The sequence below is a fragment of the Lactuca saligna genome, chromosome 5, assembly GCF_052625555.1.
Source record: "Lactuca saligna cultivar CGN05327 chromosome 5, ASM5262555v1, whole genome shotgun sequence".
Taxonomy (NCBI): Eukaryota; Viridiplantae; Streptophyta; class Magnoliopsida; order Asterales; family Asteraceae; genus Lactuca; species Lactuca saligna.
This window is the reverse complement of record NC_136421.1, coordinates 42672721-42744376: the sequence shown is the minus strand read 5'-3', so window position 1 is coordinate 42744376 and position 71656 is coordinate 42672721. Positions and strand designations below refer to the sequence as shown.

The 71656-nt window shown below is 40.2% G+C and overlaps 4 protein-coding genes and 1 pseudogene across 4 annotated transcripts; 3 read left to right on the top strand and 2 right to left on the bottom strand.

Moving 5' to 3' along the window:
• The first annotated feature begins 26536 nt into the window (after positions 1–26536).
• On the top strand, positions 26537–31409 carry TGH (SWAP (Suppressor-of-White-APricot)/surp domain-containing protein). Its single transcript, XM_078997434.1, has 15 exons — positions 26537–26834; positions 27177–27267; positions 27368–27462; positions 27637–27740; positions 27843–27904; positions 27991–28065; positions 28195–28349; positions 28449–28524; positions 28608–28694; positions 28809–29028; positions 29129–29627; positions 29710–29994; positions 30095–30223; positions 30312–30509; positions 30658–31409. The coding sequence occupies exons 1-15, from the start codon at positions 26700–26702 to the stop codon at positions 31291–31293; spliced, it is 2847 nt and encodes a 948-aa protein (XP_078853560.1). The 5' UTR covers positions 26537–26699; the 3' UTR covers positions 31294–31409.
• Positions 31410–31614: 205 nt separating this feature from the next.
• On the bottom strand, positions 31615–32557 carry LOC145048818 (putative calcium-binding protein CML15 pseudogene; annotated as a pseudogene).
• A 6713-nt stretch (positions 32558–39270) lies between these two features.
• On the top strand, positions 39271–40914 carry CDF1 (cell growth defect factor-like protein (DUF3353)). Its single transcript, XM_078958009.1, has 5 exons — positions 39271–39444; positions 39649–39737; positions 39957–40339; positions 40468–40544; positions 40634–40914. The coding sequence occupies exons 1-5, from the start codon at positions 39386–39388 to the stop codon at positions 40782–40784; spliced, it is 759 nt and encodes a 252-aa protein (XP_078814135.1). The 5' UTR covers positions 39271–39385; the 3' UTR covers positions 40785–40914.
• A 7028-nt stretch (positions 40915–47942) lies between these two features.
• LOC144996955 (enolase 1, chloroplastic-like) lies at positions 47943–50526 on the top strand. Its single transcript, XM_078956766.1, has 7 exons — positions 47943–48572; positions 48755–49062; positions 49133–49287; positions 49353–49670; positions 49772–49918; positions 50009–50059; positions 50298–50526. The coding sequence occupies exons 1-7, from the start codon at positions 48142–48144 to the stop codon at positions 50361–50363; spliced, it is 1476 nt and encodes a 491-aa protein (XP_078812892.1). The 5' UTR covers positions 47943–48141; the 3' UTR covers positions 50364–50526.
• A 2145-nt stretch (positions 50527–52671) lies between these two features.
• Positions 52672–54641, bottom strand: LOC144998595 (plant cysteine oxidase 3-like). Its single transcript, XM_078958336.1, has 5 exons — positions 54358–54641; positions 53702–53853; positions 53425–53587; positions 53099–53299; positions 52672–53025 (listed from the first exon to the last, which is right to left on the bottom strand). The coding sequence occupies exons 1-5, from the start codon at positions 54575–54577 to the stop codon at positions 52904–52906; spliced, it is 858 nt and encodes a 285-aa protein (XP_078814462.1). The 5' UTR covers positions 54578–54641; the 3' UTR covers positions 52672–52903.
• Between the last annotated feature and the right edge of the window lie 17015 nt (positions 54642–71656).

The following is a 71656-nucleotide window of genomic DNA, read 5'->3' as shown; positions in this document are numbered from 1 at the left end:
TGGGTTGAAAACCCTATATGATCACCAGGCTCCCAAGCTTGACCCACTCAGTTTAATTGTATTACAGGTAGTGGCGTGAGGGCATAAGATGGATGAATCATCACGTTATTTTGTTTATAAGCCTGTACATGTATATAATTGTTGTATGGCTGGTAATATGTCGTTTATGCTTTTTGGTTTGTATCGGAACATGACATCCCAAGTTTTGATTATATAATGAAAATACATTTCTTTATGAAATTCTTTGATAAACCTTATTTTATCATGTTTTGTTTTGGGGACAAATTCTGCAACTCTTTTATTCAAAGGATTATTCTGAACTTATTTTAAAAGCATAAATTAAATCGGTCTTTTCTGGCTGTGATTTTGGGGATGTCACGGTTGGTATCAGAGCATTAGTTTAAGCAAACTAGGAATTTGTAGGATTTCTAGACTTAAACTTAGAATGCTAAGTAATGATCGTGAGGAGTGTGTCTAAAATATGTTAGGTAGTACACCTAAATTGACATGAGCATTAGTATATTTTAGGAAAGATGCCTAAAATGCTTTTATGTGCTAAATGTTATATGTTTGCCATATATGAAATTGTTTGTTCGGATCTATGGTCTGTTGCTGACCGGATCTGGAAACCTTATGTGTTTAGGATTCTAAGCGTACAACTACGGTATTAGAACTAGCATGTAAACATTTCGGAGTGATAAGGAGATTTATATGTCTATCGTAAATAAAGTTTGCTTATCTTAAATTCTCGCCCGGTACACTGAACATCTGCTTAGATGTACAAAACGTTATGGAGAAGAATCGTAGAGGATTGCGTAAATGGAGGAAATGAAAGGCTTGTGATAGTGAATGTCACATATCCGAAGATATCTTAAGAGTGGTATCTTGCCTTTAGAATATGTCTGATAAAATAACAAAACGTTTAGAGGAGTACGGTACATCTAAAGTACACCTTCGATTGGCAGAATGATGGAACGATTAGTGTAATTCTTAAAGTTGTCCCATAATCTGGAATTTCCATCACCAATCGAGTTGAAGCATGATTGATGATAGAAGATACGCATGGAAGAAGTCCTAGTAGAGTCTAGGAAAATTTTTATAATTATTTGGATACATTCGTATGTGTTAAATTGTTTTGTGATTTCAGGACTTAGGGACTGCAAGGCAATACTTGGGACGCGTATGAGTAGGTGTGAATAGTAGTAGAGATCTATACTACTGGAAGCACAAGACTCACGCTTTTATCAGGGAAAGTCACAACGTTACCAAGAAGCTAGTAATTGGTCTCGTTTTATGCAAATGTGTCGTTACCATTGCTTCGGTAATAACTAAGGAGCTTATTGTTATTCCGACCCTAGTGGTCATGTTAAATTGAGTCCGACTATGATGAGTTTGTTACATGGTTCAGATAACCAAGTTCGATGTAACATCTGAACTAAGTTTGAAGATTGAAATCAATGTGATCAATAACATCACGCTCGTTGTTAAGGAAGCTTGTAGCTAGAAATGCTACATGCAAAAATGTGATTAATTCGCATTAGAATATGAAGGAAGGTATATTCCATTTTGGAATTTGACTCTAAGAGACCTGAGTCTAAACGTTGCATCATATGAGGAGAGGTAATTAGAACATGACCCATCGGTCTGTTACAATAGATAGGGAAAGTACTTATCCTAAGAAGAAGAAGGAGTCCTCAATAAGAATTTATTTTGTAACTTGAAGCTTACGAATAAAAGTCCAACATAGTACGAAGAACAGGTGCAAGATTTAGCATCACGGTTATTACTTAGGATGAAAAGATAACGTATGGAATCATTATACAAACCCTATTATCGCTGATGATTCCGATACGTAATCATCCTAAGGGGAAGATAATTGTAACGCCTGTAGATTCGGACTAGTCAATTAAGAGACAATAAGTGTCGAAAACGACTTTTTGATAGAAGATTATTTAGAATGAATAATCTTAACTAAGTAGTAGTGGTCGTGACAAGGTTTCCTAATATATAAAGAATGCCGAAGTCCGAGTTATAACGAAGAAGTTATGATATGTCGAAGTTTCGCAATAGAACCGGCACGACGCTGAGTGACATAAAATATGAATTTAAGATAGAGAGATATCTAGCCTTAGGGATCTAAACGAAAGTCGTAGAGCTCGTTAAACCGAGAGCGTGCATAAAAAGAATGCCCAAATCTGACTTCGTATGAGGAAGTTATGATTTTTCTAAGTTTCAACTTAGCAGTATGCAGCCCAAAACTCGAATTTGAGATCGAGTGATTTCTAGCCAAAATTTTAAATGAGAATCGAAGATCTCATCGATAGTAGTGCAACAGAAGTAAGACAGATGAAAACGGACGCCAAACGAAGAAGTAAGACAGACGAAAACGGCCTACTAAAAATAATATCATAAAAATTAATGTCAAAATTAGCCGACGAAGTCTAAATCATAGTTGTAAATGGAGCAGAGAACCAATATTTGAAAGCTTCTACTTGAACCACCACCTTGCACCAAGATTCTCTTCCTTCAAAGAGCTTCAAACACACCAAAACACACCCACTATGAGCTCACAACACTTAAGAAGGCTCTAGGGTTTTGAGGTTAGGGTTAGGGGCTATGGAGACTGGGAATTAGGCCAACACTTGGGACCTAAGGTGTTTAAATAGGGTGCAAAACCCCAAAATTAGGGTGTCCTAAATAGCGTCCAACTCGCCGAGTTGGCTCCTCCACCTCACCGAGTTGGCTCATTAAACCTCGCAAGCAAAACAACTTCTACTCGTCGAGTAGACCTATTAAATACCCATGATTCTTCATCTTCAAATCGTCGAGTTGGCTCCTCCAACTCGCTGAGCTCAACTTGAAATTGGCATAATTCCACAATTAACCTTCTAGATTCCGGGTGTTACAACTATCCCCCACTTAAATCATATTTTGTCATCAAAATCGCTCCTTACTAATACTCATATCAAAACGACCAACATTCGGGACACAAACGAAAATTCCACGCATACAACAATCTTCCCATGGCAACCAAAACCCAAACCGAAACTTTCAACCTGAAAACTGTTGGGTTTTATACATAGCAAACAATCATATGTGTGAGTGCAACCCTAATTTGAGGATCTATGTTTACACTATTAGACATACAATTATTGAAAGCAAAAAAACTAGAAACCCTAAGAGGAACATGTAATTATCGAAATTAACATATAATTAGGATTTGGATACATACCTTTATTGTTATATTCTAATAACAATTAATCCTAGAAGATCTTGAACTTTGGTAGCAAGCAACATAAGCGTCGCGCCTCTAATGGCTCACAAACAAACGTATAAACCAAGGATTACTATACAAAGAGAGAAGGGAAGTGAAATTTGGCTCTAGGACTTTCTTGGGGTGCATTGGACGAAATCCATCCCTATAGGGGTTTATATAAGTGATAAGGAAGGTTTAGGATAAGGCATGTGTATCTTAGATAACCCTACTCCCTTAACTTCTTCCCTAAGGCTTCCAAGGCACCCTTAGACCCCAAGGAAACCCTAGGAAACTCTAGATTTTGTTCCCCACCTCTAAGGGAGGCTCTAGAATGCTCAATGCTTAACTTTTGAACATTGTCACCTTTAGTCCATGCAGTTTCAATTAATTCCTTTAATCCTAAAATTAATTCCAAATTAATTTCTGATTAAATATTAATTAAACAATATGATTTCTAATTAAAATATTATATCCATATTACATTAATAAATCATTTATCTTGATTTCAAATTAATTTATTAACCAAGTAATAAATTAATAAATCAATCTTCTCTCTCTAACAGTTATCCTATTCAATTACTATGTTTGAAGGAAACAGAAAAGGACATTGCTACTATCAATTCAAGTACATATCAATTATAGTTATGTGCATAGACACATAATCCAACAAAAACAACATTCAAACCTTCATCCCCTACAACTGTGACAACCCGTAAATTATTTCGCCGCTATAACCCGTCTCCATTAATAAAACCGTTTGTATTTCCGATTTTTCCGTTAACTTTTGGGTTAATTTAATTAAATTGAGACCTTTATTATAATCTTGTAAGTGTCCATTCCTGTTAGAAACACATGAAAACACCCTAAATTATTATTTGGAAAAATTTTAGTTTCGACCACGTCGGGTTACAACAACTAAATCAGGTACGACCAAAAGCCTCGTTTAACGTCAGTATCGGGTAGATTTCCACCGGGACTCAATCTCAAACCATATTTAAAGTTGAAAGGACCTCATTTGAAGCCTTTTTACTCTCTCTCACTACTCTCTCTCTCTCTAAAAATCCAAACTTTGATCAAAAACCACCAAATTCAAGCTCCAAATTGGTATGTAATCCATCCTAGATCATAGTATAACTTGTTTAACATTCAAATCCGTGTCTAAATTATCCAAAAGGACCAAATACATGTGTTTACGGCCCAGGACCTATCCCAAACCGTAAACACCCTTAAATGGGGTTTTGGAGCCCCAAAACCCTTCCAAACCACTTTTGGAGCGTACATATGACTTAGGGGCTTACATGAATGGACTTAGAACACCAAAATCTTAACATTTGGTGAGTAAACATGAGTTTACGGCCCAAGAACATGCTTGGACTGAAAACACCCCTTCTAAGGCCGTAAACACCTTTTAAGGTGTTAAAATGCCCCTTAAACACCTCCCAAGCCTTGGAACAATGTCTAGAATCAACCACCATTGTGTTAGGGACCTTAAGCATGAAAGAAACCACCCCCTTAGGAGATTACGACCGTAAACCCCCCAAGGAATGGTTCCTGGGCTGTAAACTCCTATAAAGTGGTAAAATGGTGCCCTAACTTCCTCCCATGGCTTGTACTTTGGACTATAACCACTTGTTCTTAACACTTATAAAAGGGTACATGAGAGTTTATGACTGTAAACTCCTTGTTTACAGTCGTAAACTCCTTAAATGGTCCATATGTTGATCAAATCCCCTTCCATAGCCCTAGAACTGAACCTAGCATCATCCCACAAGTGTTGTAAGACCATTAAGCAACCAAGAACCCACCACCCATGAGTTTACGGCCGTAAACTCATGGGGATATGGTCTTAGGGCCGTAATCTTCATTAGGAGTTTACTCTTGAAGAGCAAACTCCATATTTAGGCCATACACCTCCTTAGATGCTACCCGGATCACTCCTAACACTTGAAATGAAGTGTTTTCGTGCCTCGGAGTGTATACTCTTATCTAATTATTAGTTCAAAGTCTAATTAGATACAATTATGTATCTCTTCATATTACATAGGAACCTCGCGTGTACTCAAGCCCCGAACTGACACTTAGCATCCAACCGACACATTTCTCGTCCGGTGAGTTCATACCCACACACCTTTTTCTGTGTTTTCAATGTTTTCAGGGGGGAATACAAGCAAAAGTACAGGAATATCTTCTACTCAAACTTATTATTTTATTTGAAATGTTTCATGTTCCGTATGCTTTTAACACTGGAAACTATATTAACCAACCATTTAACTTGAAGAGTTAGTTTTCAAACTGTATGTGAAAGTCGTTATAAAATGTTATAATTTATATTTCACAAATGATTTTCCACATCATTACTGTTAAAAGCATGAACCTTAGAACTTTAAAAACGTCCTGGAAAACACTCCCCCTAGATACGAGAGTGAAGGACTAATAACATTAAACTTAGAACTTTAGACCCGTCCTTGATAACACTCCCCCTATTTACGCAAGTGAAGGAATAATGATATTAAACTTAGAACTTTAGACACGTCCTTGATAACACTCCCCCTAGATACGATAGTGAAGGACTACTAAAATAGAATTTCCCGTTTTGTTATCTTTTAATTCATTAATCTTAAGATTGGAGACACGTCCTTGTCACACTCCCCCTAGTTACGAGAGTGTAGGACTACCCCCGTAACCAGAATCTCTTTGAGGGAGAACGTGACTTGAGTGTATATATCTATACAGGATTGACTACCCCGCACCTGGCTGCTAGCTACAGTCGGACCGAAAGGTCCAAGGGTGACAAAAGTCATAAAACGATATTGGCCCCGTTCCGAGCCTTATCTAGTGTATTGTATGGTTATGGAACTCACAATTTAGATTATGAAAACTTTTCTACTTACTTATTAGTTTTATATACATGTTAAAACTAATGTAGACTTTCAGGAAACTTCACACAAAGACTTTAAGTATGGTAGATACTTGTACACTACTTTCCGAATCGACAACTAATCACAAACTTTTAAGGAAAATAGGGGTTTTTCCTGGGATAACTAAACTGGTCATAACCAGATTGTATAACAAACGGATAACTAAACTTTACTTATAAGAAAATATGAGATTTTCTTGGATAACAACTTCTTCAGAGAACTAAAGGAAACTTGGTCATTTTCATAAACAAACCGCTTATGAACTCACCAGCTTTATGCTGATATTTTCAAAACTGCTTGTATTCTCAGGTCCACATTAGACAGGTACCCCGCGATCTTTTGGAGAAGACTGTGACAACCCGTAATTTATTCCGTCACGGTAACCCATTTCCGTCAGTAAAACCGTTTGTATTTTAAATTTTCCGTTAATATTTTAGATTAGGTCATTTAAATTAAGACTTTTTATTATGACCTCGTGAGTGTCCAAACCTGTTAGGAACACGTGAAAACATCCCAAATCTTTATTTGGAAATTTTTTAGTTTCAACCACGTCGGGTTACGACAACTTAATCGGGTACGACCATAAGCCTCGTTTAACATCGGTATCGGGTAGATTTCCACCGGCCCACGAACTCAAACCTTATATAAAGGATGAGTGACATTCATTTAAGCTTTTTACCCACCCTCGTAACTTTCTCTCTCTACTCTCTCTCTAAAACTCGAGTTTGGTCCAAAAACGCCTCTTCAAGCTCCCAAAATCGTAAGTAATCTACCCGACCTTTCTATTTAACTTGTTTAGCTTGAAAATCTATGTTTAAATCACCCAAAACACTGAAGAACAAGTGTTTACGGTTTGGGAACACCTCCCAAAATCGCAAACTCCTTTAAAGGGGTTTTGAAGCCCCAAAACCCTCTCATATCCTTTCTAGCACTTCGATATGACTTGTGAACTTGCATGTAAGAGCCTAGAACACCAAAATCATGTTATTTAGGTAGTAAACATGATTTTACGGCCCAAGAACATTCTTAGACCGTAAACACATCTTCAAGGACCATAAACACCTTTTAAGGTGTTAAATTGACCCTTAAACACCTCCAAAGGCTTCCATGAGTGCCTAGAACCTTGTACTCCTTCATGTAATGCACCAAACCATGCACAAATGAGCTAAACATGAGTTTATAGTTTGGGAAGGTCTCCTAAAACCGTAAACACCATCAATGGGGTGTTTAAGTGCCCTTAACACCTTGTATGGCTTAGAATTGGGTCTATAACTTTGTATGCTTAACCTACAACCACCAAAACACATGATTCATGGAAAAACATGAGTTTACGGCCGTTAACTCATGTGTTTAAGGTAGTAAACTCCCTAAGTGTCCTTCAAGAACCGTAAACCCTTTTTCCAAGGTCATTTCAAGTCCCGATCACTTCCTAAGCCATGGAATCAAACCTAGAACCTTCCCTTGAGCATTGTAAGACCTTTAAACATCCAAGAACACACCACCCATGAGTTTACGGCCGTAAACTCATGGGGATATGGTCTTTAGACTATAAACACCCCTAAGGGCTTACTCTTGAAGAGTAAACTCCTTATTTAGGCCTTACACCTCCTTAGATGCAACCCGAATCACTCCTAACACTTGAAATAAAGTGTTTCCGCGACTCGGAGTGTATTATCTCATTTAATTAGTAGTTCAAAGTCTAATTAGATACAAAATTGTATCTCTTCATATTACATAGGAACCTTGCATGTATTAAAGCCCCGAACTTACACTTACCATCTTAACCGACACATTTCTCGTCTGGTGAGTTCATACCCGTACACCTTTTTCCGTGTTTTTCAATGTTTTCAATGGGGAATACAAGAAAAGGTACAAGGAAATATTTTACTAAAACTTATTATTTCATTTGAAATGTTTCATATTTCGTATGCTTTTCACACTGGAAACCGTATTAACCAACCGTTTAACTTGCAGAGTAAATTGTCAAAATATTTCTGAAATTCATTATAAAATGCTATATCTTATATTTCACAATTGATTTTCCGTATCATTACTATTAAAAGCATGAACCTTAGAACTTTAAAAACGTCTTTGATAACACTCCCCTTAGATACGAGAGCGAAGGACTAATAACATTAAACTTAGAACTTTAGTTACATCCTTGATAACACTCCCCCTAGATACGGGAGTGAAGGATTAATAATGTGACATCCCCAAAATCTCGACCAGAAAAGACCGATTTTCATTTATGCTTTTAAAATAATTTCAGAGTAAATCCTTTTGATTTGAAAGAGTTGCGGAATTTGTTCCCAAAAACAAAACATGATAAAACAATGTTTACCAAAGCATTTCATAAAAGAAATGTATTTTCATTATATAATCAAAACTCGGCATGTCATGTTCCGATGCAGACCAATAAGCATAAACGATAACATTGCAAGTCGTTCAACAAATATATACATATACAGACTTGTAAACAAAACAAATTGATGGTTCATCTATCTTACGCCCTTGCGCCACTTCCTGTAATACAAATAAAACTTAGTGGGTCAGGCTTGGGAGCCTGGTGAGCATATAGAGTTTTCAACCCACAATAAATAATTAAATTAATTATTATCAACCAACAATAACCCAATTACCCATTCCCGTTATTCTCACTTTATGTCCCTAAAATAACTAACACAAGGGACCTAGTTTAAGAATATTTCATCGGGGTGACAACACATGCTTCGGGGGTTCCTCAGCAATATAAGTCAAATAAGGCAACCATGAGGGGGATGGAATATAGCGAATGAACACCCAAGTTCATTAACACCTACAGGTTATGAGCCTGCTAGCGTTCCACTGGACTGTGTAGAAAAGTCTGTGGTCGTCATCTAAATTCCGCTAGATGACTGGATCAAAACAACATCGAGGCCTCTCACCTGTTTATTACACACCAACTATCTACCCATGTTCTACCCAACATATTAGTAGATAAAACATACATTTTTATACATATTTTCAAAACATGTATAACATGCTCAATCAATACTTTTTCCACATAACAGATGAGGCACACACACATAACACATATTTCATATAGAAATAATCAGATCTGTAAGATAGAAGAAAGTGAATATACATTCACACACATAACAACAATATATACACATAACACGTATCTCGTATAAAATACTTCATAATTATGCGTTAGAAGAAAGTAACAACACATTCACCCATATAAACAACAATATACTTAATACACTCAAATCATACTTGTATTATTATCGTGTTTATGAAAGGTAGTATACACTCACTTGATCAGAAGATGATCGGACAGCACTACGACTTGCAAAAGTAGTAATCCTCAGCAGATCTAGAAGATCTCTACAAAAATCGGACTTCTCGCGGGCAGAGCTTCGGCTCGGAAACCGCACTTCTCGGGATCTTCGGGATCTCGGGACTTGCTTCGGGACTCGGAAATATTACCGGAGCTTCGGGCTGGCTTCGGGGGTAAAAATGCAGAGCTTCGGCACGAAATGGAGGAGAAATGAGCAATTATGCCCGGACCCCTCGCATCCTATTTATAGGAGGCTGGAACCTCCCAGTACGCGGGGCGTACATGCCTCCAAAATCGTCACTGCATGCATCATCCGAAGTGTCGACATTTCTTGCTGTACGTGGGGCGTACTCCGGATGAGCCCGGTGACTCGCCTTCGGATAAGGCCAGATTTAATAATTAAATTTAATTATTAATTATTTAATAAACTTCGGAAATTCATATCTTCTTCATACGAACTCCGTTTTCGACGTTCTTTATATCCACACGAAGGTGAGACTACGCTCTACAACTTTTGTTTAGACTCCGTCGGCTAATTTTGATGTTATTTTTATTATTTATTTTTAATAGACCGGGACAGAAAATTTCGTTATAAATTCATAACTTCTTCGTTTGACGTCCGTTCTCGCCTAACTTTTTATCGCTTTGATACTAATAACGAGATCTTCGAATCTCATTTAGATCACTAAGGCTAAATATCGCTCTAACGTAAATTGCACTTTTTACGTCATTCAGCGTTGCCGGTTCTGTCGCGAAACTTCGACAGGTCATAACTTCTTCGTTATAGCTCGGATTTCGGCATTCTTTATATCTTTAGAAACCTTGTTTCAACTACTACAACATTATCTAAAGATATCAAGTTTATTTTATACTTAAATTTTGAAGCTTATTTTTATTCTTAATTAATCAAACCACATAATTAAGCAATTAAGCACAAAACACATAATACTCAAATAATACACTTCTATTATTTCAAAACGGGTTACAAAGGTTAACCTAGACTATTACATTGCTATAAATGGCAAGCCCAGAAACACAGGCGTTACAAATAACATTATATTTAGAGCTTTAGACACGTCCTTGATAACACTCCCCCTAGATACGAGAGTGAAGGACCAATAAAACAGAATTTCCCGTTCTATTATCTTTTAATTCATTAATCTTAAGATTGGAGATACGTCCTTGTAACACTCCCCCTAGTTAGGAGAGTGTAGGACTACCCCCGTAACCAGAATCTCTTGGAGGGAGAACATGACTTGAGTGTATAAATCTATATGGGATTGACTACCCCGCACCTGGCTGCTAGCTACAGTCGGACCGAAAGGTCCAAAGGTGACAAAATTCATAAAACGATATTGGCCCCGTTCCGAGCCTTATCTAGTCTATTGTATGGTTACGGAACTCGCAATTTAGATTATGAAAACTTTTCTACTTACTTATTAGTTTTATATATGTGTTAAAATTAATGTACTTCCCAAGGATAACTAGGTTTTCAGAATACTTATCTTAATACTACAAGTATGGTAGCTACTAGTACACTGCATTCTGAACCAATAACCAACCACCAAGTTTTAAGGAAAATAAGGGTTTTTCCTAGGATAACATAACTGTTCTTAATCAAACCGTGTAACAATCGGATAACTAAACTTTACTGATAAGAAAATATGGGATTTTCTTGGATAACAACTTTTTCAGAAAACTAAAGGAAACTTGTTCATTTTCAGAAACAAACCGTTTATGAACTCACCAGCTTTATGTTGATATTTTTAAAACTATTTGTATTCTCAGGTTCTCCTTAGACAGGTATTCCACATTCTTTTGTAGAAGACGGAGCATACGGAAGTCCTGTCTTTACTTTTGTTTAAACTAATGTATCTAAAACATGTATTACTTTGTTTTCAAACAAATGTAATTAATCCTATGTAATGTAATGTTTTGTGTTTACTATGCTTACTATGTATATTGGTTGTGATACTTTACATGACGTCCTTCGCCCCGGAACATTTCTGTCATCGGTTTCGGGGTGTGACAAAGACGGAGCATTTTAGCAGTCTCGTCTTTAATCTTGTTCATTTTGGATGTATATATCTATAATCATGTATAACTTTACTTTCAAACAAATGTAAATACTTCCATGTAATGTAATGGTTGTGTTTACTGTGCTTACTATGTACATTGGTTGTGATACTTTACATGACGTCCTCTGCCCCGGAACATTTCCGCCATTGGTTTCCGGGTGTGACAGATTGGTATCAGAGCCCTTGTTTATAGTGAACTAAGTATACCAAACCTTACATGGTATAAGACTATAAACACTAAGGGGACGAAGTGCTCTGAACTAAAAGTATACCTTAAAATATAAGTATTTTTCAAAAGTATACAAGAATACCTAACCGCCGGAAACCGAAACTTCGAGTAGAACAAAACATAAGTAATTGGGTGTTGTGCACTGCGGTTAAACCTGGGCAATTATGTAGTCGTGTCTAGGGTCAATATAGCCTGATCAACTATATTCATTCGAGACACGACCAACATTTTCTTGGGAGTGACTGTGGTGTGCAACATGCCTAAAACTTACCTAATATCCAAATAATGATTCATCGTTGCAGCGAAATATAAATTACTGTGGGAGTGTTTTAGCCAAAGCGGATTGTGTTGTAGAAATTCATTCCGAGTGTTGCTACTCATTCCTTCCTTAGCGATAGTTTATCTGCTTTGATAATTCTTTCCTGTTTTATCGCTTAATAGAACTCTATATCTGTCATAATGAGATATCTCTTGTTTCCATATCTCTTGATTCAATTCAGAGGACTTATGATCCTCTCTTTCATGACTATTTTAGATTAAGATGCCTCCAAAGAAAAGAGCCAACTCAAAGAACAACAATCCTCCTCCACTACCACCTCCCCCTCCATTTGATCCCGCCATGTTTCAAGCAGCTGTTAATGTTGTTGTGGCTACTACCATATCACAAATGAACCTCGGTGGTTCAGGCTGGCGAGGAGGTGGTACTCAGCCTCAAAACCAGGAAGGTATTCAGGGACACCGGAAGGAGTGTTCCTACAAGGACTTTATGAACGCGAAACCCACACCCTTCAATGGCACTGGAGGTATCATTACCCTAACTCGGTGGTTCGAGAAAATCAAATTCATCTTCGAAATTTATGCTTGTTCAGAATCCGACAAAGTGAAGTTTGTCGCCTGCACGCTCACCGACAAAGCCCTGACTTGGTGGAATGGTTGAGTCAAATCCTTAACCTTACCTGTAGCTAATGTTATGGGTTGGGAGGTTATGAAGGAGCTTTTGCTTGCAGAGTACTGCCCTTGGGGTGAAAATACAGAAGCTGGAACACGAACTCTGGAACCTAAAGATGAAGGGTTCTGATATCGCCGCTTACACTTCCAGATTTGACTTGGCGCTTCTTTGTCCGGGTATGGTTACCCCAGAGAGTAAAAAGATTGAGAGATTTATCCTGGGGCTAAACCAGCCAACCAAGGGTAACATTTTGGCTGCAAAGCCAGACACCTACGATAGCGCCAAATGCTTAGCGCAAACCTTGATTGACTATAGTGATGACCTTGAAGAAGCGGCCACCACTCTTAAGCCAACAAAGAGGAGTGGTGATAAAAGGAAATTTTGGAAAAAGAACAAGAGTAAGTCTTTGCAGGAGTCCTCAAAGAAGCAGCAAACTATGGCAGTCCACACTGCTACTACCCCTGCTGTTGTTTCTGTTGTCGGTTCCACAGCTTAAACACCTACCAGTAGGTATGTTGGTACCCTCCCTATGTGCAACAAGTGCAACTATCATCACCTCACTTCCAGCCCATGTCGGGAGGTGCTTTGCAACAGCTGTGGCAAAAAGGCCACACTGTGAAAAACTGCAAGACACCAACCCAATCAACAAATCAATCATCCAGAGCGGGTGTCGGACAGGCCTGCTACGGATGTGGTGAATTCGGGCATTTCAAGAGAAACTGCCCCACGGCAACAACAGCTAGCAACACCGGGAGAGTCCTAGTTATGGGACGAGAGGAGGCAGTCGCCGATCCCACAATTGTCTCGGGTACGTTCCTTCTCGACAACTCTTATGCTAGTATCCTTTTCAATTCTGGTGCTGAAAGAAGTTTTGTTAGCCATTCATTCAAACATCTTCTTAAACATAATCCCTAACCATTAACCGAAACATTTACCATCGAGATGGCTAATGGTGAGAAGGAGAACACTAGCGATATATTCATAGGTTGTACCCTTTCCCTAAACGATCATTCTTTTCCCATTAACCTAATGTCAGTTTCCATTAAGAGCTTTGATGTTATCATTGGCATGGATTGGTTGAGTCCCAACCATATTGATATCCTTTGTTACAAAAAAGCCATCCGTCTAAATCTCCCCTCTGGCCAGACTCTCATGATCTACGGTGATAAACTTAGTTCCAATCTTCGTATCATATCAGGCATCAAAGCTCAAAAGCTTTTGCAAAAGGAGTGTCATGCATTCCTAGCTCTTGTAATCAATGAGAAATAGGAAGTTAAAGACCTCAAGAGCATCCCCGAAGTCTGCAAATTTCCTGATGTCTTTCATGAAGAGCTCCCGGGAATTCCTCCTGAACGTCAAGTCGAGTTTCACATCGACCTAATTCCTGGAGCTAATCCTGTAGCCAAATCTCCGTATCGCTTGGCTCCAGCATAAATGCAGGAGTTATCCAGTCAGCTTATTGAATTGCTCGACAAAGGGTTCATCAGACCGAGTTCCTCACCTTGGGGAGCCCCGATATTATTTGTGAAGAAGAAAGATGGATCCTTTCGAATGTGCATAGACTATCGTGAGTTGAACAAATTGACCGTCAAAAACCGATATCCTCTTCCTCGAATAGACGGCCTTTTCGATCAACTTCAGGGAGCCAGTTACTTCTCGAAGATAGACCTTAGATCAGGGTACTATTAGTTATGAGTTCACGAGAATGATGTTTCCAAGACAGCATGCAGGACTCGATATGGTCACTACGAGTTCGCGGTGATGCCCTTCGGTCTAACCAATGCATCGGCTGTGTTCATGGACCTGATGAACCGGGTGTGTCGCCCTTTTCTGGACAAGTTCTTTATCATGTTCATTGACGGCATACTTGTCTATTCCCGAAGTGAAGAAGATCACAAACAACACTTGAGGTTAGTGTTGGAAACACTTAGAACGAAGAAGCTGTACACGAAGTTCTCTAAGTGCGAGTTCTAGATTCGAAAGGTAGATTCCTTGGTCACGTGGTAAGCGAAGAGGGTATACATGTGGACCCGTCCAAGATCAAGACGATAGAGAATTGGTCGGCACCGAAGACACCCACAGAAATCCGTCAATTCTTGGGTCTCGCTGGCTACTATCGCAGGTTCATTCAGATTTTTTCCAGGATTGCCAAACCCCTAACTACCCTGACACAGAAAGGTGCACCCTTTTGTTGGAGCGATAAACAAGACACATCATTTCAAACATTGAAGCGAGCCTTGTGCAGCGCACCTATTTTGTCCCTGCCTGAAGGGAAAGAGGACTTCGTTGTTTATTATGATGCGTCTAATAAGGGCTTAGGCTGTGTGCTTATGCAGAGAGGAAAAGTTATCGCTTATGCCTCGAGACAGCTGAAGGCACACAAAGTTAACTATACAACTCATGATCTGGAGCTAGGAGCAGTGGTCTTCGCACTAAAGATTTGGAGACATTATCTCTACGGAACTAAGTGCACAATCTTCACTGACCATAAAAGCCTGCAGCACATCTTCAATCAGAAAGACTTAAACATGAGGCAATGACGATGGGTAGAGCTACTCAGTGACTACGAGTGCGAAAACTGCTACCATCCCGGCAAGGCCAATGTGGTAGCAGATGCCTTTAGCCGAAAGGAGAGTTCAAGCCGCAAGGCAAAGACACTGTCGATGACCATTCATTCCTACCTATCCGTACATATCCGAGAAGCCCAGTTGGAAGCCTTAAAACCAAAGAACGTGTTGAATGAAGCCTTGCGAGGAGTAGATAAGAAACTTGAGATCAGAGGTGACAGAGTCTATTGTTTCATGGATCGAATCTGGACCCCAAAGTTCGGAGGTTTCAGAGAAGTTGTTATGAACGAATCTCACAAGACCAAATACTCTGTTCACCCAGGTTCGGACAAGATGTAGTCAGATCTCAAGAAACAATACTGGTGGCCAAACATGAAAGCCGAGATCGCTACCTTCGTGGGCAAGTGACTGACTTGCGCCAAGGTGAAGGTTGAATATCAGAAGCCCTCGGGTCTGCTCCAGCAGCCCGAGATACCTGAATGGAAATGGGAGATGATTACCATATATTTCATCACCAAGTTAACCAGATCTTCGAGTGGGTATGATACCATTTGGGTAATTGTCGACCGATTGACAAAATCCGCTCACTTCCTTCCGATTAAATAATCATTCAAAATGGAAAGACTCACGTGAGTCTACATCCAAGAGATAGTCCGATTGCACGGTGTGTCTGTGTCCATTATCTCCGATCGAGATAGAAGGTTTACCTCAAGGTTCTGGCAGTCCATTCAGAAAGCTCTTGGAACTAAGCTGGATATGAGTACCGCTTATCATCCTCAGACAGACGGACAGAGTGAAAGAACTATCCAGACCCTGGAAGACATGCTGAGAGCATGTGTCATCGATTTCAAAAAGTCGTGGGACATCCATTTACCTTTGATCAAGTTCTCATATAACAACAGCTACCACACCAGTATCAAGGCTGCCCCGTTCGAAGCCCTCTACGGTCGTAAGTGCAGATCCCCTCTGTGCTGGGCCGAGGTAGGGGACACACAACTAGCCAAGAGTCGAGTCCCCGACAGTGCTCTCACTGGTCCTGAAATCATCCGCGAAACCACCGAGAACATCATCCAAATCCGAGAGCGACTGAAAGCTTCACGAGACATACAGAAGAGTTACGCTGATAAACGGCGAAAACCATTAGAATTCCAGGTAGGAGATTGTGTCCTGTTGAAGGTCTCGCCCTGGAAAGGCATGATATGCTTTGGAAAGTGTGGGAAACTTAACCCGAGATACATAGGACCTTTCGAGATCCTCGCTAGGATCGGTCATGTATCCTATAAACTCCGACTACCTCAAGAACTTAGCAACATCCATCCTGTCTTCCACGTCTCAAATCTTAAAAAGTGTTTATCCAATGAAACCCTCGTGATCCCTCTTGACGAGATCGAGATCAACAAAAACCTGAACTTTGTGGAAGAATCGATCGAAATGATGGATCGACAGATCAAACGTACGAAACAAAGTCGCATCCCGATAGTGAAGGTTCGCTGGAATGCCAAGCGGAGACCCGAATTCACTTGGGAGTGCGAAGACTCGATGAAACAGAAATATCCGCATCTTTTTTCAATTCCATGATTTGTATTTAATTATAAATTTTGGGAAGAAATTCCCTCTAACGGGGGGATAATGTGACAACCCGTAAATTATTCTGTCGTTGTAACCCGTCCCCGTTAATAAAATCGTTTGTATTTCCAATTTTTCCGTTAACTTTTAGGTTAATTTAATTAAATTGAGACCTTTATTATAATCTCATGAGTTTCCAAGCCCGTTAGAAACACATGAAAACGTCCTAAATTATAATTTGGAAAATTTTTAGTTTCGACCACGTCGAATTACAACCACTAAATCGGGTACGACCAAAAGCCTCGTTTAACATCAGTATCGGGTAGATTTCCACCGGGTCTTAAACTCAAACCATATTTAAAGTTGAAAGGACCTCATTTGAAGCCTTTTTACTCTCTCTTAATACTCTCTCTCTACAAATCCAAACTTTGATCCAAAACCACCTAATTCAAGCTCCAAATCGGTATGTAATCCATCCTCGATCACAGTATAGCTTGTTTAACATTCAAATCTGTGTCTATCCAAAAGGACCAAATACATGTGTTTATGGCCCAGGATCTATCCCAAACCGTAAACACCCTTAAATGGGGTTTTGGAGCCCCAAAACCCTTCCAAACCACTTTTGGAGCTTAGATATGACTTAGGGGCTTACATGAATGGACTTAGAATACCAAAATCTTAACATTTGGTGAGTAAACATTAGTTTATGGCCCAAGAACATGCTTGGACTGAAAACACCCCTTCTAAGGCCGTAAACACCTTTTAAGGTGTTAAAATGTCCCTTAAACACCTCCTAAGCCTTAATACAATGTATAGAATCAACCACCATTGTGTTAGGGACCTTAAACATGAAAGAAACCACCCCTTATGAGATTACGGCCATAAACCCCCCAAGGAATGGTTCATGGGCCGTAAACTCCTATAAAGTGGTCAAATGGTGCCCTAACTTCCTCCCATGGCTTGTACTTTGGACTAGAACCACTTGTGCTTAACCTAGGATCACCAAAACACATATGAAAAGGGTACATGAGAGTTTACGACTGTAAACTCCTTGTTTACAATCGTAAACTCCTTAAATGGTCCATATGTTGATCAAATCCCCTTCCATAGCCCTAGAACTGAACCTAACATCATCCCACAAGTGTTGTAAGACCATTAAGCAACCAAGAACCCACCACCCATGAGTTTACGGCCGTAAACTCATGGGGATATGGTCTTAGGGTCGTAATCTCCATTAGGAGTTTACTCTTGAAGAGCAAACTCCATATTTAGGCCATACACCCCCTTAGATGCTACCCGGATCACTCCTAACACTTGAAATGAAGTGTTTTCGTGCCTCGGAGTGTATACTCTTATCTAATTAGTAGTTCAAAGTCTAATTAGATAAAATTATGTATCTCTTCATATTACATAGGAACCTCGCGTGTACTCAAGCCCCGAACTGACACTTAGCATCCAACCGACACATTTCTCGTCCGGTGAATTCATACCCATACACCTTTTTCCGTGTTTTCAATGTTTTCAGGGGGGGGAATACAAGCAAAAGTACAGGAATATCTTGTACTCAAACTTATTATTTATTTGAAATGTTTCATATTTCGTATGCTTTTAACACTGGAAACTATATTAACCAACCATTTAACTTGAAGAGTTAGTTTTCAAACTGTATGTGAAAGTCGTTATAAAATGTTATAATTTATATTTCACAAATGATTTTCCACATCATTAATGTTAAAAGCATGAACCTTAGAACTTTAAAAACGTCCTTGAAAACACTGCCCCTATTTACGAGAGTGAAGGAATAATGATATTAAACTTAGAACTTTAGACACGTCCTTGATAACACTCCCCCTAGATACGAGAGTAAAGAACCAATAAAATAGAATTTCCCATTTTATTATCTTTTAATTCATTAATCTTAAGATTGGAGACACGTCCTTGTAACACTCCCCCTAGTTACGAGAGTGTAGGACTACCCCCGTAACCAGAATCTCTTGGAGGGAGAACGTGACTTGAGTGTATAGATCTATACGGGATTGACTACCCCGCACCTGGCTGCTAGCTACAGTCGGACCGAAAGGTCCAAGGGTGACAAAAGTCATAAAACGATATTGGCCCCGTTCTGAGCCTTATCTAGTGTATTGTATGGTTATGGAACTCACAATTTAGATTATGAAAACTTTTCTACTTACTTATTAGTTTTATATACGTGTTAAAACTAATGTACTTTTCAAGGATAACCAGGCTTTCAGGAAACCTCACACAAACACTTGAAGTATGGTAGATACTTGTACACTACTTTCCGAATCGACAACTAATCACAAACTTTTAAGGAAAATAGGGGTTTTTACTGGGATAACTGAACTGTTCATAACCAGATTGTATAACAAACGGATAACTAAACTTTACTTATAAGAAAATATGGGATTTTCTTGGATAACAACTTTTTCAGAGAACTAAAAGGAAACTTGTTCATTTTCAGAAACAAACCATTTATGAACTCACCAGCTTTATGCTGATATTTTCAAAACTGCTTGTATTCTCAGGTCCACATTAGACAGGTACCCCGCGATCTTTTGGAGAAGACGAAGCATTTTAGTAGTCTCGTCTTTAATTTTGTTCATTTTGGATGTATATATCTATAATCATGTATAACTTTACTTTCAAACAAATGTAAATACTTCTATGTAATGTAATGGTTGTGTTTATTGTGCTTACTATGTACATTGGTTGTGATACTTTACATGACGACCTTCGCCCCGAAACGTTTCCGCCATTGGTTTCGGGGTGTGACAACAACCCACTTCTACCTTTCTGACAGTCGAAATCTATGATGGTCTAACTCCCTGATAGACTGCTCACGCAGAGATATCTTCATACCTAACTCTTAATGAATAACCAACCAAACATAACACTTCCAATTCTGATCATACAATGGCCTATACATTTCTACAAAAAACCATCTTTAGAATAGCCCTTCAATCCCGATGTAGAATGAATCCTCAATCTCTTGAATAAGACCATTCCCACCTCACCTGAATTCTGAAACCTAAAGTCTCAATGGTTTGACTCCCTATTAGACCTCTCACACCGAACTGATACCATGCCAACCTCATAGAGTTTCATTCCAAAAAAAATACTTATGATCCCTGATCACATCACTGCCTCCAAGAGAACAATGTCACTGACCATATACTGCTACAGAACACCTATACTCGACAGAAGGCTTAAATAATCCTTCAAGTAGAAGATTTATCCCTGCAATGGTTAGACTCATACGAGATCTACACAACAGGATCAAATCCATTACTCTGAGATTATTTAATCCCAACTGCGAGTGACCTAAGTGGCCGTCTAGATTGGGGTTGTGTAAGTGGGAGTTTAGGAAACTCTGAGATTATTTACCAAGATGTGAAACTTTCCCTAGTTCCACACTCGATCCAACTCCTAAAAATTCTGATCGATTCTCCCCCACTTGGATTCGAATAAGCTCTTTCATCCTATAAGTATGATAGATTCCCAACCCATCAAACCTCATATACCGTTAACCACCCATGACATGCGCTTACCAAAACTAGCATTCCATTGCTAGCCAATATCATCGATTGCCCAACTCTTGGAAATCCGGAAGAATACTCTTGAGACCTTAACCAGTCTGATGATCCAAATCACCTCCCATTATATTATACCAATTCCTTGAGTTCTTGTGTTGGCAACTAAGAACCATAACCCTTGCCATGCTCTGACGAATATCCACTCCAGTTTCCATCCTCAAAGAACTATTGAACTCCAACCGACTGCAACCCATGCGAATATAAAACTCCCCTGGCACTTCCGATGACCAATCAACTCATGCATTCGTCATCACCATCTACCTGCTACCGCTCCTCTCCTAGCAGCGGTAGTGCTTGAACCCACAAGTTCTTCTATAGACAATTGTCGATCTTACCAAAATATATGATAAAATCCTTGAACCCTGACTTTACTAGAGAACTAACCCGATAACCCTGACCATAGGCCCTTCAAGTAATACTCTTGAATTGATCCCGAAAAAGATCTGGAACAGCAACGGGATACACTGAACCCACTCAACAAGATACAACCCTCTTGAAGATTCGTCGAAGACTGCCGTCATGCAGAGTGGCATACAACGACCCTTGATAACCTATAAAATATCATAGAATCAACCCGAGAGAAAACTTATTCAAACCCCATCAAAATTCCAAAGCAATACAATTTCCCGATAACAACCCATAAGAAAACAGGAGATGACATACCCGCAAAACGTCTGGAGGAATCCTAACCCCCTCCTTAGTTACCCTGGCCATACTGAGGACATGACGTAGAACTCCCATTCGATCTCAGATGATAAAAACTAACAGCAAGATCCTCCTTCCTGAAGGATTCTAGAGATTCTCAAGCTTTGGGCTCCAGATAAGCCCCCAACTGCCCTACAACGAATCCGGATCGAAAGGACCCGAGGTGACCATCAAAGAACTCCAAAATCCCTTATTGGTTGAACCCAAGACCCCCAAGGTTTAATTCGAAACACCACGAATAACCTCCGATGAGATGAACTCCCACAACCGTGCATCGATCGACCCAACAAGTGCTACTGAGCCGGAACCAGAATCTGAATCCTATTCCCAAATGCTCATCACCATACCAAAACAACATACATAAGGTATAAATATTCCCAAGAATCCTCATCCCATAGGCTTCCTTGATTCTCCAAGACTCTCCCCAATTTGAGTATGGATCATGTGCTTTCAGTAGTACGGGCCCAGTACTACATTCCACACCTATCCATACTTTCCTCAAGAATCCTATCGAATCCTCTAATTCACCTTATCAAATCCATACACCAGTCACTCGCAACTCGACACAACAAACCCACCGAAGTAATCCCTAGGCTTTCCTAGGTTCCCGACCTTACCTTGCCATCAGCTGTTGAAGACCTCTTCATAATGTTAGTTAGCTACCTTATGAATATAATCACATGCAACAAACCTTAGATAATCCTTCAAGTAACAGACTCATCCCTACAACGGTTAGAATTAGATGAGAGCTGAAATAGGGTTAAATCTGTCACTCTAAGTTTATCCAACCTTTGCCACATGTGACTTGACATATTCACTCAATAACTAACTCACATTACTTATGAGTTTCAGCACAAAGCAAGTAGCATTCGTGTAGTGTCACTCCAACCCTACATACTACAACTCATACTAGGAGCTCTTACTCCCGCTACTGATTGCCTTATGCATATAAATTATGCCCAATCCAACATCAAATGCTTCCTATGTTACCAGACATCACATATCAGGCCAACTAATCATCGGCTAATCAGAACTAGCATGCAAGTATACAAGCTCATAGAATAGGCATACAAAGGCATCTCTCCTAACATTCTAGCATGCAAAAACTAAGCAGATCCTTAGACCTAACTAGCATGTGATTCCATAGATTTGTAGATAAAAGCATAACATATAACATGTATGGGTATTTTGGGAAAACTTACTTGAGCTCGGTTGATTGCATGCACCACACCCTTTTCTTTTAGAAAAATATTTTATTAAGTAAGTATAATTCTTTTTGAAGAATCTTACAAAATCCTTAGTTTGAGTTCAGACACACCCGAGAGTGTGTCCGAATCCCTCAAACCAAGGCTCTGATACCAACTTGTAACGTCCCTAAAAATATTGACATAAAATTTCATTTTATTTATCAAAGAAGAATCATCAACGACTTGTTTAAATAAAACCAATACATTATAATTATAGTATAAATCCCATAACAAGTCAAGTGCGGAACATAAAGTGTGCGTGCCATGTAGTTAACCCGAGCTCTTTCTTTTGAAAACCAAAGTACCTGAAACATAAACTAAAAATCGTAAGCATAAAGCTTAGTGAGTTCCCCAATATACCACATACCACACATACATAAATCAAATACTAGGCCCCCGCCCTCCATTGAGCCTCACCCGGTCTCGAATCTCACTCGGCCTCAGGCCTCGCCTGACATTGTGCCCTGCTCGGATTACAAATCTGTTAATCGTAGGCCTCGCCTGTCACTGGGCCTCGCCCAACATGACACAAAATATCATATAATCATGCTAACATATAAAATAATCATAAACTCTATATATGTTCCAGTCATCGGGCCTTGCCCGTCATCAAGCCCCGCCCGATACACACATTACCATATAACCATATAATCATATAGACATATAACCATACTAGCACATGCAATAATCACAAAGACTATAGCACACCATATAGTCATCGGGCCCCTTCAGGCATCACGCCTCGTCTGGTAAGCATTAAATAAAATACTAATAACTAACATACAATCTACACATCAAACCCTGCCTGCTATTGGGCCTCGCCGGGTAAGCATACCATCATACAACACATGCAAGAGTTACGTAGACATCTAGCATCCTAACATATAAATCCTGGGCCGACATTGGTGCCTTTGACCCGCTAAACCCAGTGAGGAAACTCACCTCGAGTGCAGAAGCTTAATGAAAGAATTCCCCAGTTGCTGCCCTGATGACAACTCCGAACTATCAAATCAAAATAACACCCAATTAGCAATTGGATTCCATCCTAAGGCATGCCAACCATATTTGGGATAAAATGACTATTTTACCCTTGACTCCAACATGAACCAAACTGAGGCCCAATTCCAATAACCAAGAACACCCAAAACCAAAAGATCCATAATGGCCAACTAATGGCCCAATTTTCCAAATTGGGCCTTATCCTAAGCCCATACTTCCCTTAGTTACAATTCAAATTACCTCAATTACCCATTGGGACAAACTTTCTCAAAGTCACAAATCAAAAGCCAAAGTCAACGATCCAAGTTGACCCAACTTGCCAAGTTGTCCTTCAACCCGTCGAGTTTCTTCATTAGACTGCAAAGATCAGGCAAAAACCCCATCAAATCGCTGAGTTCAACACCTGGGACTAAGGTGTTTAAATACGGTGCAAAATTCCAAAATTAGGCCAACACCTTGGCCTTAAGGTGTTTAAATAGGGTGAAAACCCCCAAAATTAGGGTTTCTTAAACATCGTCCAACTCACCGAGTTGTCTCATTAAACCTCATGATGAAAACAACTTCTACTCACCGAGTTGAGGCTCCTCAACCTGTCGAGTAAACCCATTAAATCCCCATGATTCTTCATCTTCAAATCGCCGAGTTGGCTCGTCCAACTCGCCGAGTTCAACTTGAAATTGGCATAATTCCACAATTAGCCTTATAGATTCTAGGTGTTATAGAACCTGGTGAAGTACTCTCGCACTGTCTCTCCTTCATTTTGCTTGCAACCAATTATGGAGTGTGAATCTCCTTTGTACTTACGTAGTTGCATGAAATTCGCCAGGAAAAGATACTTTAGCTGACAGAAATTATAGATGCTCCTAGGGTGAAGTGTTTTGAACCACATTCCTAAATTTTCGTCTAAGCTTGTCGGGAAATACGTATACCAAAATCCCTCGTCCAAATTTAATGAGGTAATCATCCAATCGTATGTGTTGATGTGACTATCTAGATATGTTGTTCCATTTTAGGTCTTAAGGAGTCACAACTTTGCTCTATTTGGGTTTTTATAGTCTAATAGTTCCTTAGCGAACGGAGATGTCATACTTCTCGACAAACAATCTTGGTTTAGGATCGAGAAGATGCCCTGGGGGTTAAACTGTTGAACAGTGAGGTATGGTTGTACCAACATGTTGTTTTATGATGAGAGGTGTCGTGGTGTTGGGCCATAAAAGCTATGTTGTTGGAATGGGAAAATCGGTGGTTGGGTTGCTAGGAGTGGCAGGATTGGTGCGAACAGGTGGTTTGATGTGAACGGAGAGTGTTGTGGGATCATTATGGAGAATGATATGCTTGTTGTGAATGAGCATGTTTGGAAGCTCACAATTTGTTCTATTGTCATCTGGTTTAATGATGGTGCTTGGGAAAAGGCAAGCATACCGCTAGTGTTGTCTACCGTCAGTGGTGTCGTGCTACTTGAGATCATTTTATGTTGTTGGATATGTGATGAGGCATTTTGCGTCGACGCGGTGGCAGAGGACGTCGTACCTTTAATGATTGGCCTCTATATTTCGCTCATCAGAGTGGTGGTTGTTGTTGAGCCACCTTGTTGTGGTGCTTCACCGGTAACCGTTGTTGGCCGCCGAGGTGTGCAGGAGGGAGTGACGATTAGTTCCAATGACATCATGGATCTGATGGGGGCTTGTCGGTGTTCCACTAGCTCCACTGATGTTGCCGATTTTCATCTTTGAATGTTGTGAGGTGTGCTTTTGTTTGTTGTTCGTCACACAACAGATGGTTCCAAATGATGTGACCTCGTCTCCTGGCGATGCTCTTCACTAGTTTTGGTTACTCTGGTAAACCTGCAAATTCACAACAGGAAAGAACCGTTAGCCATTCTCCGGGAGGGGATCCCAGGAAAATACTCTGACGGTCAAGTTAGTGGATAAACTTGGATTGTTTTGAGATTAACTGGGAGAGAGCGGGTGACACCCCCAATTTCTCGGCCAAAAAATATTAATTTAGTTTATGCTTTAAAATAAAATCAGAGTAGTGTCTCCGATAAAAATTTGTAAAATTTGTCCCAAAACAAAATATGATAAAAATTTATCAAAGCATTTCTTAAATAAATGTATTTTTCATTTCATTACAAAACTCGGGATGTCCACATTAATACAGACCAAAAGCATAAACAATATATTATAGACCTTATAACATATATTTACATCTTATGACCTATAATACAAAAATTCCTCTTGTAACATCCGGATTTCCAGGTATCATATTTTAAGTGTTTAATTTGAAGTTTTGACGAGAGACTCGGCGATTTGACGCTTAGACTCGCCGAGTAGGATCGCGATTGCTGACTGGATTAATGAACGGATTTGGCGCATCAATGGGTGGACTCGATGAATCCGCGTTAATGTCAGAAACCCTAAATTCCGGGTCTATGCCCTATTTAAGGGACCTTATAGCCCTCATTTGCGGCTACCAGTCCAAAGATAGAGACCCTTGAGAGCTTAAGCGAATTGTGAGAGATATAGAGCTATTTTTGATCATTTTTGGTGTGGTTTTGCAAAGAAGAGGTTGTTTCCAGCAAGAGGAGGTCAAGGGAGTGGTTGATTCGGGGTTTTCAAGCTCAGATCTTCACTACTAAGGTAGCAAATCGAACTCTCCTTTTGTTTTGGTTAAGATCTATGAATCTAGGGTTTTCTATACCATTTTTATGGCTTGAGAGATCATTGGTCAAAATTGCAAGTTTGGTTCCTAATTTTTTTTTGCATTCGGTTCGCCCCTATGGTTTGATTTTGTAACGTTTTTCGTCCCTATGGTTTGGTCAAAATTACACTTTTGGTCCCTAACTTTATGTATGTAAGGGACGAAAAACGCAACAAAATCAAACCACAGGAACGATCCAAGTGCAAAAAAAAGTTAGGGACAAAACGTGCAATTTTGACCAAACCATATGGATGATTTCAGTAATTTACTCAACTAACAAAGCCTTAACGGTCACCGGTGACTAGAAGAGGGATTGTTCGGTAAATCACTCTAAGCACAAGGGCTATTTTGTAATACCTTTTTGTCAAATGCAACATCGTCTCTTTACTCAAACCTCAATAGGGAAATTAGGAACCGAAGTGATCCCTAAACCCCCATTGATCCCCTGTGATACATCCGAGTTGAAGAAAGGGCAATTCCGATAGCGAGAAAGGGCTCTAGAGTTATCTCAATATCATACTAGAAGTAATATATATACACAACTGAAGAATGGCGAGTGACGAAGAGGATTTCGTGTTCTTCGGAACACCAATCGAGCGGGAAGAAGATATAACCAGCCGTAAGAAAAAATCGATTGCAGAAGCTTCTGGTCAGCTGCGGACCCTTGCTCCTTGGAAACAAGAGGTGTGGTTCGATTTTCATCCACGTTTTCTATACACATATTTTTTCATTCAGCCGAAGTTCGTTTAGGCTCTGTTAATTGGTTATAAATACTCGATTTGCATTGATTCAGGGTCAATTTACGTCTTTGCAGCGATTTTAGGGTTTTCTAATTTTGAGTTTTTGGGCTTTTGAATTCGTTCTGGTGCTGCTGAATTTTTAGACATTTGGTTTTAACAAGTATTTTGTGGTTTATCGTTTGTTGCCAGATATGAATCACAACTAAACTAACCTATTAATGCCATAACATGTTCTAAGCAAGCTTGGTGCTGTTTTCCATTAACTATGATATAATGTGTCTTTCAGGTAAGAGATGAAGAAGGGAGAAGAAGGTTTCATGGGGCATTTAGTGGTGGATTTTCTGCTGGCTACTTCAATACCGTGGGCTCCAAAGAGGGTACATACTGACGTGCTCTTAAACAACGAACTTCTTTTGTATACAGTTTAAGGTTTTCCTGGAGGTGGTTCTTATTTTTCTCTATGAAACAAATCTGCAGGATGGACTCCACAAACATTTACATCATCAAGGAAGAACAGAGCTGAAATAAAGCAACAAGATCTTTCAAACTTTTTGGATGACGATGAGAAAGCTGTATGTGTGATTCTCTTTTCCTAATATATTCAAAGAATGATCCATTTTCCTTGACATTTTATGTAATGCTATTTAAAGAACCTACCGGTATACATGCTGCATTCCGTGATGATAGCATGAGTTGCCATCATTTTTAATCTATTAATGACCATGCTTTGTGTTTTTATAATGTAGGAACTGGAAGGCAATTCTTTGGGGACATCAATGCAGTTTGACACCTTTGGATTTACTGCAGCAGAAGTGGCTAGGAAGCAGGTTGAGAAAGAACAAAATGAGAGGTACAATCTACTTTTCTTCTGTAATTTCTTTTTGTTCAATTTCTATTATCTCTCATACGCTTTATGACATCTAATTTTAAATGCCTTCTTAATGTATTACAGACCATCAGCTATTCCTGGACCTGCTCCTGATGAAATAGTTGTTCCAGCCACAGATCCTATCGGTTTGTTTTCATTTAATATAAAATTTTCATTTCATTTTGAATAGCATCTCACTATATCTTTCCATCTTCATGCTGTTATTGACTAGGTGTCAGATTGATGCTGAAAATGGGATGGCGTCGTGGTCACTCAATAAAGAGTTCAAAAACCAGTTCACTTTATGGTATACTCTTCAAGTGTCACTAACATGTCAAAATCAATCCAACATAAATTGCATTTATCTTAATCTAATAATAGCATGCAGTCACAAGAAGCTTTTAAAAGAGCCTTGAATGATCATCTCTAATTGCAGATGCTCGCAGAGAAGCTAGAAAAGCTTTTCTTGCTCTTTCTGAAGATGCAAAAACACCTGTTGCGGGTCCCACTCAAGGTGAAGCTGAGGATGACATGGCATCTGCTGCAGAATTCTCTACTGATGGTGTTAGTCAGCTCCACAAAAGTACTCCAGTGCGTATATATATCCTTGTTTTCATTATGTTCCATGCATTACATGGATTGTAAAAGCTGTGACTGGTGTTTCATACTTTTGTTTTTTGTTTTTTCCAGGTTTATGTGCTAAATCCAAAGCAGGATATGCATGGTCTAGGCTACGATCCATTTAAAGGTGCTCCAGAATTCAGGGGTATGTATGTAATTTCCAGAAACTCGCCAACTAAATTGATATTCAACAACTAATTCACTCACCAATTTGGGTCATACCTTCAGAAAACAAAAGGTTGCATTTACCTGGGAATAAGGAATCAGGCCACAAAAGGCAGCCACCAAAGAAAGATGGCCTTTTCTCTTTCAAAAGTATGTTCTCCAAATCTTTTCATGCTCACTCAGTGTCAATGATATTAGTTCCATCTTTCTTATTGGCATAATTTATCTCTTTAACTTGATAACTTGTTGGGTTGATTTCACTAGCAAGAAATGTTGCCCCTGGTTTTGGCATTGGAGCCCTTGAAGAGCTTGATGCAGAAGATGAGGATGTGTATGCATCAGGTTATGATTTTGAAGCTTTTGTTGAAGAAATCGAGGAACCTACAAAGTTAGCCATAGAGGATAAAAAGAAAACCACTGTAAAACAACACGGTATTCTCCCTGGTTTTAAACCCGCAACCAATTCTGACTACCAGTTAGAAAGGTAACATCTTTTTTCATTAAACATCATCTTTACACATCAAAACATGTTCTATACGTTGAATTTTTAACATTCGAAACACCTTTTTTGTTAATGTTTTCAGATTTGATCCTCCAGTAGTCCCAAAAGATTTTGTCCCACATCATAAGTTCCCTGCTACATCCGAAGTCAACCATAAAATGACAGAATTACCCCCGAAAGATGTCCCTCCACCTGAGGATAACAATTTAAAGATTTTAATCGAGGGAGTTGCGACTTTAGTAGCTCGTTGTGGTCCATTATTCGAGGAACTTTCCCGAGAGAAAAACCAGTCAAATCCACTGTTTGACTTTCTTAACGGTGGAAATGGCCATGATTACTATAAAAGGAAACTATGGGAGGCGAAACAGAAACATGGTGACAAAATCAAACCGCTTTTGAAAGAAAAAACAACTCCAAATCCAAACACACAGAAAATGACAGCAGAAAGCCGTGGAAACATTTTAGGAGAAAAGCCTCTGGTGAGAAGTGTAGCAAAAGACGCTCCTGCCCCTGTCAGTGTCACTGAAACTGTCAATCTTCAGTTCCATCTATCAGATACATTCACCGAACCTTCATCATTTGTGAGTCAGTCTCTAATTCCTCAACAAAAATGAACTAGTGTTTATCTTTGGTATTAATTTTTTTTTTTTTTTTGAATTTTAGGTGGAGCCCACAGAGATTACAAAACCATTCCAGCATGACCCTGCAAAGCAAGACCGATTTGAGCAGTACATGAAGGAAAAATATCACGGAGGCTTACGCACAAAAGATGCTGGAGGATCGAGTAAAATGTCGGAATCTGCACGTGCTCGTGAAAGATTGGAGTTTGAGGCTGCTGCAGAAGCAATAACACAAGGAAAATGGGGGAAAGAAAGTCAACCTTCCGGTCAACAGATTTTGGGTGTGCCAGGTGGCAGAGGGCTGCAGTTCACTTCTGGTGGATCCGAGGCACGTTTTATACTAATTTGTATAACACCTATACTATATAACACCCTGTAACAAACTAACAATGTTAATGAGATTAAAGATTTGAGTTTTTAATTCTCAGAAAATGGAAGTTAGTCGAGGTGAAGAGACAATAGAGAAGAGTATGTTCCCGAAACGTGAAGAGTTTCAATGGCGACCTGCATCTATTTTATGCAAGCGCTTTGATTTAATCGATCCTTACATGGGAAAGGTATTGTTTTACTTTTTTTTAAAAAAAAAAAAAAAATTCTACTTTACAAATTGTTGCAAGTAAATTTGTGTAAATTATTTTTGTGCAGCCACCACCTCCTCCAAGATCAAGAAGCAAGTTGGATTCTCTCATATTCATGCCAGATTATGTTAAGGCTGCAACAGAAGTGGAAAAGACATTCTCAAACAACAAGTTGTCTATTTCCCAATTGGATGAAAAAGGCGAGACAAGTGTTGAAGATGTTGTTGAGGTTGAAAATGTTGAGAGACCAGTTGATCTATATAAGGTAAATTCATTTCTCTTCTCTTCTCCCATTAACTGCTGTTTTGGTAAACAAAAGAATCATCATATATATATATATATATATATATATATATATATATATATATATATATATATATATATATATATATATATATCTTATATTCTGACAGGCTATATTCTCTGATGATTCGGAAGATGAAGAGGGAAGTTCAAACATTATTATTAACCAACCACAATCAGAAGATCCAACAAAGAAAATAGAAGCTGCAAATACGACTTTAAGTCGTTTAGTGGCTGGTGACTTTCTGGAATCTTTAGGGAAAGAGCTCGGGCTCGAGGTCCCCCCTGAGAACCATGTCAAAGTCAAACCCCCCCAACCTACTCAAAAGTCAACTCCACAGAAACACGAACCCATCAATTCCGATTCCCATAAAGACATACAAGAGAACAGCTCTAAAAACGATGCCTTGGAACTTAATCATGAAAAAAGAGACACCGAGGTTGAAAGGAAGGGAAGTTCTTCAGAGGATGATAGGAAACGGAAACGATCTAGACGACATCGGAATCGGAATCGGAATAGGAGTAGTTCGGATGGGAATGTAAGTGAGTCGTCTGATGATTATCGGGATCGGGATCGACACAGTTCGAGACGGAAAGAGAGAAAGAAGGAATCTTCTCGCGATCGGAGTAGTAGTCATGGGAGACATCGAAAGCATAGAAGCCGGGATTCGTCCAGCAAATCCCGACGTTATGAAGATAAAGATTATGGAGATGGGAAGAGAGAGAAGAGGAAATCGAGAGACTGAAGAAGAATATACAAGTTTTGGATTTTTTATTTGCATAGAAAATGTAATGTCATTGTAATCTTCAACACGGATTTATGGTGTCGAAATGAATTTCAAGGCTACAGTTGTTTTAGTTCTATTATGATGTTGGTTTTATCAATCCATTGATGGTTGATTGTATTTTCACTCATTTCTTATTACAACAAAACTGTACCTTAATTTAATACTAACATCCAAAAAATCATAAATCTAGTTTTTTTTTTTTTTTTAGCAGTTTTTGATCTCCCCTGTATCAGGTACTTGGTCCAATTGAATATATGCAATGCCCCAAAGAGCGATTAGTCTTATAACAACCTCCTAATCAACTTAAAATTTATTATTAGTTCACTTCAGGGTTCAAAATATTATTTACAAGCGATGTGGGAGTCTCCCCCACTTAAATACTTCTTGATAACCTACTGCGCATTCCACCTATCTCAACCTAAGGAGAGAGGGCAACACATGATCCCTTTCGTCTCAAGTCAAAAGTAAATGATAAAAATGGTGTAATATTTGGCTCAATGAAGAACAGCCTCTCTTATGAGACATGAACTCCAAAAATATCAGCTGCAGATTTTGCCATTATACTTGAAAATTCTTTAAAATTAATGACACCATCGCCATCAACATCAGCTTCTTCGATCATCGCGGTGAGTTCACGATACGTCAATGGCTGACCCATCTTTGCCATTGATTTGGCAAGCTGCGCGGGCGTGATGAATCCATGTCCATCTCGATCAAACGAATGAAAAGCCTCAATGAGTTGTTTTTGATTGAGAAGAATTTCTTCGGTCTTCACATCAATGGACATGGCGCTCACCAGTTCTTCAAATTCGACAGCACCATTCCCATTGGAATCCATATTATTGAAGAGTACATAGATCTGGTCGCCGGAAAGTTTCAGACCTAGAGAACGGAGGAGAGCCGCCAGTTCTAGGTATGTGAGGGAACCGTCGGAATCCATGTCGAATCGGGTGAAAATTTCACGTAGCTGGTTGAGTTGTTCGATCGCAAACACTCTCGCCATGTGGTGGTGGCTTGATTTCGTATGAATTAATGGTGAGGGTGTTTAAAGATTTTGGCTGATTTCTTAAATGGTGGCGGCGGAGGGCGGTGATGGTGGATGGTGGCAATGGAATTAGACGGATGAGGGTGGTTGAATAGAAGAAGCTGGAGGCCTGCAACTATAAATTGGAACCATCAATGGTTGATAGCCAGGCCTCTTGTTGGCATGCAAATAAATAATGGAAGCTGAACGGGAACCACAAAGCGAAATGAGTTTCTCATATATAGCGGGGAAGAGAATTTTCATATTTGGTCCATCTTCTAATAAACGTTGCAAATCTAGTCCCTTTACATGGAATTAGGTTATGCAAGTCCCAACAACCAAATGCCTATGTTTGGGCAAAAACCTCTCACTATTCATAATTTTTATCTCAAAATCTAAATGTGGAAGGGTAGCCCTTCAAGTTTTCATCCCCCGGATCTTTCTTTGTAAAGAATAAAAGATGAAAAGAAAGTTTGTTATTGTAAGTTTGTAAATATTTTTTTTTGTTGATAATACAAGTATATACTGTAACAATCGGTTCATATATAAATTTCATATCTTTAATCTATGAGTTTTTGGGTGTCCATGACGTGGTGAAAGGATAACCACAATGTGGGAGCATTGCATGAAATGCGTGTTTCACTTGACCGCCATGATCTGGACATTTATTGCCCACGACGTGGTGGTAACAACAATGTAAACCCTAGATTTCTGGGTTTTGTGCACTATTTAAGGGAAATGGTGGCTAGGGTTCCTTCCACCTTCAACCTCCATCACCTCCAAAGTGCCTTTAACAAAACCCTAGCCTCCTTGCAAGTTTTAAGCTCATCTTTGGTGTTTTTGTGACCTTGGAATGAAGAAGAAGGAGTATCTAGTGATTAAATCAAGCAAGCAAGCCACCTCCATCCTCTTGTGCACCTTCTGGACTATTTTTAAGTCCTCAAGTCCCTATTTTGATGAATTCTTTCTTTTAGATCTAGCTTTCTTAACATGTTTTGGTCCATATATGAATTTTGAAAGATGAGATAAGATAATTTTGCTACTGTATGGCTCACCAAAGTCCCTTTGTAACATCCCGAAATGAGGTATAGTTCTATGACCTTAATCTTTTATGTATTTGTTAAGACTAGTCCTTATTGAGAAAGGATGGCAATTGAGTACACGGGGCGTACGCATGTGTACATACAGCGTACTCATGCACTTTGCATGATCGAGGAGGTCACCTAGTACACTGGGTGTACCAGAGGGTACGTTGGGCGTACTAAGCTTAGAGTAAAACCTTAATGCCCTTTTGTGCCCCTATTTAAGGAACATGATGGCCTTATTTCCAGCCACAATTTCCAGTCTCCAATCTCCCTCAAACCCTAATTTTGTATTCCTAGCTTGTGTAAGTGTTTGTGGCTCATTTGAGTGTTCTTGTGAAGCTTTTGGTGAATAAAGAGCCTTGAAGAAGAAAGAGTATCTCCTATCCTTTTAAGTGTATTTGGTTGTCTAGATTCATAAAAATGGGAGCTTGATCGTCTAAACCTCTCCATACATGAGTTATGTGTACTTTTGTGTTAAAAAGGTTAGATTTTGTGAGTTTGGGACTTGTTCAGCCATGCTAAGGCTTAAAGTCCACGACTTTATGAAGTAATAGGCCTTAATTAGCTCAGATTTGTAGTTGTAGCATTTGTCTTAGCGGATTAAGACCAAGTAAAGTGAGGAGTGGAAGTCTGGGGAGTACGTTGTGAATACTCCTAGCTACGCGCAAGGTAGTATTGAGATCCCCCAATGCATGCATGGTTTCTTGTATGCCCAGCGTAGAGGGCTGTACGCCCAACGTACTCACTGGATGTTGACTTTCGTTGACTTTTGAGCTTTTGGTCAATTTGTGGACCTTTGGCCAAGGAGAGGAAAAATGGTTTTTTCACCCTACTGAGATTTTGTAAAGAGCTCGGTCTAGCATTTTGAGGTTATTAGTATTAATTATTAACTAGAGTTGAATGTGACATAAATAGGCGGAGTCTAGACCGACTGTTCGAGTGCGAGATTGATTGCTTTCCAGCGAGAGGTGAGTCTTCTCACTATACTTACCTGTGTGGTAACTTTAATTTTATTCATGTTATGGATTAGAGGGTCTTAATTGTATTATTGACCAGAGGGTCTTATCTGTTTATGTGTTATTATGCATTCTGTCTTTGTGACTTATCTTGTTATATTATTCTATGTATCTGTTGAGCTATGACCAGAGGGTCCATACTGAGACGTGAGACCAGAGGGTCTTCACTGAGATATATGACCGGAGAGTCCTTATCAAGGTTTATCCATGAGAGGCTAATTATTTATGTATGTGGTATTTTGGGGAACTCACTAAGCTTTGTGTAACACCCAAAGTCAGGAAGGCCAAGAAGGAAAGAAAACCCTAAGTCAAAGGGGTCAACTCGCTGAGTCCAGTGCGAAACTCGGCGAGTCCGAGCGGGATCTGGGTTCAGGAGTTAGTGACCGACTCGGCGAGTCTGGTATGAACGAGGAAAACCCTAATCCTGGGAGTTGTATCCTATATAATGGGTGTTATGTCCCTCCCTCAGCCTCCTTATCATCCTAGAGAACCTGTAAACCCTAGATTTCGAGTGAGCTTCCATCATTTGAGAGAAATAGCTTTGGAGGAAGGAAACTTTGGAAAGGAACTTAAATATCAAGAAGGTTGCTTCAAAGGGGAGGTGAAGATCCGGGATCTACTTCAGTTTGTGTTCATCTTGGAGGTAATAAGCTGCTATCTTCCCTCCTTTGCATCTAGATCTACTTTTGTTATGAGGTTTGGGGGTTTTATGGTTGTTTGAGACCCAATTCGAGTTTGGGGCCTAGATATGTCGTTTCCACTTCAGATCTAGTGTTGGGATGGTCCAATATGTCATAAAGCATTAGAAGATGAGTAGTTGGTGAAGCCCTTTTGTCCCTAAACCTACACCTAGAGTGTTTTGAGCCTTGATTTCTTTAGTTATACGTAAAGTTTGCAACTTTACGTGAGGATTGAGCTTTAGGAGTATGGATCTATGAGTTGGAGTCCCTGCATGGCTCGAAAAGCCACTGTATGGATTAAGAATTGGTGCGACTCGGCGAGTCACATGGGTGGACTCGGCGAGTTGGATGAAGTTGGGCAGGAACTCGGCGAGTTGGAAGAACAACTTGGCGAGTCAGCAGGCAGACTCAGCGAGTAAGGTTGACCTGGAAGGTTGACCTTGACCAGGACTTGACTGTAACCAGAGTTGACTTGGTTGACTTTCGGGGGACAGTTAGCCTAAGTGTTGCATTGATATGGTAGCTCGGGGAGCTAGTGGAGCAGGAGTTTAGAGAGTTGTCGGGTAGCAGCTAGAGGGGTTATCAGCAAGTTCAGCAAGAGCAGGTGAGTTTCCCTTTGTGTGAATGGGTCTAAGGCCACAATGTCGGCCCATGTAGATATGAGTAGGAAGACCCAGGGGTTAGCCCTAGGCATAGTATGCTAGTATGATATTCAGGACGAGGTCCAATGATAACGGGCAGGTGCCCAAGGAATGGTTTATATGATAGTTTATACTTGTTGTCTATGTGATACATATATGTGCCCGGTAGGGAGGTGAGTGGGGGCGAGGTCCCGTATCTCACCAATAGCAGAGTGTGGATGATGTTCCACATCTCATTAGCAGCAGAACAGGGGCGAGGCCCAAGTTAGTGAAAGAGTGAGTGTGGGCTGGGCCCCTATCTCACTATCAGTAAGGGCTTGGACGGGGTTCCATGACTCATCAATAGCAGGGCAAGGGCGAGGCCCAAGATAGGCGAGGCCTCAGGTAAGGATTTGTGAGTATATGTTAGCTTATGTGTTGTTATATGCTTATGTGTTATTATATGTTAGCGGGCGGGGCCCAGTGATAGGCGAGGCCTAAGTTAAACAGATATGTATCCGAGCAGGGCTCGAAGCCAGGCGAGGCCTGGAGCGTCAGGGTCGTTGTAGCGGGCGAGGCCCAGAATAGCGGGCGTGGCCCATTATGTGCAGTATGTGGTTATGCATGGTATGTGGTAGGGTGGGGAACTCACTAAGCTTCGTGCTTACGGTTTTCAGTTTTGATTTCAGATACTTCCGGTAGCGGAGGGAAGAGCTCGGGGTGATCGCATGAAACACACCATAGATTAGACAGCCTGTGAATGTTTTACTCTGATAATGATCATGTGTTTTGGAAATTAATACTCTCTTTATGTTTTGGATTGATAATTATGCTTTAAGTAATGTTTTATTAAAAGAAATTTTTTTAGTCTTGAATTTTGGGTCGTTACACTTTGTGCTTACAATGTTGATTAAATGTGTTTCAGGTATACATCAGGATCGTGGGAAGGCATAAACTTGATTATACACACCAACTTGATGATTAGGGTTTATGTGGATTCTGGGATACTTGACTTTGTTTCATGATATTTTGTATTCAACAATTTTGTTTTGGCATGGGTTTATGCTATAAACTATGTTTTGAGGAATTTAAAAATGAAAATTTTGTTTAAAATTTTTGAGTTATTACAAGTTGGTATCGGAGCCTTGGTTTGAGGGATTCGGGCAAGCCCTCAGGTATGTTTGGACTCAAACTAAGGAGTTGATAAATTTCCAAAAGAAGTGATTTTCTTAAAAATAAATTTCCAAAAAGATTAAAAGATTTTAAGAGAAAACCAGGTCGGAACAGTGTGTACAATCAGCCAGAGCCCGAGCGGTGATTTCCCAAAATACCCTTGATTATGTTATGAGAACGAGTTATTCCTGAGTTGTTAGAACTGTATGCTAGATAGTAGGCTAGGTATCTCCATGAGTATAAGTTAAAGTTGCCTGATTTGTGATGTCTTAGCCTCTGAGGTCGTTTCTTTGATTGAACCCATCCTTGCTAATTGCTCTAGGTATGCTGCTGTAACGAATGGTTCTTGGTTTGTATCTAACTTATAAATTATTCATTTTTATAGAGAAAATCGACGAGTTGGAGGACCCAGACTCGTCGAGTAGAGATGTTTTGGATCGTGCGTTTTGGTGACCAACTCGACGATATCAACTTGACGAGTTGGCTGAGTAAAATCAAATCCTAATTTCAGGGTTTTGCACCCTATTTAAACACATTAAACCTTTCATGCTGGCTTTATTTCCCTACCTCCACTGTCCTAACCCTAAATATCGAATTAGGTGTCTAAGCCTATAACTATAATTGATATGTACTTGAATTGATAGTAACAATGTCCTTTTGGGTTGCCTTCAAACCTGACAATTGAATATAATAACTGTTAGAGATAGAAAAATGATTTATTAATTTATTACTTGGTTTATAAATTAATTAGAAATCAAAATAAATGATTTATTAATGTATTATGGAAATAATATATTAATTAGAAATCATATTATTAATTAAGATTTAATCATAAGTTAATTTGGAATTAATTTTGGGATTAAAGGAATTAATTGAAATTGCAGGGACTAAAGGTGACAATGTTTAATAGTTGAGCATTGAGCATTCTAGAACCTCCCTAAAAGGGAAGAACGAATTCTAGGATGTTCCTAGGGTTTCCTTGGGCTCTAAGGGTGCCTTGGATACCTTAGGGAGGAAGTTAAGGGATTATGGTTATCTTAGATACACTCGCCTAATCCAATACCTTCCTAACACTTATATAAACCCTACTAAAGGTTAAATTTCAGCTAACCCTTGATTCTAAGTGCATTTGGCTGAAATTTTGACCTACCTTTCTCACTCCATAGTATTCTTTGGTTTGTTTGTGAGCCATTAGAGGCGCGACACTTGTGGCGCTTGCTACTGAAGATCTTTTCAAGCAAGGTTTTTAGATTGTTATTACAATATAACAATCAATGTATGTATTTTAATCTTTATTATGTGAATTTCGATTATAACACATAGAACCTAGGGTTTTGTCTTTGTGTTTAAAATTTGCATGTTCAATTCGAGAAAACTTAGATCCAATCAATTTAGGGTTGCATGCAGACATATGATTGTATGTTTTGATCAAAACCCATCAGTGTCAGACCCCTATCTATTGGGGAGAGGTCGGACATAGAGGTAGTGCTCAGGATGTCAGATCTTATCCAACATGTTAGACACAGGTTGTTGACTGCCCAAAGTTGTTAGAAAAGTTACGCAGACTGGCGGCGTTCCGAGCTAGAATTTCAGGTCGGCGACTTTGTCCTCCTGAAGGTATCACCATGGAAGGGTGTGATCCGATTCAGGAAGCGTGGTAAGTTGGGCCATAGATTCATTGGTCCTTTCAGGATGGTTGCTCGAGTGGGTAAGGTAGCTTATCGGTTAAAGCTGCCTGAGAAGTCGAGTTAGTGCGTATGTGCGAATGTTTAATTGTATGTTGCCGAGTGTATCAATTCCAACCGCGCTCTCCAAAATATCATTTAAATTAGGGTAATTAAGTGACTTTTCTAACCATAAAGAGTAAGATTTCGATCTTAACAACCTTGCCATAAATAATTGAAAACCATAAATTCTACATTATGATTGTTAGAAAAGTTAGTCCGTTTCTATTATCAGTAGAATTTATTTATGCGGAAAAGTCCCAATATTTTGGAATTTTTTTTGATAAAGTCCTAAAAGTTTTTTTTGAACAGACCAATCCCATTATTTTGAGAAAATTACATAATCTGTCATTTCCTGTTCAAATATAAAAAATAACTTTTTCGTTAATTTGGGTAAAATATTAAATAATCGAGACTTTTCTGTTAAAAAAAACGTTAATAATTTTATTAAAATTTTTCCCAAAATAATGAGACTTTTCTGCATAAAACCCTTAAAATAAAATCCTAAGTATGAATTTAGGCTTTTAGAGGGACCAATTTCGGACATAAGCTAAAGTTTAGGGGGTTGAACAATAGCATCGTGAATGATATCCAAATAAACCAAAAGCTTAGCGAGATGGTTCTCCTCTTGCCCGCAGAGGTGAAGCCAACAAGTTCCGTCGTCGGCCGTTCTATGATTTCTTATTCTTCGTAGCAAGCTCATCTAAACGAATTCTGGGTTCGCAATCATGGCTTCTCTTCTTCTTTCGAACCCGATTGTCTCATCTTCTTTCCTCGGCAAGAATCTGTAAGTTCTTAAACGCCTTATCCACTCGTAATTTACAAAATTATGGTTTCGATTGACAGGATGTTCTGTAAGTCTTAAGCTAGTAGCTCGATTTTGTTTCTTTTTTGTACTTTGATTGATTCTAATTTGATGATAGCATGATGAAAATCGGTATGGTTCTAGATACTCGTTCCTTTTATAATTCGTGTGCTTTCGATCTTCCAGTTCATTTAACGGGAATATAAGGAAGTCGACACTATCCGCTTTGGTGTTTAGAAGCCCTAGATGTGCTGCTGCTGATGCAACATATGGAGGTACCCAACCTAACTTAAATTTCTTATTGCTAACACAATATTTAACCTAATTTGTGTACTTTGTGGATTTAGCTGTTAATTTCTCTCCTAAGTTCTGAATATATGCAAACCAATTGCTCCGGATGCTTATGTGATTTGTTCAAATGATGCATGATCTCCATAATTCCATTCTCGTAATGTTATAATGAGAAGATCGATATCTTTGCTGTTTGGTTTTAGGTAACACTCCAAAATACCCTCGCAGTAATGTTTGGGATCCTTACAAGCGTCTTGGTATAACTACTGATGCTTCTGAAGAAGAAGTCTGGAGTTCTCGCAACTTTCTTTTAGATCAATATGGCAGCCATGAGAGAAGTGCAGAGTCAATAGAAGCTGCTTTTGAGAAGATACTTATGACAAGCTTTCAGAACAGAAAGAAAACTAAAATCAACTTAAAAACCAGGCTAAAGAAGAAAGTAGAGGAGTCTCCACCTTGGGTTCAGAACTTACTTGCTTTTGTAGAACTTCCTCCCACTATCATTATTCTTAGAAGATTGTTTCTATTTTCATTCATGGCGTTTTGGAGTGTGATGAATTCTGCAGAGGGTGGGCCCGCATTCCAGGTTTGTTGCTCTAATTATAATTCTTTTTGCCTTTTTCTTATCAACTTAAAAAGAAACAACACATTTATAATATCTTGATTTTTGTGTTTAGTAATCTTTAATATAATTCGATCTTTTATGTAATACAGGTGGCATTGTCTCTGTTTGCTTGCATATACTTCCTGAATGACAAGTCAAAGAGCATAGGAAGGGCATGTCTTATTGGGTGAGCTTTTTATGAAATCTGTTTATTCATTTTAGAATGGTTATATCCAGTTAATTGTTGATTTGACTGGTTGTTGACTTTGATTACAGGTTTGGGTCCCTTGTGGTTGGGTGGATTTGTGGTTCTTGTGTGGTGCCTATAATTCCTGCAGCCATTTTGCAACCAACATGGACACTTGAGCTTCTGACTTCACTGGTTGTATACATCTTTCTGTTTGTTGGGTGTACCTTTCTTAAGTGAAACCCTTTATTGTCCTAGATTGCATGTTTCTTTCCAAAAGAAGATCAGTTGTGATTTACTTATGTTGATCTTGTGTGTTCTTATAACTGCATGTTGGCATATGAATCTTTGGTGGACTCTTGAGTTGCAATTTTTGTTAGGTTAATTTACACTACAGCTAAATGTACCTTAAGTCATTCATCTATTTCAGTGTACTATGATTTTAACAAATATCACCCAGTCAGATTCCTGTGTAATTTTGATTGCAAAACTAACGTGTCTAAGAATATATAATTCGTTTTTAGCTTTTTAAAGAAGTTTTTGTCAAATTGGTTAACCATGTAAACATATGAACTTAAATTGTTTGACCATGTATACATATGGACCTAAGAAGATTTACCGGATGTTTGGTTGTTTTCTTTTAAAATAATTATTGACAGACTAAACTACAGTTTTTGTCCGCATGGTTATGTGAAAGTCCCCTACTTCAATGGGATAAAGTCATGTAGCAACTAATATTCAGTTTGTTCTTTGAGTCACTAATATTTTAACTATATTCAATAAGCCAATAGATTTGTTAGGATTCTCATTACACCATTTTAATGGATTTCAGTTGGCTAGTAATTCCGACTTATTGGATGTCACAATGGAAGTTAAAAAACAAGACACAAAACAAATTTACCCATTTGATATCTAATTCAACGGTACAACGAAAAGCAAAACTTTTGTTTCCAGCGTATAAATTTATATATATTTTTTGTCTCTAACAAAACTTGAATCCTTAACCTTTAGCTAATGAAATATTTCCTCAAATTTGATATCTTTAAGCTATAACCTTTTGGTAGCTTTTCATTTATATATAACAAATTAAAATAATAAAATAGTATTAAATCAGAAAGCCTATATTTGAGATTTTTGTTAAAACTTAAAACTTAAGTTCTTTTTAAAAGTTGTTATGAATCGTACGGATAATAAGTATTTTAATTTCTGGAAAATATATTATTTTAGGAAATTATCTTGTTTTAGTTTTTAAATTTGGTAATTAGGATCATTTAGTATTTGAGTCGATTTGGGTGATCTTTGTTTCCTTATTACAGTCCTTTGGTTATCCCTATTTAAAGAGTAACCGTTCATAAAATAAAATTATGTTTGAAGTCACTTATTTTTAATATCTTAGAATAGTTTAACCTAGTCTCATCTCAATAGGAAATTACGTGTTAGTAATACTCACGGCTGTAGGAAGTACAACAGGTCCTGTCATGAGATCTAGATCCCGGGCCATAACAAATTTGGTATCAGAGCCACTCGTGATGGCGACTCCTGCAGAAGAGTTGATGAAAAATTTGGAGGAATTCATGATTCAACAGGAACAGAGCAATAACGAGATTAAAGGGGCGATTGTAGACTTACAAGCTAAATATGTGTCCTTGGAAGAAGGCTTGTCAAAGCAGACAAATTCTAAAAACAGATCAAAAGCTAGCATGGAGGAAAAAGGTGAACAACAATTTGAAGACAACAACGAACCTAGCCCGGGTAGAGGTAAGGGTATTAATTTGGGCGCACAAGAAGGAAGGGGATTCATATCTTCAACGAGGGTAGGACGAGGACGAGGAGAGTTTGGGATAAACCCTAACAATGCAGGGAAGGGGTTTGGAATAAACCTTAACGACACAGGGAAGGCACATGAATCAGAATCATGGAGGATTACTTACCAACCGAAGTTTAAATATAAGTGGGATCCTTTAAAAGGTGAAGCGTCAACACATAATCGAAAAGTTGATCAAGACCCTATGTATCAAAGGAGGACAAAACCCGAACAGGGGTTCAAAATATGGTACGAAACTGATGAAGCCAATGGGTATAAAGCAACTAGGGTGCCGAAATTTACAAAGATGGAGTTTCCAACTTATGATGGCAAGGACGACCCCCTGTCTTGGCTACAGATTTGCAAAGATTTCTTTGAAGAACAACAAACTCCAACTAAAGCATGGGTTCGTCGGGAAACCTTTGTTCTTTAAGGCAAGGCAAGCGACTAGTATTGGAATTTGAGACGATGAAAGGGCGGCCAACCTAGAACGAGTTTGTGGAGGAGTGAAAAATTCGTTTTGGGCCTCCGATGAGTATGAACTCGCTAGGAGAACCAACGCAACTTAGACAAACCAGCATGGTGGAAGACGATTATGCAAGTTTTAAGTCTCTATTAGGAAGAACGATTGGAGTAACTCCAGAACAAAGCATGTGACACTTTTGTGCGGGGCTAATAAACGTGATAAGATATGAGGTTGAATTTGCGAGACCAATAACTCTATACTATGCCATGAATCAAGCGAGACAAATTGAGCTAAGGGTGGCCGAAGTAGGACAACCAATAGGGGTCGGGCCTGCAGGAAACCAAACCTCGGCTGGAAGCCAAAATCGAGTCTGCAGGAAAAGGGGGAGCTGGAAACTACAAAAATGAAACACTAAATCCGGCCTGGAAAAAACTAACGACTGTAGAAATGACAAAGAGGCGGGCAAAAGGCTTGTGCTTCAATTGTGATGAAATATTCTCGATTGGGCATAAATGTGCCAAGCTCTTTTGCATCATGATGGACAATGAGGAAGATGATGCTAATGGGTGACTATTGAGCTTGAGGACAAACTCAATGCGTAGGAGGGGAGTAATGTTATGAATCATACAAATAATAAGTATTTTAATTTTTGGAAAGTATCTTATTTTAGGTAATAATCTTGTTTCAGTTTTTAAATTTGGTAATTAGGATCATTTAGTATTTGAGTCGATTTGGGTGATCTTTGTTTCCTTATTAGAATCCTTTATTTATCCCTATTTAAAGGGTAGTCGTTCATGAAATAAAATTATGCTTGAAGTCAATTGTTTTTAATATCTTAGAATAGTTTAACCTAGTCTCTTCTCAATAAGAGATTAGGTGTTAGTAATACTCACGGCTGTAGGAAGCACAACAGGTCCTGTCACGAGATCTAGATCTCGGGTCATAACAAAAGCTTGTTATCAAACATAGAAGTTTTCATGTGCAAACCAAAGATTACAACATGCTTCATTACAGACATTTAGTTTGAAGATCCAGTGAAATTAATGAGATCTAACATCCTCCTTAATAAATGATGTTTTTTGCCACATATCAATCTCTTATGAGTTTTGACACTTGTAATTTTGTAGTATTTTTGAAATAAATATTATCCACTTGTCAATTTTTGATTTGTTTCAATTTTTAAAATTAAAGTCATCTACTTATATATGTAAAGTATTAAAGATTATATATATAATATTAAATTGCAATAGATACGTTTCTTCCTTTATTATTTTAAAAGTTTTCCATTAAAAAATATTTTTTGTTTACAATTTAATTAAATTTTTAATCTTTTTTAAATCAATTCGTGTAATACACGGGTCTCACATATAGTTAATAATAATCACTAAAAAGGTATTTGATTTTAGTACCTTTGTAACACCCCGATTCTCAGGTATTATCTAAATATGAGTTATTGGGTTAAGCCCAACTCGATGAGTTGGTTGATCTACTCGTCGAGTAGCAGCGAGAAGGATCGCGGGTTAAGAAACCTACTCAACGAGTCCATATTGGGACTTGGAGAGTAGGAGCTGGTAGCTGAAACCCTAAATCCCAGGGTTGTGCACCCCATTTAAGGGAGCACAAACCTCTTTCAGCCTCCTTGCAGTCTCTTAACAAACCCTAATACGTGTGTGTACCCATTGTGTGTTTGAAGCCTTGGAAGAGGATTTTGGTGAAAAGAGCTTGGGAAGCAAGTGGTTTGAAGCAAGGAGCTTGGGGAAAATCCAGATCTACTCCAGTTGTCATCTCTTGGGAAGGTATCAAGCTGTTATCCTCCTTTCTACTTTGTTCTAGACCTCCTTGGTTGGATATTAGGGTTCTTGGTTGGGTTATAAAGTCATTGCCTGGAGTATGAGCCAAGATCTGAAGTTGTAACTTCAGATATGAACTCTTTATGGATTGAAGGACCATAAAGTTCTTAGCTTTGGCAAGTTTGAGCCCCTCCCTAAGTGTAAAACCCCATTTCAAGCATAGTTTGGGCTTTTTGAGACATTGGAGCCTTGCATGCACGTAAAGTTTGCAACTTTACGTGATAAGCAGGCCTAAGGAAGCTGGATCTACAATTTGGGGCCTTGCCATGGCTTAAAAGTTGTCTGCATGATAAAATAACTACAGGGACTCGAAAAGTCGCAAAGCCGACTCGGCAAGTCACATGAGGGCATGCATTAGACTCGACGAGTTGGACGAACGACTCGGTGAGTCCGATGAAGATTGCCATAAGACTCAACGAGTTGAAGAACAACTCAGCGAGTCAGATGAGTTTTAACCAGGACACGTTAGCATGTATACTCGTCAAGTTACAAGGAGGGAACTCGACGGGTGGCCTTAAGGTTTGATCAAGATTCGAAGGAACTCGACGAGTCACCCCGATGACTCAGCGAGTTGGATGTGCTTCAAAGGACTCGACGAGTAGCCGGGTAAACTCGGCGAGTTGAGGTCAACATGGACTGTTGACCTTGACTAAGGACTTTGACCTTGATCAAGGTTAGCTATTCTGTGAGGACAGAGACTTATGAGCATGTCATATTATGGTAATAGGTGGTGGAGTCTTTGTCAAGTGATCGGAGAGCTTTGATTATTTACCGAGCCGACATCTATGAGGTGAGTTATCCTCACTATACTAAAGGGTCTAAGGCACCAAGGCCGACCCCTTTGAATATGTTATCCTAGTAGTGTTAAATGTTGAGTATGAGTTAGTGTTGCATGCTAGTTGTTATGCCAGTTAGGTAGACTTGTAGGACTACCTGTGATGTTATATGATTATTGCATGCTCAGTAGTTATGTTATATGTTATGTGGGTTGGGTTGAAGTTGTACTGCTCTATGCGGTAGCCAACAAACCCTAGAGTATTCCAGATATGAGCTGAGGGCCCGGTAGGCATTCCAGACTCATACTGAGGACTCGAGAGTATTCCAAATATGAGCTGAGGGCCCGATAGGCATTCCAGACTCATACTGAGGACTCGGGAGCATTCCAGATACGAGCTGAGGGCCCGGTAGGCATTCTAGACTCGTACTGAGGGCTCGATGGCATCCCAGATACAAGCTGAGGGCCTAATAGACATTCCAGACTCGTACTGAGGGGGCCCGCTTGTAAAGCTGTAGACCTAGTATATGCTGTTCTGTTTTATTGATATGATGTGCTAATGTTGATATTGCTATGTGGACTGTATGTGTATCGGTATTTTAGGGGTAACTGACTAAGCTTTCGAGCTTACAGTTTCAACTTATTGTTTCAGGTACATCAGAGGATCGCGACAAGGCGAAGACGTGATCGTATAGCTCCTCCTATTATATTTATGTTTCTGGGAAAAACTCTGATAAACAATATTTTGAAAACAAAGTTGTAATGTTTTGATGAATTGATATGTTTAAAAAGTTTAAATTGGTTTGAAGTTTTTGGATGTTACAACCTTGGTTTCTTTTTTATTGTACTATACAACTATATTCTCTGTGATTAATTTCTTTTTTCTAAAAATTTCTTTTTATTTTAGAAAAAAATAAGCTTATAGAAGTTTTCATACGCAAAAGAATACTAGAGTTTTACATTATCTTACAGTGATTAATTTCTCTTTCTTAGAAAAAAGAATGACAAGTTTGATGTTAATACCTTCGTTTCTTTTTTCTAGAGAAGAGAAGTTAATCATTGTAAGAGAGAATGTAAAACTCTGGATTGCATATAAAAACTTTTATAAGCTCTTTATTTCAAAATTAATTATATATGATATTGAGAGGGTGTTTGTGATTTTATTTTGATTTTTAAAAGGACTTTTAAACAAAATGACTTATTGACTTATGGTGGTAAAAAAGAAGTATTTAGAAAAGCGTTTGAATTAGATTTTGTGGTGGAAAAAGTCAATAAATTATTAAGTTATTTTTAAAAAAAAATATTTGTCTTAGCTTAATGGTATTTTAAGGTAATATTGATTTTTACAACTCAAAAAGTCATACGGAATTTAGTCAAATTAAAAATTCTTACTTCTTAAAATCTCATTTTTAAAGGGTCAATGAGAAACTCTTTTAAAAGTCTTTTTCATTTTGCTAAAGAATTTTTATTACTTATTTAAAAAAAATCAATAAGTCAATAAGTTGTTTTGAGATTTAAAATCCCAAACACCCACTAAATAATAATCATAATTTGATAAACATTTATAATTAAAAAAATTATAAACAATAATACATTCTTTCAATATTTCTATATAAAATTAATGGAAAGCTTATAAAAATCCAACATATTTTTATCACATGTTTAAAAAAACCACTATATTATTTTGTAGTACATTAAAACCCTTATATATTCTCAAAATGTTATTTAAGTTTTTTTGACATTAGAAAAAATCAATTTATTTTCATCTAAACATTAAAAAAAGACAATATATTTTTTTTAGCACATCAAAACCTTTATATTTTATGAAAAATTTTAATCTAATGGATTGTAACCATCAGACCGTTGAGAATTGATTACGTAATATTTTTTGCTATCTAAGATTTACCGAATTCAAAACCTTAAAGTAGACATTTTAAAAAATATAAGTATTTTAACATAAAAAAAGTATGATAAAATATGGTTTTCTAAGGTTGCCTAAAATTAAATAGAGTAAATTACACGAATGGTCCTTAGGGTTTGGGGTAATTTGCACGTTTGGTCCCTAACTTATTTTTTTAACTCGGAAGGTCCCTACTGTTTGTTTTTGTTACACGTTTGGTCCCTTCTATTTGTTTTTGTTACACGCTTGGTCCCTGTCTTACCTAAAAAAATTATTATTTTAATATGGAAAAATGATAATATAGGTAGGGTAAGGTGAGGGGAGTGGGGTTGAGAGTGTGTTTATTTAAATAAATTAAAAAAATTAAGGGCAAAATAGTCTTTTTAGGTAAGATAGGGACCAATCGTGTAACAAAAACAAACGATAGAGACCTTCCGAGTTAAAAAAATAAATTAGGAACCAAACGTGCAAATTACCCTAAACCATAAGGACCATTCGTGTAATTTACTCAATTAAATAATAAAATCAGATACAATCTTAATAAAAAACAAAACTATTTCCACGTGAGTGGGAGAGTATTTTATACAGGTTGGTTCGCTTTTGGCTTTTCAGACCCAAGATCGCCACCTAACAACTAACACCAAAAGCCGTTAAGACTTAAAAAAACACTCTTGCGATCGCCGCCCCCAACGGCGGACTTCCCCTATTCATCCTCCATTGATATACTCATATACCCATCCTTCCTGCTTCCCTACACCATTTCTCGATTCTCTCACTTTCTCTAGACTTCCAGCTTCTTACAATGGCATTAGCACCTCACGCCACCTCACTCTCAAAATCCTTCTTCTCTTCCAAACCCTCAATATCGTCATCATCAACCACTCCGCTTGTTAACCTACCGAACACCTCCCATAAATCTCGTCGGCAGTTCGTTGTTCGCAACTCCGTTACGATTGCTCAGTCACCGTCCATTTCGTCGACTAAATCATCCACTGTCAAATCGGTGAAGGCGAGGCAGATCATTGACAGCAGGGGAAATCCGACGGTGGAGGTTGATCTTGTTACTGATGATCTTTACCGATCAGCTGTCCCTAGTGGAGCATCCACTGGAATTTACGAGGCGTTGGAGCTCAGAGACGGTGATAAGAACGTCTATGGTGGCAAAGGAGTTCTTAATGCTGTTAAGAATATCAACGAGGTTTTGGGACCGAAGCTCATCGGTGTTGATGTCAGGTGAGAGTTTATTTCTCACATGCTCTTTACAGTGTACATATAGCTCTAAAAACCGATTAATTCCTCAAATTTGCAAATTCTGTGATCAATTGCGTTGTTATTCGATTTGTTTTGCCCTAATTAAGCTTCCTTTTACTAAAGTTGAGATCATTGAAGTTTCTCTCCATTTTTTCTACATCAAGGAATCAAGCTGATTTTGATGCCATCATGCTAGAGATCGATGGAACTCCAAATAAGTCTAACCTTGGAGCTAATGCGATCCTTGGAGTTTCTCTTAGTGTATGTCGAGCTGGTGCAGGAGCAAAAGGTATACCTTTGTACAAGCACATTCAGGAGATATCAGGAACGAAAGAGCTTGTTATGCCAGTTCCAGCATTCAATGTCATTAATGGAGGCAGCCATGCTGGAAATAATCTAGCAATGCAAGAATTCATGATACTTCCAGTAGGTGCATCTTCATTTGCTGAAGCTCTGCAAATGGGTAGTGAAGGTCAGCATATTCCCAAAAACAAATATTTATACAGTATTATTTGTATATTAACGCATGAATGTGAATACAGTTTATCACACACTGAAGGGAATCATCAAAGCAAAGTATGGACAAGATGCATGCAATGTTGGAGATGAAGGTGGATTTGCTCCCAATGTTCAGGATAACAGGGAAGGACTCGTGTTGCTCATTGATGCAATTGAAAAAGCTGGTTACACCGGAAAGGTAAATGACATTAATACCCTCCATCTTCCACCTTATTCACCTTTTCTAAAGAAGGAAATTTGCAGATTAAAATAGGGATGGATGTTGCTGCTTCTGAGTTCTTAACAAAAGATGGTAAATATGATCTTGATTTCAAGAACCAACCCAACAATGGAGCTCATGTTCTCACAGCTTCAAAGCTTGGTGATTTATATAGAGAATTTATCAGAGATTTTCCAATTGTATCAATCGAAGACCCCTTTGACCAAGATGATTGGACTTCCTGGAGTTCATTACAGTCTTCAGTTGACATCCAGATTGTTGGCGATGACTTGTTGGTCACAAACCCTAAGAGAATTGCTCAAGGCATTCAGAAAAAGGCCTGCAATTCCCTCCTATTAAAGGCAAGTACAAGACAACAAGAATTACTATAAACTCTCATAAACAAGTTCCTTTTTTATTTTTTTATTTGCTTAAATGGTGGGTTTTTCTTGAATTATTTCAGGTTAACCAGATAGGAACAGTGACTGAATCTATACAAGCAGCTCTTGACTCAAAAGCTGCTGGATGGGGTGTGATGGTTAGTCATAGGAGTGGTGAAACAGAGGACAACTTCATTGCAGATCTTTCGGTTGGATTGGCTAGTGGACAGGTTTCATCTTTTATTTCATTATCTCAATCGCTTTTCTAATATTATTTTTAAATTTTTTGGTTAATCTTTTTGTGTTTTTTAATTGTTTAGATCAAGACAGGCGCCCCTTGTCGAAGCGAGCGATTGGCCAAGTATAACCAGGTATATAATATAGAGCAAAAGTATGTTGTTTTTTTTTTAATAAAAAAAAACTAGGTAACAGGGAGAAATGGTTTTTTTATTTAATCACCACAGACTAAATGTTTTGGTATTTTGTATTTTGATGTATAGCTTTTACAAATCAAAGAAGTTATTGAAGCATATGATCATGGATATAATACAAACTTGTGAATTAATTTGTGATACTAAATTATGTTTTTTTTTTTTTTTTTCACTTCAGCTTCTGCGCATTGAAGAGGAACTTGGAAATGTACGTTATGCAGGTGAAGCATTTAGATCTCCATGATCAAGTGGATATAAAACAAACATGTAGTAAAGTAAGTTAATTCACAAGAGATAATTTTTCTTTTTTATTGTAAACTCAACTAGGCTTTTTACCAGACATTTATGAGGTTTGTATTGCCCATAGAAGATTCCATGATTGTTTTGAATAAAGAACATGTTGTGCATATTTTCTACACTTTGTAGCCTGTAAACTATTGTGTTTGCATTGTAGTTTAACATCTTTTGTATTGTGGCCCTCGCCCTTCTGTTGGGAGATATGAGCACAGCCTTTCCTCACATGGTTTTAGCCTAAGTTTGAACCCCATTTCACAACTTTTGGGTCATTCGGAGATATAGGAACTCGATGTTTGACACCAATAAGTAACAAAAGAGCAACGTTTGTTACAGAATCTCTGAAGTTGATTTCAATCGTAGGCTGGATTAAAAGCAAAAGGTGAGGGTGAAATGGGATGAAAATAGTTGGTTTTTTCATGGTATAATAAATGGCAACATATATGAGGAAAAATAAAATGAATGGGCTTATAATAATAGATGGTGAATGGACCACGGACCCCAACAAAATTGAAGAGGAAGTTTGGTAGTACTTCTCCTCTAAATTCAGTGAATAAACTCAGTGAAAGCATTACTCTTAGACCAAAATTCATCAACTCTTTTAAAAAATTGACCATGGAAGATCTTGGATGGTTCTATTTCATTATTGGAGATAAAAGAAGTGGTATGGAGTTGTGGTAACAACAAAGCCCCGTGGCTGGATGGCTTCACTTTCAAATTCATAAAGAAGTTTTGGGATAATCTTAAGTTCCTTTGTTAAAAATTTCGAATCAACAGGGAAGATTAGTAGAGATGTAACGCTTCTTTCATCTTGCTTATTCCAAAATCTAATGATCCATTCTTGAAGGATTATATTTGATTGGTTACATGTATAAAATTCTTTCCAAGATCCATGCTTTACGTTTAAGAGAGGTGATTGGAAAGGTTGTAGGCCCGGAGCAATCGACCTATATTGCAGGTGGAATTATTCTAGATGGCCCATTGGTGCTTAATGAGTTATATACGTGGGGTAAGAAGGTAATGAAAAAGGCGTTGATTTTGATAAAACTTTTGACACTCTTAATTGGAGATTTTTGGACTCTGTCATGGAACAAATGGATTTTAGCATCAAACGATAAAGTTGGATAAAAAGACGTCTCTCATCGGGTAGAGCTTCCGTTTTGGTGAATGGTTCCGTTTCTAAGGAGTTCCTTGTCAAAAGGGGAGTGAGACAATGTGACCCTCTCTCCTCGTTTCTTTTCATATTTGCCATGGAGGGGTTAAATATTGCTATGCTTGTGACAAACATATTTATCAAGGTATTAATCTTCCTAATGGTAATAACCGTCTTTCTCATCTCATGTACGTAGATGATATCATTTTTATAGGTGAATGGTCTGAAATGAAATTTGTAAATCTTAAAGAGTCTTGAGATGTTTATTCTTAGCCTCCAATTTAAAAGTAAATCTACACAAAGAGTAAAGCATATGGTGTTGGAGTTGATAACATCAAGTTAAATCGCCTTGCTAGCATCTTGTCTTGTGAGTCCGTTCAATTCCCCTTTTCCTCTCTTGGGCTCCCTATTGGAGCAAATATGAATTTATCAAAAAATTAGAAACCTATTATAGATAAATTTAATTCAAAACTCTCGAGGTGGAAGGTCAAAAATCTTTCTTTTGGGGGGTGTTTAACCATTGTCAAATCCGTTTTAGGTAGCCTTCCACTTTACTACTTTTCACTCTTTAAAGCTCCGTTAAAAGTGAGTAATACTTTGGAAGGCATTAGAAGAAGACTTCTATGGGGGAGTCAAGATAACGAAAGGAAGATAAATTGGGTCTCTTGGAAAACTATGGTGAGATTGGGCATTGGATGTCTTAGAACTTTAAACTCGACTCTTTTGGCAAAATGGAGATGGAGATTAAAAACCAAGAGGAATAGTCTTTGGTCTCAATGCATTACTTCTTGGCATAGAATCTCTCATATTGATAGCAAGCTGATTGCCAAAGCTACACTTTCCGGCTTATAATTTCAAAATTTGATTTGGAGTTAGAAAAGTAGAATATTGATCTTGATTGCTTGATTGAAACGCGTTTGGGGTTGCAAATACTACTTATTTTTGGAAAGATAAATGGTGTGATAGAGTTGCTCTTAAAGACATGTTCTCAAAATTAACTACAAATGTCTTGTGCAAAATGACAAAATGACTTGCAACATGTGTGCACTAATCATTGTCTACAAGGACAATAATTTGTACGATTATCTTTACTCCTCCATCACACTTAAACGCCAAACACAAATAGTTAGTTACCTATTTTCCCATTAAGACATTCTTTCTACATTAAATTAAAAAAATAAAAATAAAGAAACACCCGTATATATCTTACCAGACTCCATTAATTCATAAACAAACAAACACCTTATACTTAGACCTAACTATACTTTAAACAACTATGCCACAATGGTTTAAAGTTGGTGTCAAATGAAGTAAGCACTAACCACCAATAACAATCCCTACATCCGAATAGGTGGGCCCGCATAGATTCCCTGTCTCATATACAGATCATCTGGTGCATCTATCTCCTCTAGCCATGCATATTCATCTTCTTTTCCATCAATCAACTCATCTCCACTTCCTGTCATTCCAATAAAGAAATCAACAACCATTACAAATTCACAAAACCAAGTAACAGATTATGCTCAACTTACCAAAACTGGAGTAGGGGTAATCTCGGTAATAAGTACATTTCCTTCCGGAATATTCTTCATATGGAGGTGTGAGAATGTCAAGTACAGCACAGGAGGTGATGGCAGTGAAACAATGGAGGTTCCCTCCTGTTTTTGGATACAAAACTGAAGTGCTACATGGTGTTGAAAGGACTTTGTCCACTGCCAACTTTGCTAACCTAACTATTACATGAATTCCATCAACACTTTGCATTTTACACTTGAATTAAATGTTTTAAATATAAGCACAGAAAACGATCTTGTTTTTGTAGACTTAATTATGTGTCATGGAAGGAATAGAATCAGACCTGGAGCTCGAGCAATTTCCTTTGAATCCTTGATGAGTGGTGGCTCAACCCAATCATAACCTTTCACATGCAAAGAACCATAAAGGACCTTGCTAAGAACAGTCATTCCTGGATGATCATGGAGGGGTATAACAGAGGAAGTAGGGAAGCAAAACATGCACATCTGCATTCAAATCATCTTCTTTAAGCATATGCCTGAAATTACTATGAACCAGATTCAAATCTCTAATATCTTTATTCTTTTGAGTAGTCGCATGGGGGGAAAAGTTGGGCTTACTGTAAAACTTTGGCTTTCATTTAGATCTATATATGTTATTGGTTGGGCCCAACGATCTAGTCTATTAAGAGTATTGGGTGTAGAAAAACCATGGCCTCGATCATCCTCTTGGTGTTCATCTCTCAGCCCGACATCAGAAGGACCAATTGTATCTGCAAAATGGTATTGCCCAATCAAATTGCTTACCTGTGTATGCTCATACTGTGTTAACCAATCATACCAGGTTGACTTTACTCATGTAATAGGTTTGAATAAACTTAAATGCAATCTGGAATGATTCAATCTCCCATAATTCCAGAAAGTGATCCAGCCAATGCATTCACAAAACTTCCTTTTCTTTTCGTTTTTCATGTTTCAGTTAGGATATTGTGACTGATAAGTATATAGTACGTCGGCGCGATATTTCTTTAAATGGAAAACCTAGCGCATTTCAAACGTAAAATTGGGTTCAATTTTGCTGCAAATTGTGAACACTAACAGTAGTCTAGTAGAGTATCAAGTTGAGAAGTAATCTCAAACGGGAAAAAGAACAGATAACTTTTCGTAAAACAATTCGAATTTGAGATTCACATCAGCCATACAGTCACAAACTGCACTAAAATCAATTACAGTAAATGCATAAAATGTCCTTAGAAATTGAATTTGTGGAAGAGTACCGAGTATAGAGGAGAGTTCATGGATGAGTTGAGGAGGCGGTGAGGTTGAGGGCGTCAAATTGTTCTTGCAGATGTCGTACACGGCTTGTATCGAGGTTTTAGATGAAGGGGAAGACGATGAAAAACTGTAATTCGCCATTGCAAAGAGTCTTTGGAAGAACATGTTGGTGGAATTAGAGGAGAAGAGGTTTGGAAGGCGAAAATATCTGCTGCTATTCATTGCTGTGGTTTGTGGATTTTGGTGATCCGATAATTTACCGATTTTGGGTGCGAAGATGAGTAGGTCCGATGGAGGAGGTTAACACAATAAGCAGAATGTTTTTATTATTTTTTAATATTTGTAGAATGCTGCAATAATTTAAAGGACAAGAAGTTTGAAGCAGATGGTCAAGTGTTGCGCGATTGATTTATCATGATTGAGTTGGGTTGTCCCTTGGAGGTTGAGATTGCAAATGACCGATCTGTCAGAGTATCGAGGGTTTATCATGATTGTATTCTACAGATGTTCAATGAGCCGTATCCGATTGATTTCGTTCGTATTCTTTTGCGTGAGAACAAGGTTATTATAGGGATGGACTAGTTAAGCCCCAACGAGGTAGTGATTGATTGCGAGCATCACATGGTACGCATTTGGACCCCAAGTGGGGTGAGTTAGTGGTTCAGCGAGAGAGAGCTTAGCGAGGGCCGATTCTATGCTCAACAGCTAGGGCCAGTCGCAATCTCCATCAGGTTGTTCCGATTATGTCGCATATGTTATGGATACCTGAGAGAAAGGTAAGGTGACCGTAGATGATGTGTCGGTTGTACGGGAGTACCCCGATGTGTTTCCGGAGGATTTTACTGGAGGGGCTCGGGAGAGGCAAGTTAAGTTTCAGATTAAATTGGTTCCTGGTATGGCTCCGATAGCCAAATCACCATATTGGTTAGCTCCTCCAGAGATGCATGAGTTGTCTAAACAGATGCAGGAGCTGTTAGACAAGGGGTTCATTCAACCGAGTAATTCGCCCTGGGGAGCACCGATCCTATTTGTGAAGAAGAAGGATGAGTCGCATCAGATTTGCATTGATTACTGGGAGCTGAATAAGATAACGGTGGAGAACCGTTATCCACTCCTGAGGATTGATGATTTGTTTGACCAGCTTCAGGGTGCATCTTGGTTTTCCAAGATTGATCTCTGTTCATGTTATCATCAGATGAAGGTCAGAGAGGACGAGGTGCAGAAGAAGGCCTTTCAGACTCGTTATGGTAATTACGAGTTCGTGGTGATGCCCGTTAGGCTCACCAATGCTCCAGCCGTGTTCATATACCTCATGAACCATGTGTGCCGACCGATTTTGGATCGGTCTGTGATTATATTCAATGATGACATCTTGGTCTATTCCAAGACCTAGGAGCTGCATGAGGAGTACTTGAGGGAGGTATTAGAGACTCTGAGGAGGGAGAGACTATATGGGAAGTTCTCCAAGTGTGAATTCCGGTTGCACGAGGTGCACTTTCTGGGGTACCTTGTCAACCAGAATGGTATTCTGGTCGATCCGGCCAAGGTCGATGTAACGACCCAAAAATCCATACCGAAAATTTCATTTTTAATTTGATAAACAACCACAAGTTATCAACCATTCATACAAAACATATCAACCCAGAGTATCATAACCAAAACATTATTTTATTTTATCAGAGTAAACATCCCAGGCTGAATAAACAATGGTGTGTGCCATGCGATCACCCTGAGCTCTTCCCTTCGCTATCGGAAGTACATGAAACCAAAACTAAAAACTGTAAGCACGAAGCTTAGTGAGTTCCCCAACCTACCACATACCATGCATAATCACATATTGCAAGCACTAGGCTACGCCCGTTATTTCACCGGGTCCCGCTTAGCTTCGAGCCCCGCTCGGTATACAGATCTGTTTTACTTTACGCCCCGCCTGCTAAACGCATGCAAACATATAACCATAATACATAACACATAATTGAACACACCCTACTGCATTACTATCCTAAGGCCTCGTCTGTCTTGGGCCTCACCCCTGTCCTGCTACAAGTGAGCTATTGAACCCCGTCCAAGCTCCTGATGTTAGTGAGATACAGGCCCCCACCCACACTCACCTTCCACTTATCTCGGGCCTCGCCTGTAACAGCCCAGAATTTCAGGTATTGTTATAATCATGTTTTTGGGGTGTTTTAAGAGGGGACTCGGCGAGTTGGAGCCAGACTCGCCGAGTAGGACCGCAGACTTGGTCGCGGGTTCGCGACTGGACTCGACGAGTCCAGATATGGACTCGGCGAGTCTGCGCTGTTCAGCGAAAACCCTAGCCGTTCAGTTTTGGGATGTATAAAAGGGACTTATAGGCCGTCATTGTTCGTTTTAGCCTTCTGAGAAGAACCCTAATCCGATTGTGTGCATCTGGAGCAAGGTTGAAGACCATTTTTGAGTTGGAAGAGTTGTTGTGCAAGGAAGAGAAGGCTTGGTGAAGGGAACAACAAGAGAAGTCACGTTCTGAGGGTTGGGGACACAGAGAGAACACGTTATTCAGGTAATAAATCGAATTACATTCTTCCATGTTGATGTGTATATGGATTTAGGGTTTATGGAACCCTTTTTGTGGCTAGATTGAATGTTACCTTAGTCCCCAAACGATTGGAACCCTGTATTGGGACCTTTAGAGGTCCAGAATGTCCCATGCCTGAGCATTTCGGGAATCAATAGAGGTTTTGGATTGGAATCCTTATGCCTTAGGTCAAAATGTAAATTATAAGTCTTGGGGTGTAGCATGAGCACCTAAATGAAGACATTATGTGATGGACCAGTTTAGGAGGACCAGACCCATGAATGGTCGGAACAATTCTGACCTTAGGAAGCAGTTTGGTCGACTGCATGGCATGGACTCGCCGAGTCCAATGAACAGACTCGGCGAGTAGCTTGGAGAATAACTGGGACTCGTCGAGCTGTTCTTCAGACTCGGCGAGTGGAGTCGGGGTGGCCCCGCGATTCTTCCACGAGGAACTCGTCGAGTCAAGAGGGATACTCGACGAGTAGAAAGGGAACATCAGAAAATTGGTGAGGACGTCTAGACTCGCCGAGTCGCCATAGCACTCGCTGTGTCCGGTCAAGTTGACCGTTGACCGTTGACCGTTGACCAGAGTTGACCTACATGTGATTTCTTAGGGTCAGTTGTCTTGAAAGATAAAAGTGTTAATAAGGGATATATGATATTATAGGGAGTCTGTAGCTCGGCGGATCGAGCACGAGTGATTTCGGGATTTGCTAGCTTTCGATATTCACGAGGTGAGTCTTCTCACTATACTGTACCCGGAAGGGTTTGACTGTGTGACCGGAAGGTCGAATATGATATGTGACATATGTGCTATATGTGGAATGTTAATTGTTATATGTGCTGTGTATGTTTTATGGGCCGGAAGGCCATATGTTATGAGCCGGAAGGCAATATGTTATGGGCCGGAAGGCAATATGTTATGGGCCGGAAGGCGATTATGTTATGGGCCGGAAGGCGTTGTGTGTAGACCGGAAGGTCAGGGCCTGGAAAGGCGTATATGTGTAAGTTGTATACTGGGGAACTCACTAAGCATTTATGCTTACAGTTGTTATGTATGTGTTTCAGGTACTAGCGAGGACCGTGGGAAGGCGCCGACGTGATGCGTACACACTGATTGATGTTTTGAGATCTTGGGAATTTTATGATTTGCATTTCGACATAAAACTTGGAATAATTATATTTAGTTTGAATAAAAACGCTTTATTTGAAATGAAAAATTTGTTTGAAAATTTGCGTTGTTACAATTGGTATCAGAGCCAGGTTTGAGGGATTCGGGTGTACCTTCGGGTGTAACTGAACTCAAACCGAGGATTTGAGGAAAATTTAAAAAAAAAAAATAAAGGCATAAACTTTTATAAATGATAATGTGGTAAACAAGAAAGAAGCAGTGTGTACGATCAGTCAGCGGCCGAACGGTAAAGATCCCCAGAATACCTTACAATGTTATGTTATGCAATGAATTATGAATTGTTATGCATGCTAGAAGACTTGGTATTCATGATAGGACTAGAGTGGCCTGATTTGTGATGCCTTAGTCTAGGGAGTTTGCCGATATGAGATATTTGATAGCGTGCAGGTAGATAGTGCATATCAAAAGTAGAGTACTCACTATTCGGGGTTTTGGGGAGGAAGATTTGGGACGAATGCTGATACGGTGTGGTCGGTAGTATTGGGCCCGTACTACCGAAGACACCGGGTCGATGGGAGACCCAAGTAAGAATCCCTGGATATCGGAGACTGAGTAGGGTTGCGTTATCAAGTACAATTGTACTTGATGGAGTCTCTGATAATTTTATGTTGTATTTCAGAGACATCATGGTTACAACACGCCACGGGGTGAGTTCGAGCAGTGTGAGCGACGAGGAGATTCGTCAGATGATTCAGGAGGAGGTAGCTGCAGCGATCCGTGCTGAGATCCCGGAGATGTTTGGGTCTATTAAGACCACCCTGATGGAGACGTTTAAGGAGCGGTACGCCGCACTGACTGAAGCTGCAGCCGCTGCCGCTACCGCAGCTGTGGCCGCTGCCAGGCCACAAGGGGGCGACTTGTTGCTATTCCGGGAATTCAGCAACACGAAACCCCCTGAGTTCGATGGGACGCAGGATCCGATTGCTGCGATGAGGTGGATCGTCGATATTGAAGGGTGCTTCTACACTTGTTCATGCCCGGAGCACCTGAGGGTACGGTTCGCTTTGAACCAGCTCCGTCTGGGAGCCAAGGATTGGTGGAAGTTCGTGACGGCGAACTTCACTTCGGCGGAGATTACAGCAGTGACATGGGAGAGGTTTACTGCCATGTTCAGGGACGAGTACGTTCCCCCAGTGGAGAGGGAACGATTGGTTCAAGAGTTCTTGACCCTTAAGCAGGGTACTGATTCGGTTGCGGTGGTCACGCGGAAGTTTCATGAGAGGGCGATGTTCTGCCCCGAGCTGGTGTCTACAGAGCAGTCGCGGATGAGCCGGTACTTGGGTGTTTTGAGGAGGGATATCTGGGAGTTTGTGTCGAACTCCACCTATCATACTTTTACTGAGCTTCAGGCGAATGCCAGGAAGCGCGAGATCGAGTTGGAGACCCAGGCCAGGGAGGAGGCCGAGTCTCAGCAGGTGGACCAGCGGCCGGCCCAGTCTCAGCCGGCAGCCAAGCGGACCAAGTCCGCCGATTCGAGGACGGGAGGTCCGAAGGGCCGCACTTGCGGAAAGTGCGGCAAGGGTCACGATGGGGCGTGTCGAGCTGGGGGTTGCTACAAGTGTGGCAAGGAGGGACACATCGCCAGGGATTGTCCTAAGGGGTTTATGGTTTGTTTTCATTGTAACCAGACAGGCCATCGGAAGGCCGAGTGCCCTCAGCTTCGTCAGGGATCTACACCTACTACCAGGACTACTGAGACTCGACCGGCGAAGGTCGAGGCCTCGAGGGCTCGCGGGAGAGCCTTTCAGCTGACTGCGGAGGAGGTCCGCGCTGCGCCCGATGTTGTGGCAGGTATGCTGTAATTCACGTATTTATTTAAAGTCGAAATGTTATGCTTATGTTAATATATGTGTAGGTACTTTTCTTCTGAACTCTATGCCTGCTCTAGTGTTATTTGACTCGGGTGCGAGTAGGTCCTTTGTATCTTTAGCTTTTAGTCAGCATATCAGCATTAGTCGTGAGTCGTTAAGTCGGCCTCTGAGCGTTTCTATAGCGGCCGAGAGGGTGGTTTGTGCCACGGAGGTTCTTCGAGGATGCGTGCTAGAGATTTTCGGGGTTGAGTTCCCAATTGACCTGATTCCTATTGCGATGGGTGATGTCTGTGTCATCGTGGGCATGGACTGGTTGAGCCGATTCAGTGCTGTCATCGACTGTGAGCGTCAGCTGGTGACTATACGAGACCCTAGTGGGGGAGTTCTTACGGTGTACGGCGAGGGTACTCGTTCGGGATCAGCTTTTTGTTCGGCCGCTAGGGCGAGGCAATGTCTACAGCAGGGATGTAAGGGTTTTGTGGCGTATGTGATGGATATGCGGGAGGCTACCGAGAGACCGAGGTCAGTGGAGGAGGTCCCAGTGGTGCGTGAGTTTCCAGATGTTTTTCCCGAGGAGCTGCCGGGAGTACCTCCTGCGAGGCAAGTGGAGTTTGGTATCGATCTGATTCCGGGGGCCGCGCCTATTGCGAAGGTGCCTTATCGTCTCGCACCTCCAGAGATGCAAGAGTTGTCCTCGCAACTCCAGGAGTTGCTGGGGAAGGGATTTATTCGGCCGAGCAGCTCGCCGTGGGGAGCACCTATTCTGTTCGTCAAGAAGAAGGACGGTTCACACCGGATGTGCATTGATTACCGGGAGTTGAACAAAGTGACGGTCAAGAACCGTTACCCGTTACCGAGGATCGATGACTTATTCGATCAGTTGCAAGGGGCATCTTGGTTTTCCAAGATCGACCTGAGGTCAGGGTACCATCAGGTAAGAGTGCGGGATGAGGACGTCCAGAAGACAACATTTAGGACGCGATATGGGCATTATGAGTTTGTGGTAATGCCTTTCGGGCTCACCAATGCCCCGGCTGTGTTCATGGACCTCATGAACAGGGTATGCAGGCCGATGTTGGATCAGTCAGTGATTGTATTTATCGACGACATCCTAGTGTATTCGGGATCTAGAGAGCAGCATGAGGAACATTTGCGGGAGGTCCTTGAGGTACTGAAGTCGGAGAAGCTATATCCAAAGTTCTCCAAATGTGACTTCTGGTTGCGGGAGGTCCAATTTCTTGGACATGTTGTTAATCAGGCAGGGATATTGGTCGATCCGGCCAAGGTTGAGGCTGTGATGAGTTGGGAGGTACCGAAGTCACCTTCTGAGATCAGGAGTTTCCTTGGGTTGGCGGGGTACTATCGGAGGTTTATTAAGGACTTCTCCAAGATCGCAGTGCCGCTCACCAGATTGACTCGGAAGGGTGTTGCATTCTTATGGGGACCCGAGCAACAGACTTCCTTTGAGACACTTCGCCAGAGGCTGTGCGAAGCCCCGGTATTAGCTCTCTCGGAAGGGATGGAAGATTTTGTCGTATATTGCGACGCATCGATTTCGGGACTGGGTGCAGTGTTGATGCAGAGAGGTCATGTGATAGCTTATGCATCGAGGCAGCTAAAGCCTCATGAGGCGAGATATCCCACGCATGATTTAGAGTTGGGGGCAGTAGTGTTCGCTCTCAAGATTTGGCGTCACTACCTGTATGGGGTTCGATATACGATATACACGGACCATAAGAGTTTGAAGTATTTGATGGATCAACCCAACCTAAATATGTGTCAGAGGAGGTGGTTGGATGTGGTCAAGGATTATGACTGTGAAATCTTGTACCACCCGGGCAAGGCTAATGTGGTAGCCGATGCATTGAGCCGCAGGGCGGAGAGCACTCCATTGCGAGATGTATGTCTGAGACTGACGGTGATGACTCCGGTATTGGATGCTATTCGTGGGGCACAGGCCGAGGCTGTGAGATCCGAGATGCAGAAGAAAGAGCGGGTCGTTGGGTTAATTTCTGAGTTCGTTAAGGATGGACGAGGACTTCTGACGTTTCAGGGTCGGATTTGGGTACTGTTCGTGGGCGGTACGCGTGTTACTTTGATGGAAGAGGCTCACAGATCGAAATTCTCGATCCATCCCGGTGCTACGAAGATGTATTTGGACTTGAGGAAGGAATACTGGTGGCCCTGTATGAAGAGAGACGTCGCCTGGTTCGTTGAGAGGTGCTTGACCTGCCATGGAGTTAAGGCCGAGCACCAGAGACCGCATGGCAAGTTGCAGCCTTTGGAGATTCCTGAGTGGAAGTGGGAACAGATTACTATGGATTTCATCACCAAATTGCCGAGAACTGCCAGGGGAGTCGATGCAATTTGGGTGATTGTGGATAGGTCGACGAAGAGTGCACACTTCCTTGCCATCAGTGAGAGTTCATCAGCGGAGAAGTTGGCGGAGATATACGTGAGGGAAGTAGTATCTCGGCATGGAGTGCCGATCTCGATTGTTTCGGACCGTGATGTACGCTTCACTTCCAGGTTTTGGAAGAAATTCCATGAGGAGCTGGGTACTAAACTGCATTTTAGTACCGCATACCATCCCCAGACAGACGGTCAAAGCGAGCGGACGATTCAGACACTGGAGGACATGCTTCGAGCGTGTGTGTTAGATTTCGGGGGTAGCTGGGATGCGTGTCACACCCCAAAACCAAGAACGGCGGAAACGTTCTGGGGCGGAGGACGTCATGTAAGTATCACAACACAGTAAATGTAAATAAGCAAACAACATCATCCATTGCATTAAATATATAATTCTAATACAAGCGTGTTCTGTACATTATAGACACCAAAAATAATGTATATCAAAATAATAAGATGAGTCTTGAATGCGCTCCATCTTCTCAAAAGCTGGTCTCGGTACCTGTCTACTGATGACCTGAGAATACAAGTTATTTTGAAAGAGTTTATCAACATTAAGCTGGTGAGTTCATAAGTATTTTAGTGTCGGTATTTGTCATCCAAAAATGTTTGAACATGTATAAAGTATAAGTTTGTAAAATGTATGTAAAGATTTGCAATTGTTCGTAAAAGTTTGAATCTCTCAGAAAAACATATATTTTTTTATTAAAGTAGCCTTCTACCAAGGCTTAACTGTTTTGTATGCTCGTTTGATGTAAAAATGTGTAATTTCCCAAATGTAACTATCATTTAACAAAATATAGTTTGTACATAAACGTTTAAGTGAGGTTATCACTAAAAATATGTAATGGGTAAATTATTGTAGTACTGTAGCCTTGTATTATAAGAACTACTATTGTACTAACTACCTTAAACCGGATTTATATTAAGGCATTACGTGATAAATTGTACCATACTATCGACTAGTAACAACGACAAATGAATGGTCGTAATAACGGAATGACGTTTGGCACCCGCAGACCTGCAGGTCCGGCTGTAGCTAGCAGCAAGGTGTAGGATTGTCAATCCAGTATAGATCTATACGCAAACTCAACGCTCTCCCTTCAAGAGAATTCTGGCTACAACTCGAGCCATGACAGTTAAGTCATGCTCCGTAAATCACCATAATAAAGTATTCATGTATATGTACTGTTTCTCGTTCTAGTATATGTATATGTATTGTTTCTAGCATCATTGTATATGTATTGTTTCTAGTATATGTATATGTATTGTTTCTAGTATCATTGTATATGTATTGTTTCTAGTATCATTGTATATGTATTGTTTCTAGTATCATTGTATATGTATTGTACTGTGTTACCCCGATGGTAACTAACTATTGATGTACTGATAAATATGAGTATGGAAGTACTTTTATGTCTATACATGTATATATTATATATAACTAATGTTGAAACGACTTTCAGATGGTCACCCGAAGCTCCACCAGACCACATCCAAATCGAGGAAAAGGAAATAGGATAGGTGGCTTTCCTAAGCCTTTTAAACATTATTTATACATCTATACGTATATGGGCATGCAATTTATAAGAAGTAGAACAAAGTTTAATAAAAGCATTTGATAAGTAAAAAGAGTTTGTAAAACGTTTGAAGTGAAACAGTTTGAACATTGGTAAAAATCGTTGTTTTCCTAGTTATTAATCACATGTGATTAAATGCAATCACATGTGATTGAAGCAATAACCATAAGTATTTGACTTGTATCCCCCCCATAAAGTGTTTAAAACATTTAAAATCATTTCAAAGGTTGATTCAAGGGGTATGAACTCACATGTGGTGAGTCGCTTGAATTGAGGTATCGGGTACCGTGCTAAGTGTCAAACGGAGACTTGTTCACACGTACGAGCCTAGTTATCATATAATAAGCATATATATAACTAATTAGCCATATAATAAGTTAATGCAATTAGGAACATGTAAGCACTCTTATGAGTGTTTAAGGTTCAAATGGTTGCATCTAAGTTGTTACGGGACAAGGCAAAAGGGTTTGAAACATCAAATGGCCTTGTATAGGAGTTTACCACCCAACAAACCCCACATCTTGGAGTTTACGGCCGTAAACTCATGGGTTTATGGCCGTGAACTCCTCAAAGGTTGGTTTTGGGTGTTTTATGGTGCTATCTTGGTCCTAGCTCACTCCTAGCTTTGTTGGAATAACACATGAAGTAGTTTAAGGCTCTAGAACACTCCATATGGGAGTTTACGGCCTAAAGGCATTCACCCTAGAGTTTACGGCTGTAAACTCTTGGATTTAAATTGATTTGAGGCTCTTAAACATCAAGGATGGCTTCCATGAATTTATCTAAGGCTTATGGGGATAAGATGCACACATTTAGGGCATCACTTGGAGTTTACGGCCCAAGATATGTTCATTGGCCGTAAACTCCTTTCAAGGAGTAGTTTTGATGTGTTCTACTCTCCATTCTAGTCCCAAGTATGCAAGGTAAATTGTCTTAAGGCCTTAGGTGTGCTTGGAATGATTTTTACACAAGAAAAGGGGGTTTACGGCCCAAGATCCTTTCCTTGGCCGTAAACTCCTAAAACTCTTTCATTTGGAAGTGTTTTCATGTCCAAAACAAGCACAAGAACTAGTGGTTAAAGTCTCAAAGCTCAAGGAGGCAAGATAGGGCTTGTTTGCCCATTTGAAAGGGGTTTACGGCCTAGGTGTTCTTTGGCCGTAAACTCCTCTAATCTTGTTGATTTTGGACATAAAATGATGTTATAAGGCATATAGGAAGCATTAAAACATGTTTAGGAAAGCAGACTCACAATCCGGGATGAAAACCCGAAGATCCGTCAGAGAGAATTGGCTTTTCTCTAGTTGGAATTGTAAATAATGAACTAATTTAGTTCTGAAAACTATTTATAGTCCTGGAATATTTTGACAGAAAATATTTTTATTCCGGGAGTCGGACTATAATATTGTGAAACTTTCAGTGTTCAAGTTTCACGATCATAGGAGCATTCATTATCCAGATATGTCCAGAAACGTAAACCCTAATGTACACAAACTTGTTCGGACAAGTCTGAAATTTACAGAAATTGGACTAGCTTCTATTGAATAGATGATGTTCGTACAAATGAAAATTTCGGGTTGTCACATCATCCCCCCGTTAGAAGGAATTTCGTCCCGAAATTAGAATTTAAGCAAATAAGAAGTTACAACTAACTAAGCGAAGAGATGAGGATGTTTCAGTTTCATCTGATCCTTGCGTTCCCAAGTGAATTCTGGTCCTCGCTTGGCGTTCCAGCGAACCTTCACGATAGGGATACGGCTTTGCTTCGTCTGCTTGACCTCACGGTCCATGATCTCTATAGGTTCTTCCACGAAGTTGAGGCTCTCGTTGATCTCGATTTCGTCGAGTGGGATTACGAGAGTCTCGTCGGACAGACACTTTTTCAAGTTAGATACGTGGAATGTAGAATGTACGTTACAAAGTGTGTCGGGTAGATCAAGTTTGTAAGCTACGGGGCCGACTCTTGCGAGAATCTCGAAAGGCCCTATGTACCTAGGATTAAGCTTCCCACGCTTACCGAAGCGTATCAAGCCCTTCCAGGGTGAGACTTTGAGAAGGACTCGGTCTCCCACCTGAAATTCCAAAGGTTTTCTGCGTTTATCAGCGTAGCTCTTTTGTCGGTCTCTAGAGGCTTTCAATCGTTCACGAATCTGAACGATCTTCTCTGTCGTTTCCCGAATGATTTCCGGACCAGTGAGAGTACTGTCGGAAGCTTGCCCTCTCGCTAATTGGGTATCACCCACCTCAGCCCAGCACAGAGGGGATCTGCACTTTCGGCCGTAGAGAGCTTCAAATGGTGCTGCTTTTATGCTCGTGTGATAACTGTTGTTGTAGGAAAATTCGACGAGGGGTAAATGAGTATCCCATGCTTTTCCAAAGTCAATTACACAAGCACGCAACATATCTTCTAAAGTCTGGATTGTTCTCTCACTCTGTCCGTCAGTCTGTGGATGGTAGACTGTGCTCATGTCCAGCCTTGTTCCTAGGGAATGTTGTAGTGATTGCCAAAATCTTGAGGTGAACCTACTATCTCGATCGGAGATAATGGATATAGGTACACCATGTAATCGTACGACTTCCCTAATGTATGTTCTCGTAAGTTTCTCCATTTTGTCGGTTTCTTTGATAGGTAGGAAGTGTGCAGACTTGGTCAATCTATCAACGATGACCCATATGGTATCAAGTCCACCCGTTGTCTTGGGCAACTTGGTTATGAAATCCATAGTGATCCGCTCCCACTTCCATTCTGGAATTTCTGGTTGTTGCAGTAAACCAGAGGGCTTCTGGTATTCGACCTTTACCTTTGCGCAAGTAAGGCATTTACTTATGAAGGTAGCAATCTCTGCTTTCATATTAGGCCACCAGTATAGCTTTTTAAGATCCAGATACATCTTATCTGAACCTGGGTGGACGGAATACCGAGTGTTGTGCGCCTCGGTCATGACTAGGTCTCGGAAACCACCGTGTTTTCGGTGTCCAAATCCGATTCATGAAGTATAAGGCTCCGTCACCCTTGGCTTCTAAGTTCTTGTCCATTCCTCTAAGGGATTCACCTGTCACATTTTCAGGTTTCATGGCTTCAAGTTGGGCCGCCTGAATTTGGTTAGACAAGTGTGAATGGATGGTTATTGATAGTGACTTGACCTTGCGACCAGAATATTCTTTCCGACTCAGGGCGTCTGCTACTACGTTGGCTTTACCCGGATGATAACGAATATCGCATTCGTAATCACTGAGTAGCTCGACCCACCGTCGTTGTCTCATGTTGAGCTCCTTCTGATCGAATATGTGTTGTAAACTCTTGTGGTCGGTAAAGAAAGTGCTCTTCGTTCCATAAAAGTAATGTCTCCAGATCTTCAGAGCAAACACTACTACTCCCAGTTCAAGATCGTGTGTCGTATAGTTAACTTCGTGTGTCTTCAACTGTCGGGAGGCGTAGGCGATGACCTTACCTCGTTGCATCAGAACACACCCGAGCCCTTGGTTCGATGCATCGCAATAGACCACGAAGTCTTCTATCCCTTCGGGAAGAGATAGTATTGGCGCGGTGCACAAGGCTCGTTTGAGCGTTTGGAACGCTCTCTCTTGTTTCTCTTCCCAGTCAAAAGCCACGCCTTTCTGGGTCAGGGTTGTAAGAGGTTTCGCTATTCGGGAGAAGTTCTGAATGAATCTGTGGTAGTAGCCAGCAAGACCTAGAAATTGACGAATTTCTGTTGGCGTTTTCGGTGCTGACCAGTTCTCAATGGCTTTAATTTTGGAGGGGTCCACGTGGATTCCCTCTTCGCTTACCACGTGTCCTAAGAATTCGACTCTTCGGATCCAAAATTCACATTTCGAGAACTTCGCATAAAGTTTCTCCGTTCGTAAAGTTCCTAAAACTAGTCGGAGGTGATCGCCATGCTCTTCCTTACTCCGGGAGTAGATCAGGATGTCATCAATGAAAACGATGATGAACTGATCCAAGTAAGGTCGGCATACTCTGTTCATCAGGTCCATGAAAACTACTGGCGCATTGGTCAATCCGAATGGCATCACCACGAACTCGTAGTGTCTGTAACGAGTTCGGAAGGCTGTCTTTGGAACATCCTCCTCTAGCACTCGTAACTGGTGATATCCGGATCTTAGATCAATTTTAGAAAAATAGTTCGCCCCTTGCAGTTGGTCAAATAAATCATCTATGCGAGGTAGAGGGTAACGATTTTTGACCGTCAGTTTGTTGAGTTCCCTGTAGTCGATACACATACGGAATGATCCGTCTTTCTTCTTAACAAACAAGACCGGCGCTCCCCAAGGTGAGAAGCTTGGTCTTATGAAGCCCTTGCTGAGTAGTTCGTTAAGTTGACCAGATAATTCCTGCATCTCTGCTGGTGCTAATCGGTAGGGAGACTTGGCTACTGGTGTAGCTCCTGGGACTAAGTCGATACGGAATTCGACCTGTCGTTGCGGAGGTAATCCAGGTAGTTCTTCTGGGAAAATGTCGGGAAAGTCGCTCACTACTGGAATGTTCTTGAGTTCTTTTGTTTCGAGGTTCGTGTCGACGACGTGAGCAAGGAATGCGTGGTATTCTTTGCGCAGATATTTCTGTGCTTGAATACTTGATATAATGCGAAGACTCGCACTAGGTTTGTCGCCGTAGACTATAAGAGTTTCGTTAGACGGAAGGTTTAGTCGGATTGCTTTCTCGAAGCACATGATGTCGGCACGATGTAGACTCAACCAATCCATGCCGATGATGACGTCGAAACTTTTTATTGAGACCGGCATGAGGTCGATTGGGAATGAATGGTTATCTAGGGTTAGGATACACCCTGAGTATATGCTACTGGTATTTTCTGTTTTGCCGTTAGCCATTTCTACTGTGAATTGTTCTTTAAGTGCGTGTGGTTGTGGTTTAAGCATGCGAGCAAATTTGTGGTTTACGAAGCTTCGCTCCGCTCCACTATCGAACAGAATGCATGCATAGGAGTTATCGAGGAGGAACGTACCAGTCACCACTGTCGGGTCAGCGACTGCTTCCCCGTGGCCTATAGCTAGTACCCTCCCTGCTCCTCCAGTATTCCTCGCTTTAGGGCAGTCCCTCTTATAGTGGCCTGTTTCGCCACATCCATAACAAGTTGGGCTCGCGCCAGAGCCAGGGACTTGCGTGATTGGTTGCGCCGGAAATTTACAGAAACGGACGGTGTGTCCTTTCCTGTTGCAGTTAGAGCACTGCATTTCACGGCAGGGCCCGTTGTGGTGGAAGTTGCATTTGTTGCACTTCGGCAAACTTCCAGCATACTGCTTCGTCGGTGCAGTAGCAGCAGGGGTTACTGCGGCATGTACAGCCACAGTTTGCTGCTTCTTGGCAGCTCGCTGTCTCTTCTTGTCATCCCAAAACTTCCGCTTGGTATCAGCGGGTTTGGATGGTTCTGAGATGGCTAGGGTTGTTGTGGTTGTAGGGGTTTTGACACCATGGTCAATGAGTCGCTGTGCCAGTCGCTTGGCACTGTCGAAGGTAGCGGGGTTGGATGCTAAGACATTCCCCTGATACGGAGGAACTAGCCCCCATATGTACCTTTCAATCTTCTTCCCTTCAGTGGGAACCATATTCGGGCAGAGGGCCACCAGTTCGCTAAACCGGGCAGTGTAAGCGATAATGTTGGTGCCCTTCATGGTCAGGCTCCAAAGCTCCTGTTCCAGTTTTTGGATCTCGCCCCTCGGACAGTATTCCTCAATCATGAGGTCTTTCATCGTATCCCAGCCTATGTCGTTGGCCACGACGAGAGTTAGAGATTTAACGTGGCTGTTCCACCACGTCAGTGCCTTCCCTTCGAAGGTGCATGCGGCATATTTGACTTTGCACGCAGCAGGGCAAGAACAGATTTCGAAGACTGATTCAGTCTCCTCGAACCATTGCGAAAGGGCAATGACTCCGCCGGTCCCATGGAAGGGTTTCGGCTTACAGTTGGTGAAATCCTTGTAAGAGCACTCTCTCGAGCGCACAGGAGTTTCCACTGGAATGGAGTTAACCGGGGTTCCACCTCTGCTAGCATCCGATGAGTGATACTGAGCCATGGCAGTTGCCACTGCTGCAGCTACGGCAGCGTTCAGAGCGGCAGTATCGATGACTGCAGGTGGAGGAGGCGGTGGAGGCACATGATTATTCCTAGCCCTGGGAGATTTACGAGGAGGCATCTTTCAACTATAAGTTTATAAAGATGAGAAAAGTGGTAAGAATCAATTTGTAAGAAATGTGCGAATGACACATGGACTAACTAACCATAGCCCAACAATTGAATGAGTGTTTGTGTTCATAACCAGAATGATGTGTAAGAAAACCCAAATGCAAAGATTTATCCCACAGAGTAGGTAGTTGTCAAATAATACTGGTATTACTGATGTAACGAGTTCAATGAAAATTGACCTAACAGTAGGTCTTACATCATACCATACAGAAAGTTTGACAGTTCCTAGATTCCTAGTTACAGTACTGAAAGTTAGGAATATTTTACAGATAAGTGCTACTTAGAGCACAGATGTTAAAAGACTAATCCTTAACCCAAAAGATAATGATGTACTAGACATCATCTAACGGCGATGAGTATTCCTCGGGAGAACCCTGAGGTCTCTCATTTGACGTACCACCTCTTGAAGGTGTCGTTCATGAGCTCTTTGACGAGCTCGAATTTCCATGACCTCAGCTTGAGAGGCAACCAGACGTTGCTGCAGAGTTTCATTGGTTCTCCAGGTCCGTTCCATATCTTCTTCGAGACGGCGAATGCGGACTGTGTTGACACCAGAGTTGGCATCAATCTCCACGACTCGGTCGATGGCTGCTCGACCTTGATCGACATTACGAGATATCCTACGGATAAGGACAGGTAGAGCTCGGTCAGCAGAGCCACCATCGCTGATGTTGTAAAAGGTTCGGTCCCCAAAGTATGGTAAGGGTTGACCCTGTTCGTCACTCCAGCGATTCAAGTTATCTACCCACAAGGGAGTGGGACCTAGAAAAGCTGGTCGAGGGTTGTTGTTCGGGGCTTGACCTACTAGAGGTAGGTTGTTGACTTCCGGCTCAGAGTCTGATCCATCTGAGAAGCCTTTAGCTTGATGATCATCCAATGGAATTAGGTGTTCATCGTCAGACTCTGCTTTGAGCCATCCTGCGTTACCTTCATTTGGAAAGTACGGGTCGCCGTGATGGAATCCAGCCATCTAAATCTACGCGAGAAGAGAGGTACAAAGATATAGTATACAAGTAGTTGGTAGTACAAAATACACCTATAGTATTTTAAGTTTAAGTTCTATTGAATCTTCTTGTGGTATTGTTGGTAAGTTTTTAGACTTGTTAACACATCACAACCATTCTAGGGCATATGCTAATCACTCCTCGGACCAGCATAGTTGATCAGGCTATGCCATTCCCAGGGCTGACCATATATCCCCGAGCTTACCTGTGATATTTAACAATCGTAATACTTTTGTTCTTGTCGTTGTGACACTGGTTTTAGTATGAATGTAGACTAGTATACTTAATTAAATATTTTAGTATTTTAAGCATAGACTCTTGGTCAGAGTGTTTTAATCCCAAATGGGTTTATAGTTTAGTATATATTTTATGGGTTGATATACTTGATTCACTATAAACAATGCTCTGATACCAATCTGTCACACCCCAAAACCAAGAACGGCGGAAACGTTCTGGGGCGGAGGACGTCATGTAAGTATCACAACACAGTAAATGTAAATAAGCAAACAACATCATCCATTGCATTA

What these genes read in the sequence shown, in the direction of transcription:
- LOC144998595 (XM_078958336.1), bottom strand. Translation starts at nt 54,577, where the DNA reads ATGAATAGCAGCAGATATTTTCGCCTTCCAAACCTCTTCTCCTCTAAT. An exon ending in GGAAATTGCTCGAGCTCCAG is followed by an intron (nt 53,300 to 53,424) that starts GTCTGATTCTAT and finishes TTCATGTAATAG; the next exon opens with TTAGGTTAGCAAAGTTGGCA. An exon ending in TTACCCCTACTCCAGTTTTG is followed by an intron (nt 53,026 to 53,098) that starts GTAAGTTGAGCA and finishes TTGGAATGACAG; the next exon opens with GAAGTGGAGATGAGTTGATT.
- LOC144996955 (XM_078956766.1), top strand. Translation starts at nt 48,142, where the DNA reads ATGGCATTAGCACCTCACGCCACCTCACTCTCAAAATCCTTCTTCTCT. An exon ending in AAGCTGGTTACACCGGAAAG is followed by an intron (nt 49,288 to 49,352) that starts GTAAATGACATT and finishes GGAAATTTGCAG; the next exon opens with ATTAAAATAGGGATGGATGT. An exon ending in TTGGATTGGCTAGTGGACAG is followed by an intron (nt 49,919 to 50,008) that starts GTTTCATCTTTT and finishes TTAATTGTTTAG; the next exon opens with ATCAAGACAGGCGCCCCTTG.
- TGH (XM_078997434.1), top strand. Translation starts at nt 26,700, where the DNA reads ATGGCGAGTGACGAAGAGGATTTCGTGTTCTTCGGAACACCAATCGAG. An exon ending in TCCAGCCACAGATCCTATCG is followed by an intron (nt 27,905 to 27,990) that starts GTTTGTTTTCAT and finishes GTTATTGACTAG; the next exon opens with GTGTCAGATTGATGCTGAAA. An exon ending in AAAAACCAGTTCACTTTATG is followed by an intron (nt 28,066 to 28,194) that starts GTATACTCTTCA and finishes CTCTAATTGCAG; the next exon opens with ATGCTCGCAGAGAAGCTAGA.
- CDF1 (XM_078958009.1), top strand. Translation starts at nt 39,386, where the DNA reads ATGGCTTCTCTTCTTCTTTCGAACCCGATTGTCTCATCTTCTTTCCTC. An exon ending in TGCTGATGCAACATATGGAG is followed by an intron (nt 39,738 to 39,956) that starts GTACCCAACCTA and finishes GTTTGGTTTTAG; the next exon opens with GTAACACTCCAAAATACCCT. An exon ending in GGAAGGGCATGTCTTATTGG is followed by an intron (nt 40,545 to 40,633) that starts GTGAGCTTTTTA and finishes CTTTGATTACAG; the next exon opens with GTTTGGGTCCCTTGTGGTTG.